Source organism: Sorex fumeus, unplaced genomic scaffold (assembly GCF_029834395.1).
Source record: "Sorex fumeus unplaced genomic scaffold, SorFum_2.1 ptg000015l, whole genome shotgun sequence".
Lineage (NCBI taxonomy): Eukaryota > Metazoa > Chordata > Mammalia > Eulipotyphla > Soricidae > Sorex > Sorex fumeus.
Window position 1 is genome coordinate 21,450,979 of NW_026606072.1, and position 72,089 is coordinate 21,523,067.

The window sequence follows — 72,089 nt, forward strand, 5'->3', positions numbered from 1 at the left end:
AGATCTGATAAGTTCTCTCTATTGGAATAAACTAGTTCTCTATAGTCATATAACTGTGCCATTTGCTCTGCCGACTTACAGAGATCAGCCAGCCCTCCAAATAGGAACATGAAATATAATGAGCTGTTGGATTCAGAGGGAGTAGGCGTGTCTTCCGAAGTTACTTTTTCAATAAACACCCGATTATTAGTTACTATTTTAGACCTCTGGACTAATTGTGATATGCTATTAGCCAATACTGAATTAAATAAGGTGACTCATATTAATAAAATTTATGTAATGGGAAAAAATAGTCTCTGGTAGATCAACTGTTGCCAATTCTTTATATAGTACATGAAATGCTCTTGAGAGGGTCTGAAAGCCATAACCTTTCTTTTGATTAAATGTGAAAGACCTGGAGTTGCTTTTCTCTTAATGGGAAACACATGCTTAGATCTGAAAATAGACATTTAAAGCTTAAAAGATGTGGCTCATGAAGAAACAAGGGCTCTGGGATTATAACTGACTTGTCTGAAGTCTTATCCTACCTAAATTGGGGTAACTCTGAAATGAAAATCTGCGTCTCTGAAACAAAAATCTGGGTCTTCTAAAAACATAGGCCACAATTTTGCTGATTGAAGGTTAATTACTTTCTTCTTTTTCATTCTTGCTTTATCATACTGAGCCTACTCCCACCGTTATATCCATCCTGTGCTAATATGCAAATTCTCAGCCTCTTTGTGAAGAATAATAGCAAATAGCAGGGATGATATTTATAAGGGCATAAGGAGACTTGTAAAATGGTTGGTGATAAATATTTTAGTAGACTGGAATAGTATGTTAGACACATAGCAATATGTAAAAAGTCCCTGTTATTCCTTGACCTTTAAAATAAGAAATATCTCCTCTGACTTATACTTAAATGAATAACAATTAAAAGAAACAACTAGCGTAGTTGTCGAAGGTGCTGAAAATGTTTAAAAACCTTTCTTTGTATTTATTTTTCAGCATTCCAAATGGCCATACAGAGTAATTCAACTCTTAAATCAATGCTGTTCTCTCTTTATTTTTACAGTTAATTCTAGATGTTAGTATTGCCCTTGTCTGCCTGTGTTTCTGAATGTAACTGTGTTATTGAAAAGCTAAGCTAAGCCGTCATAGCCCATCTGGGGAGAGTAAGAATGAAGACAAAACTACAACACCCCAAAGTTACTTTAAAAAGCCAGAACACTAGAAGCTCGAGAGATTTTGCCCAAAGCATAGCATGGGCTCTCTGTTTAGGCCCTCAGCTCATTATTGGACAGACACCCCCTGACTGTGAGCAATTTTTGTTCCCTGCGGCCTGCTGATACTGGCTATGATTCTGTCATTGATTTGAACATAATCTGCGTGTTGCATCTTTATTGGATTGCCATGATTCATTTAAAAGGAAATGTTTTTGATCCTTACTGACTGGCTTTCACGGTGGGGTGAAATGAGTAGGGGGTTGGTGAGCAGCCTAGAAAAGAAAACCCTTTCAAGGTTGCTCTTGGGTTTATGGCTAGAAGGGAGAACAGCTAAAACACATTAGTCCTTTTGCTATTCAGAGGTTTGACTGCTTTAGCTAGGGGGGCCGGATTCATGATCCATTTTCTGTTTCCTGTCCAGCATCTATTTGATGCAATATGTTCCTTGTCTCTTTTCATTAACTGAGACCTATATGATGTCAATTGAGAAAAACAGTAGCTGATGTTATGAAATACTTGCAGTGGCATGACAAAGATTTGTTATAAAGGCCTTTTACTTTGTTCCATTCTATATTTTACTATTGTGTTTTATGCCTGCAGCTTGGCTCTATTGAAAGAAAGTATTTCATCTCGGCCCTGCTGTTTTTATTTCTATTTTTAAATTTTCCTTTGAAACTAGATAACAGTGAGTTGCTGCTATGGCAAATTTCTGACATTAAATGTGGAATGAGGACAAGTAACCCCACCCAGGTATATAGCATGCAAACACCACACAGACTTATAAATTGAAAGCATTATATGCTTTAGATGTTAGTGAGATTTAGATTAACATTAGCATCATTGATAAAACAGTTTCGATGGCAGGAAATTATATCCTGCTACCAAGTGGAAGGTGCCATCATATCAGCGGAAACCCCAGCAGATTGTTTCTGAATGAAAGATGTCACACCATTGGCTTAAGAAGGGCTTAAGAAAGTTTTTGCTTTTAAAATCAAGTCAAATATATATGGAACTAAATTATGTGTTTGTTCACATTTCTACTGCATCTTGAGATGAGATAGTAATTGCACCACTTCTGTTTATCTCAAAATCTCTCAAAAATTTTGATATGAAACAGTGCTCTACTGCTATTTCATATGAATAGAAATATATGAAATAAGAAATAAAATATATGATATAAAAATATAACATAAAGCTGTTATACTGTCTCAACAGTGTGATGTAGTACAAATAAAAACAAAATTAGAACTTAGCAAATGGTTTAAAGGAAGTTATAGAGTTTTCAGAAATTCCAACTCATATAGCAAAATTCCGCTCATTGATGGGACTTAATTGTTTTGTTCTTAATACTTATATTTTAAGTAGAAAATTAGTTAGTAAATACTAGAAATAAACTATGAATACGTAATCTATACACAACTATAGAAAATTCAGAAGATGGCTCCTAGAATAATTCTTTTTCTTTGGGAGGGAGTTTGGGGGGTCACACCTGGCGATGCTCAGGGGTTACTCCTGGCTCTGCACTCAGGAGTTACTCCTGGTGGTGCTCAGGGGACCATATGGGATGCTGGAAATCAAACCCGGGTCGGCCGCATGCAAGGCAAATGCCCTACCCACTGTGCTATCTCTCCAGCCCATAACTAGAATAATTCTTTTTTTTTTTAATTTTTTTTATTTTTATTTATTTATTTTTTTACAGTTGTAGATTTACAATTTTTTTTGTGCTTGGGTTTCAATTATACAATGATCAGATACCCATCCCTCCACCAGTGCCCGTTTTTCACCACCATGGATAATATCCCTCCCACCCCCATCCCCCCATCCCCCTGCCTCTGTGGCAGGGCAATCCCCTGTGTTCTCTCTCTCCGTTTGGGTGTTGTGGTCTGCAAAAGAGGCATTGAGTGGCAAACATGTTCAGTCCATAGTCTACTTTCGACATGCATCTCCCCTCCTGGGAGGATCCTCCAAACATCCTTTATTTGGTGCTCCCTTCTCTATCTGAACTCTAGGATACCTGGCTGGCCTATTTCCTCTAGGATACCCGGCTGGCCTCTAAGTTATGGAGTAATCCTCCTGGTGCTGATCTCAGCTATTCTTGGGTATTAATCTCATACTTTGTTACTTTATATCCCCCAGATGAATGCAATCTTTCTATGTCTATCCCTCTCTTTCTGACTCATTTCGCTTAGCATGATACTTTCCATATTGTACCACTTGTATGTAAATTTCATGACTTCATCTTTTCTAACAGCTACATAGTACTCCATTGTGTAGATGTACCAAAGTTTCTTTAACCAGTCATCTGTTCTTGGGCATTCAGGTTTCTTCCAGTTTCTGGCTATTGTAAAGAGTGCTGCAATGAACAAACAAGTGCAGATGTCACTTCGACTATACATTTTTGCCTCTCTGGGATATATTCCCAGGAGTGGTATTGCTGGGTCAAATGGGAGCTCAATTTCTAATTTTTTGAGAATCGTCCATACTGTTGTCCAGAAGGACTGAACCAGTGGACATTCCCACCAACAGTGAAGGAGTGTCCCTTTCTCGCCACATCCACGCCAGCATTGGTTGCTTTTGTTCTTTTGAATGTGGGCCAGTCTCTGAGGTGTGAGATGGTATCTCATTGTGGTTTTGACCATAACTAGAATAATTCTTACATTAAATTTATATCATGGATACAGAAATTTCTAAGACAGCATGCTAATCAGTTGCATATTCAGGACTAAGAGTGCGAAATACTAGCTAACAATATACACTTAAAGTCATCTCATGACAATATTAATTTCATCTTTCTAGCATTTACTCCTTTATTTTAGGATGAGTACACAAAGTCCTGCAACTATTTTATAAAGAAATTCAAAATTTCCTTAATATGGATAAGAAGTAAATGCTCTTGACAAACTAACTAGCCAATGTGCACCAGAAATTCAGGGTTCATGACTGTTCAACAGCTGCTTCCAAATTATACAATTCATTCAACACCCCTTTAGGGAGGGTCACTTAATCCCCTATTAGTGTCTAAACTTAGATCTTTGGATTTAAATAAGTAGATCTATTATTAATAATAAATATGGGAAAACTTTATTCCTCATTTTGAAAGGTTAAAATTATTGGCGTCTGTTTCAAACATGATGCCTACTATAAGCAGTCATTCCAAACTCTACATTATTTGGAAAAACTAGTCCATGAATCCATGAAAGATTTAAAAATGGTTAGTTTTCTCATTTCTATGGAAACCAGAAGTAATTGACACTGATTGCTGAGCCCCGGAAAAATAGAATCAGAAGGCACTATTATGAAGAAGGTACTTTTATAAACTATAAAGGTAAATTAGCTGCCAGAAATAACTGTTTTATGTTAGGTTTATTATCCATATAAAGTAACTTTCTGTACATAAAACCCAGTTTAGTTGCAATGAGGTACTAAAAGGCTACTTTCCCTTATCATGGAAAATGCATCTATTAAGGTATATGTCTGTCTAGTTGTATAAGTAAAAAAAAAGTGCCAAACTGAGTTTTTAAAATTTGAAGATGATAACAATGGTCTACCATTTTACTGGAAGATGGGATAGAGCACTAGGGTGATTATTATTTTGTGTATACTTTTGAAACTGGCTGAGGCTATATATTAAATGATTCCTCTCTCAAGTTAATTGGCAGAAATAGGCTCAAATATAAAAACAATTATTTCCATTTTTGTCTTCTCTGTGTGACAGGAAAAAGAAAATGAAACTAGGATGAAAGAGATAGTGGGTAGGATACTTACCATGCATATAAATAACAGGGTTTCTAACCCCAGCACTTCAGTATGGACGCATGAACCTTGATAGAAGTGTTTCCTGAGCACAGAGCCAGGACTAAGCCCTGAGCACTGCTGGTGAAGCCAGTAAATATACAAACCAAACAAAAGAAACTCTCAAAACCCCAAAACCTCAAAACGGAGAAAAAGAAAATAAATCTAAGATCACCAGAAAAATAGTATCTAATCACTTTACTTTGGAGCGATAGCACAGCGGGTAGGGCGTTCGCCTTACACGCGGCCAACATGGCCGACCCGAGTTCGATTCCTCGGCCCCTCTTGGAGAGCCCAGCAAGCTGCCGAGAGTATTCGATATGCCAGACACAGTAACAACAAAGTCTCCAATGGAGACGTTACTGGGCCCGCTCGAGCAAATCGACGATCAACGGGAGGGCCTTTACCATATAATTATGATTTAAACAATCTTCATAAATAATTTATTTTAGTTTTATTAATTATAAAAAATTAATTGGATGAAATTGGGAGTTTAGAATAAGTTACATTTCTAAGCCTTGGTTCCAAAAACATCATCATAATTATTTAAACTATTTTCTGTTTCGTTATTTCAAACATTGCATGTAGCACTCATAATTTTTGAAAACTAGAATCATTATGTCGGCCCCGGAACCCGCGTGACTTTATCCCTCTGCCAGTACCTTCATGTGTGCGGAGAGTGGTCTCAGCATGGTGGTGGCTGGTCCTGGAGGTCTTTGGGTTCTGGGGCCGACATCTTATTATGACATCTTATTATCTCATTCCTACTTTGGACAAACTGGCAGGCTACCAAATATAGCTTGCCCACATGGCAGAGTCTGGTAAACTCCCCGTGGTGTACCCAATATGCCAAATACCAGTAACAATGATGGGTCTCATTCTCCTAAAGAGCCTTGTATATAATATCAGGGCTAGGATGAAGGAGACATTACTGGGGCCTGCTCGAGGCAATCGACGAATAACAGGATGATTTGTGATTTGTGATTGTGAGAATCATTATTTCAAAATGGGAACAATTTTTTTGAAGTTCTGTTCTGTCCTGTCCTCCCATTGTTCATCCATTTGCTCGAGTGGGCACCAGTGACATCTCCATTGTGAGGCTTGTTGTTAATGTTTTTGGCATATCAAATATGCCACAGGGAGCTTGCCAGGCTCTGCCAGGCTCTGCTGTGCAGGCAGGATACTCTCTGTAGCTTGCCGGACTCACGGAGAGGGACAGAGGAATCGAATGGCCGCATGCAAGGCAAATGCCCTACCCACTGTGCTATTGAAAAATTACTAAAGTAAAGTTTTAAAATTTCCTGTCACTGAGGATGTGGTGTTTAGGCACCACGTGGTTCAAACTCAGTGCCTTGATATGCCAGGCATGAAATATATCCTTTCAAGTCATATCTCTAGCCTCTTAGACTATTTCAAAAAGTTAAAAAATATTACAAATTATTGAATGTTTATTAAAGTCACTTATAACAAAACATTATGTAAATTGATAATAAAAATTTCCTTACATAAATATTGAATAATGAAATGTGTTCTATCCGAAAGCAATTATGGCATGTTTTTAGAGTCCACAAGTTAGTTGATCTTTAAGTTTTGCTGTAGTACCAAAAAATAATACCTAAAATTATCTAAAATAACTGGAATGTAAATATTTCTCTCTTTTCAAACTATAAGTATATGTGAGTTCAGACTTTATTACTTCAATGCAATTAAATACAAATGCTGATATGAGAATCTTGCTATCTTCTCTATATATGCATATATATATATATAGAGAGAGAGAGAGAGGGGAGAGAGAATACATTTTAAAGAAAAAATAACAATGCTTGTCTTTTTATTAAAATTTAAAAAAATAAAATTTTTAAAGCATGGCTATGTTTCTTAAAATTATTTTTTTCATGTAAACTGTGCATTAGTGCATTATTGTAACTTAAAAATATAATAACACGCTGGGACCAAAGCAATAGTATAGTGGGGAGGGCACTTACCTTGCATGCAGCTGACCCGGTGACCCAGGTTTGATCCCTGGCACCATAAATTTTTCCCTGAGCTTGCCAGGAGTGATCCATGGGCACAGAGCCAGGACTAAGCACTGAGCATCACCACAGTGTATATATGAAGATGTATGAATATTTATGAATCATATAGTATATATGAATCATGTAATTCTGTTTTTAAGTCCTTAATAATTATTGATTATATAAAAGTGTCCTAAGACCAAAACATTTCAGAACCTCTAATCTGCAGTAAAATTATGTTTCTTTTGGACCAGGCAAATATTGATATTTTATTGGGTTTCATATATTTTAATTACTATTTCCCAATTATTCTCTTCAATTACTTTTAGAAAATTAATAATTAGTATGAGTTCACATAGTCTATATGTTGATTTATATACTGTTAAATAGTGTAGTGTTTTATATACTACTTTTCTCAAGATGGAAGAAATCCTGGTCAAACATATGAGTGTTTACTCTGCTAACTTATTTTACCAAGATGATGCATGTTATTCTTCTCCAAATTATTCAAGGATAAGTGTTTTTGGAAAAGTAATTCCCATCTTAAGGATAATAATTCTTAAGGATAATAATTTATCTTCTATTTAGTGTATAAGGATCCTATGCATATTATGAAGACAAATAAGAACTAATGTAAATTCAATTGACTAGTTTATATTGTGAAGCAAAATATATAAGGAGACAAAATTCTTTAGTTTATACAAAATGAATGCAGAATACAAACAAGTGACTAAAACGTCAGTCAACAGTCAGTTTTAATAATATGCCTTGGCCAAAAGTAAAAACAATTTTAGATAAAATAAATAATATAATCTTCAGAACCATAACAAAAGATGTACTGCTTTTCTAACCAGATTTTTATAATTTTGTCACCCATATTAAGAAAAGAAAATAAGTCTAATGTGAAAACTGTTCATTTAAGATTTTAATACTTTTCTGAATTTCATTAGTATTGAAGGACTATACAAGGTCCAAATGAAATTCTGCATTCTTCTTTCTCATAGATCCTAAATGTCTTTTTTTCTCCCCTTGATTTTGACACCACATGAGTTGAGCCTATTAGGTCAGATTCTTGGTGAAACCAACTTTTAGTTCCAAAAGCATTGGAACTTTATGTAGCAATCAAGCAAATCACTCCATGAGGTCATTTAAGGATACTGTGGAGTATTTTTTCTTTTTCATGCTTGTTCTGATTTAATTTTACTTTGGAGAAAAGGCTACTGCACAATGTTGTTTCTCTTGTGCTTGTGAACTTTGCTATCATTATATTATGGAATATAATAATATCATTATATTATGGAATAAATTACTTACTACCCAATAAAGTCAAAATGAGGTGCAAGTGATAAAGTTGGTCTGTTCTTTAAAAAAAACATTTGGTCAACATATGCTTTTCACTAATAAGGCAACTGATAATGATAGATTATGTTGTACCCAATGGCACAAAAATAATAAGTGAGAATATAAGTATTAGAGATCATGGTGAAATCTCCATACACTTTTATTAAAGACAATTACATTAGTTATAAAATATTTTATATTTCTTGAGCAATATTATTGGTAATGGGGAAACTACTCTTCATCACTTATTATCAGGAAAATACAATCAGATTATCTTATCACATGAGTGAGAATGACACATATTTTGAAGAAACAGTTCATGACTGGTATTGGTAGGGCTGTCATGAAAAGAGAACATTTATCTACTGTTGGTAGAACTGTTGTCTGGGGAAGACTCTGTGGAAAAAACTATGGAGACTTCTCAAAAATTATAAACTGAACTTTCATATTATTCAGTGATTAATTTCTTGGCATCCACCCTGAGAACAGAAAAATGTTAATTTGAAAGGATATTTGTACTATTTATACTCCCAAGTTTATTACAGCATTATTCACAAGAGCCAGAATCTGGAAACAATCCAAGTGTCTGAGAACAGATGACTGGATAAAGAAACAAAGGTCTATGTAGACAATGAAATGCTACTTGGCTATAAGGAAAGATGAAATCCTGCAGAATTTCATCCTAGGAGGTTATCAAATTGAGTGAAATGAGTCAAAAAGAGGACAAATACTAAATGATCTCTCTCATATGTAGAATATAAATAAACATATTTTTAAATGGCCAATTCTAATTAAAACAAGAAAATTAAAAAAGGAAAACTATAGTTTTAATTAAGAAATAAGTTATGGATAAAAGTCAAGACTATCAAATGCTAGGCACAGTACAGCTCTGGCTTCTCTTCAAATGCAAACATTTTAGGCTCTGCAAATAGTAAATCAATGTGGTGCTTGGCAATTATGAAAAGTAACTATTAGTATTTGGTGTAATAATTATTTAAGACCCAAAGAAAAATAGTTATCTCACACTTAAAGAGCTTAAAATCCATAAGGCATTTACCTAGCACCCCAGTCATAAGAGGATGCAGCTTTTAGGCCAAAAGGAGCCTTCTGGTGCAGAGATACAGAGATAACACAGTGAGTGATGGTAAGGCACTGCATGGGCAAAACCATCATCCTATTATTTTCAAGACAAACTTTGCTTAGTATGCATCCTATAATATACATGTCCACATGAGCAATCATCATTTAAAAATAAGTTATCTAATATAAGAAGTTTCCTTCCTTCCTTCCTTCCTTCCTTCCTTCTTTCCTCCCTCCCTCCCTCCCTCCCTCCTTCCTTCCTTCCTTCCTTCCTTCCTTCCTTCCTTCCTTCCTTCCTTTCTTCCTTCCTTCCTGCCCTCACTTCTGTCTCTCTCTTTCTTTTCCCTTTGTTGTTTCCAAATCCTGAAAATAGATTTTATTTAAGAGAAAGGAAAGGAAGAGAAATAGAAGGCAGGGAAGACCTTGGATTATGTGAGGGGTCGTCTTAGACACAATTTCAGAGAGAGGTGAAAAACTCTTCTTTTTTACATTCTCTTAACTGGGGGTGTTACTGAATATTTTGTATTAAATTTAAAGTATATAGGGTGCCAGAGCTGTGGGGATGGAAAAGCAGGGAATTGAGGTGATTATCATCTCATCTTTGAGTTGATTTATTCACTTCTCATGGGACAATAAAACATTAAAATTACAGAAGAAGAATTGAGGGAATATTTTGGGGACCAATGCGTGAGCCATTCTTACTGTGTCTGGGTGAGGATACCCCAATTTCCTTAATAAGGAGGAGAAAGAACTAAATCTGTTGTGTATTTTCACAGTCCTCATACATGTAAGTAGAATATCAAAGTATATCATTATCATAGTAAGGTGGGTATCTGGGTATCGATAAATATAGAATGGTCCTAATTTTACAAAGCTCATCTAGTCTTTGAGGTGGATATATGAGAATCTGATCATATCAGGGGACCTCTTAATACATAAAAAAATGGTAAAGGCCCTCCCGTTGATCATCGATTTGCTCGAGCGGGCCCAGTAACGTCTCCATTGGAGACTTTGTTGTTACTGTGTTTGGCATATCGAATACGTCACGGGGAGCTCGCCAGGCTTTGACGTGCAGGCAAGATACTCTCAGTAGCTTGCCGGGCTCTCCAAGAGGGGCAGAGGAATCGAACTCGGGTTGGCCATGTTGGCTGCGTGCAAGGCAAATGCCCTACCGCTGTGCTATTTTGATGGGAAATGGCAGACAGTGACCAGTCCATCCCATTCTGGATCATTGGTCCAAAAACATTTTAAGTGGCTACCCCACACCTCTCTAAGAATTTGACTGCTACCTTGTGAAGCTTTGCCACAGTGTTAGTTATCTCGGAGTTCATTGTGATATTTCATGCTTCAACAGAATTGTATAGTAAGTATGATTTCTTTTCTCCAGTTTGCAAAGAAACCCCTCAAAGAAATGTAAGCAAAGACTATTGTTCGAGAAGAACTTCCTTTTGCATAACAAAGCAGTATTTCCAAGATTTAATTTTGTCATTGCTTCTCGCTTTCTGTAAAGACTGCCTGATACAAAAGGTCAAGGTATCAGCAAAACATAGACAGATTTTTTTGCTGAATGACATAAACCTGTCAGAATGCTGAGCTTTGATGTTCCATTAAGTGATCGATGTAGATTACTGACTTTTGGCTAAATGCTACTCAACCAGATAAGGTCAATACCTGTTCATTGGTGGAATAATTAATCAATCAATACAGGATGCTGGAAGTCAGGGAGAATTATTGCCAGGCTTGTATCTCCGGCTTTGGTCACAGAAATTATTTAAAAACCTTCTTGCAGCATTAACCCCCTCTGTGCAAGGGTTATTGTAGCATTATGTATCCAGGGAAAGGCAAGAAAAAAATTCCAGTGAGCAGCACTTCTTATAACCTTGAACTCCCCAGAAGGAAAAGCCTCTAACAAGCTGAGTGCATCATCATTAGTTCTTCCTTTCACATCATCCCACTCTGCTTGTAAAATAATTACATGCAATTTTTCTATTTTACAGTTGGACCACATGACTCCCTGTTCTTTTGCACAGCTAGTCGCCCCTCCCCCAGACTGCCAGGCTGAAGGCTGGAACTGCTCACCTTTAAATATCTCAGTCAGGAGGCTTTTATGGTGCCTGGTTGCAATATTTCCTAAGAGCTAATATATATATATATATATATATGTATATATGTATATATATATCTCCACCTGGTTCACGGAAATTCTTTTTTTCTCATTGTTTCTTATTTCCAAAGGATCCATTTTTTCTCTTTAGAAATGCAGATGACAAGAATTCTTTGTATTATTTAAAGTTTCATGTATTTTAATTTCTTTAAACTTATGAGTTGGGGACAAGTCATAATATTTCTTGACAGAAGACTGTTAGCCAGGAGTTACTTGCTGATTCTTAATTTGTGGAACTAGATCATCTTTTTCTGTATAATTTTATAAGTTACTGATAGTTTTCTGGGGAACAAATGACAATGTTTTTTATTTATTTCAGCAAATAATTTTCCTGTGTGTATCACGGCCAAGGAATTATAATGATCTTTATGAACAAGGTATTAAGATAGTTTAAGATAGTTTGCATTGTGTCAGAAGAAATGCAGTCACATAATGCTTCTTTTTTCAAAGATCATTTATTTATTTATGTCAGAAATATTATACAGAATTCCTGACCTTTAGGCATCTAGTATGAAACTATTGATACATTTTGCTTATGTCAATATCCACAGTATGATATAGTAGTAAGATATAGAATGAGGCTTTCTGCAAGTCATAGCCTTTTTTTGGTGAAAGACCAGCATTTTTGCCACAGAAAAACAACAATAGATTTTAAAAATTAAGTAGCATGTACCCAAAATGTCCATAATCAGTTGCACCCTATTTAGACAAGTTGTGAACACTTAGGTTCATGCTCTTTTATAGATCGATAAATATATAAAGATCACTGTCACGGTCACACAGTCCTCCCATTGTTCATTGATTTGCTTGAGCGGGCCCAGTAACGTCTCCATCGTGAGACTTGTTGTTACTGTGTTTGGCATATCAAATACGTCACGGGGAGCTTGCCAGGCTTTGCCTTGCGGGCAAAATACTCTCAGTAGCTTGTCGAGCTCTCCAAGAGGGGTGGAGGAATCGAACTTGGGTCGGCCATGTTGGCTGCATGCAAGGCAAACGCCCTACCGCTGTGCTATTGCTCCAGCCCAAAGATCACTGTATCACAAAAATATACAGCCATGGTCACTTCGCCTTCCCGAGGCCCCCCGAATTGTGGTGACAGTGTTGAAGGCAAGGTAGGAGTGAGTATTTTCAGAGTCACCAGCTGCCTACTGAAGTAAGTAGTCTCAGAACAATCCTTTCCTATGATTGTGGCCATCCCTGGCATGCATATCGATTTTCCAGGAGTAAGTGTGCATGTTTTCAAGAGATTTGGCAGAAAAATATCTAGGAGCAAGACCTACCCACTGAACAATATTTCCCTGCATGATCTGAATTTTCATCTTTATGTTTAGCCATGTGCTTTCAAAGAAGTGAATGTGTGACTCTTTGAATTGTCAGTCCTGACATGCGGTGCTTTGTTCACTGTATCACTGTCATCCCATCCTTCATTGATTTACTTGAGTGGGGGCCAGTAACATCTCTCTTTGTCCCAACCCTGAGATTTTAGCAGCCTCTCCTTACCAGTCTTTCCCAACAATTGGAAGCTCTTTCAGGGTCAGGGGAATGAGACCTGTTATAGTTACTGTTTTTGGCATATCGAATACGCCACGGGGAGCTTGCCAGGTTCTGCCCATGTGGGCGGGATACTCTCGGTAGCTTGTCAGGCTCTTTGATATATATAATGTAAGTAAGGCCAGTAAGGCCCTCCCGTTGATCGTCGATTTGCTCGAGCGGGCCCAGTAACGTCTCCATTGGAGACTTTGTTGTTACTGTGTCTGGCATATCGAATATTTCTATAATTTGTTACCTACTACATGAACCCCATAAAAAATGGTGTGGTAATTATGGAAAATGGGTAAGAAGTGTCTTATGATGTGTTGTGCGGCCAGAGACTGAAGGGAGTGGGCAGAGGATTTCTGCTCCCGGGTTCCCTTGGGACCAGAGTCTAAGGTCACAAAGTTCCTCATTACCTGGGATCTGTAGGACTTCATTCATGAATGAGGCTTGGCCCAAGCATTCGAAAAGTATCCTGGAGCATGGCAGAGGTTGGGTAGTGGAGGTTGGCTGCCGGGGCTGGGTCCCTTGGGGCAGGGAGTGCTCTCACCCGCCCTAATGGTAATTAGGATTCAAACTCCTTCCAGGAAAAGCATCTGTGAATTCTGGAGGGTTGTGGATGAGGAGATAATCTGGCACCTGCAGGGAGTGACTTATTGGTGTGAACCTGGGGTTGCCAGAAACTGGGGGAAGCAGGCAGAGGATCTCTGAGTCCAGAGTCCAAAGTCACAAAGTTTCACATTACCTGGGTTCCATGGGAGTTTATTCATGCGTGAGGCTTGGCCTGAGTGTCCAAAAATTGGCCTGGATTGTGGTGGCAGTTAAGTGGTGGAGGTTGGCTGCTGGGGCTGGGTCCCTTGGGGCGAGGAGGGCTCTCACCCATCCCCCTCTAGGGTGCCCCGAGACCCAGGTGCCTTGTTATGGTATAAAATCTAAAACCTCGTGCTTTAGCATAGTTTGTCCTAAATACTGATCTTGATTCTTTCGTATTCCTATTATTCCTTGGTGGTGGTGGTGTGGGGGGGGGGTCTATGGTTTGCCTTTTGAATCAGGATATTTTGTGTCCTTTTAATGCCACAAATGCTATTCTATCAAGTTTCTGGACCCAGACCTTAAGAAAGATTTTTAGGACTAGTAGTTTCTTGAACCTGACTTTTATGCCAACCATGTGAATGATAGCAGGCATATGTCTTGTCTTTTACTTCCCACTCCCAGGGACTAAATTACTCAAGCATCACTCAAATAAAACCTCTCCTTAGATGCCATCTATGACATACTAAGTAAAACCAGTCCTTTTTGCATCTCCGTGATATTCTAAAATATAGCTCTATAGCAGTGTGTCACACCAGTTCTGTCACAGTTTAGTACCAATCTCTTCTTCTCTAGCTGGCCTCTTCTCCATCCAAAATACAGCAGGAAATAGACTAGATTGATGGATGAAGTCTTATGTATCGTTTTTCTCTTTCCATATTGGCATCTAATCTGAAGTTTTGAGCAATGGCACATAAGAAGGTGAATGTGTTTAATTAGTGTGTTATTAAAATACATTTTTGGAAACCCTGTGCCTTTTGGAAAATATATTTTATTAAAAAGAATCCAGGGGATATTTTTTACATTCTAACTCGAATGTGTGTCACTAAAAACCCACTACAGTGAGACAGTTACATTTATTTGACAGATATATTCTAGTGAACAAGAAATAAAATTAGCAACAAAAGTCAAATAAAGCATTTTTCCCAATTCTTGGGAGTCTAACAGTTTTTATAAGGGTTTTGGTGAAATGATAATGACTGAGCTATTCTAGGGCAATTAAGGGTCAAGGAAAATGTGCTCAAGGCCTCTGCTTAGAGAGCTATTTTAAACACATCTCTTAATAATTCTAAATTATTACTAAAGGTAATATATGCATCAGAATATTATTTATAAGACCATGAGTATACTTACAATTTCAAATTTTCCATAAAAATTCTCATAATGTAAGTATATTGAGAAACAGTCCTCAATTTTTGGTGTGTAAGTAGGGCCATTTGTATCACTAATTCCTGCAACACAGAAAATAAGATGAAAAATCCAAAAACATGACCTTGAGAGTCACTAATTTGTGGTTTCCAGGAGAAATTGAGCTTCAATAGCATGCTTACACATGCCTAGTTCTCTCACTTATAGATTGTACTAAACAATCTGACATGGGTTGTATGAGGACTGTCATCTATTTTTATATATTATTATTAATATACAAGTTTTCAAAATGGATATACAGAAAGGTAAAATAATTCTTCATACCTCCATTTGCTTAAGATGCCAAATCCCAGTAGGTTGTGTTCCAGGACTCACTCAGGTGGTCCTGTCTTTTTCATCTCCATGTATTTGATCATTTCCGGTTCTCACCTCCCTTTTCTCATGTTGCCTTTGTTTTTAGATTTTTCTCCCCTAGGCCAGCTACTTATTCATTTCAAATAAAAAAGACTCATTTCAGGTACCATCTTCTGTGAAAAGCCAGAGATCAAAGGATAACTTAAAAATGTTTTGGTAAAATCTTTGTCCTGAAGGAAATGTGAGAATATTTTTGGTAATATAAAGTCTGCAGAATTCTTCCATTATAAATATACAGTTCAATATTTCAGTTAGCTATAGATTTGTACGAATATCACTGCAAATCAATTTAGAACATTTTCAACATCTAATTCTTATTGGATAAAAAATTTCTTGTTCTGTACCCAAACTTGGATTATTTCAGAGACTTGACTTTCCTCCTGAATTCCAATACACTAAACCATGCAGTGTGGAACCCTCTGCATCTCTATTCTTTTATATACTTTTTGACATTTATTCATACTATCGGCAGAGCCTGGCAAGCTACCCGTGATGTATTCGATATGCCAAACACAGTAACAACAAAGTCTCCAATGGAGACGTTACTGGGCCCACTCGAGAAAATCAATGAACAACGGGAGGACCTTGACTGTGATTCATACTATCGCATTTATCAGAAGTTCTATCTTTTGAGTTGCTACGTAGCATCCCATTATGCAAATATGACATATTTTGCTTAGGGCAGCGATAGCACAGCGGTAGGGCGTTCGCCTTACAAGCGGCCAACATGGCCGACCCGAGTTCGATTCCTCCGCCCCTCTCGGAGAGCCCGGCAAGCTACCGAGAGTATTCGATATGCCAGACACAGTAACACCAAAGTCTCCAATGGAGACGTTACTGGGCCCGCTCGAGCAGAATCGACGATCAACAGGAGGGCCTTTACCTTTACCTTTAATACATTTGATGATGGACATTTGTTTTCCTTTTTAGAATTACTATAGATAATTCCTACTCATGGTAATTGGGATTCAAACTCCTTATGTATTTTTATTTCTCTTGGGTGGGATTCCTGTATTGTATTTTTATTTCTAACTTTGTAAAAAAAATGTCTAATGTTAAAAAGTGAGGACAGGGCAGCGATAGCACAGCGGTAGGGCTGTGACAACAGTAGATACCCAGGAAAAGCAAATGGGAGGAGTTCCAGTTCTTTGTATTTGAGACTTACTTTGAAATTGAAAAGACGTTCAGGGCACACTGGGTGGTGTTCAGGGCTTATTCCTTGCACTGTGCTAAGGGATCACTCCTGGCAGTGCTTAGATAACCATGTGAGGTGCTGAAGTCAAACCTAAGTTGACTGCATGAAAGGCAAGGACCATACCCATGGTACTATCTTTCCAGCCCCTGATAATTTATCTTTTAATTTTAACAGCTCATTGTTAATCTCATTCTAATTTAAATATACATTTCCCCAATGATTAATATAATTAATGGTATTGAGTACTGTTTGATGTCTTTTTTGCTCATTTTTTATTATTGCGTTGCCTTCTTACTAAAAAAGCTTTAGCTATTTACATTATTCTGAATACAAATGTATCATTAGATACATGTTTTAAAATATTTTCTCCAAGTCTAAATTGTTTTTTTATTTCTTCATGATATCTTCTGAAGCACCAAAATTGAAACCCTGTTGTTTATGAACTGTGTTTGTCACTCAATATTTCATAGTAGTGCCCTTGAGGACCAAAAGGAGGCACATTTGTTGAAACACCTACTTACTTGCAAATCCTCAAGGGTCATTTCTGCTTAGATAAGCACCATTCTAAGTTCTTTAAATAAATTGATCTATTCTATCATGCTAGAAGCTAGTGAATATAAGCACTATTAAATGTTGAATTTAATAAAGTAAGTTGCTCTTCAGGTCCACGCTTGAAGTGACAAGAATGAAATTCTGAACATGGAACCCAAACTCTTAATTCTTACACTTCTCAGTTCATATTTAGTATATTTCCATAGAAAATGACTACAATCATAGCATGAAAAAAATGTATACATCTCTGCATTTTAACCAACAAGTTAATACACATATTAGATAGTTTTAAAGGATTTAAGGAAAAACGCAACTTAAGTCTTGTGGGGATTAGAATCAAATGTTGAACTGCCACTAAATTAAATGCAAACACAATCATAAGGACATATCTGATAATCAGGATTTCAGTGTTTTGATCATTTTACCTTCCATAGTAATAGCAGTGTAAAGCGATGGTGCCAAGTCCTCTTTTTAAAGAGCAGCAATTGTAGGTAAATGTATTTCAAAAGGACTGTTCAGGTTTTCATCAAAGTGACTGCAACCTGTTCCATTGCATGGTTATGAGGAATAAGTAACGGTGGTTATTAAAATGCATCATGTAACATAAATATTATCTGTATGAAAGGAAAATTATAAAATATGCTTTATTCACTGAGGAAGGATTAAATGAGATGACTAAATTATGAAATTAACATTACCTAGTCATATAGTTGGGTGCTCAAAAAAGTTAATTTAGTAATTGCTATAGATTTTACACCCACACCTCACCTCACTTTCTTTCCATTCTGGTTTCAACTTTCCTCATTTGCTAATATAATTGTTGTGCAGATTTATTCAAATATGCGTATTTTTAGTAAAAACACTTATAAAGCCTGCACAGAGACTGCATTGTTAGTTTATTTAAATAGATAAGCATCTTGAAAAGTTTGTATAATAAAAGTTTTAAAGTACTAAATTTGTTTTTTTCGTTCCTTAGAATTGTCCTTGTGCTACTTAATTGAAATGCTAATATTTAGTCTAAGCAGCTTTAGAAAATATATGATCTTGACAAAAAAAAAAAAACAACTTTGCAATCCTGGTTATAGTTAGACAAAAGCAAGGTTGTCCGGATTTTAACATTTAATTTATTCACATTAGTGCTAGTAAAGCTGTGTAAATAACTGATTTATTTTCTATATTATTAATTACTTTTCAAAAGTTAGATGAAGCTTTACAAATGTTTACTATATCAACAATATATTTGTGTATTTTAATTTTATTTTCTCATAGCAGTAGGGCATTTGTCTTACGCACAACCAGCCTGGCTGAGCTGTATTCGATTCCTCCACCCCTCTCAGAGAGCCCTGCTGCAACCAAGAGTATCTCGCCCCCACAGCAAAGCCTGGCAAGCTACTCATGATGTATTCAATATGCAAACACAGTAACAACAAGTCTCACGATGAAGACCTTACTGGACCCACTCGAGCAAATCAATGAACAACAGGGGCGGGGGACCGTGACTGTGACAGTGACAACTATGTTGAGGAATGATGGACAAATGAAATTATATCTGTTTAGGTTATACAACGTGAATTTTTAAAGGTACACAAAGTTGTGATTTAAAATACATTAATATTGTGCAATGATTACAACAATCAAGTTAATTAACATTTTAATTAACATTAAACATCTAATTAACATTTAATTAATATGATTAACATGGATGTTTAATCATGTTAAACATTCATGTGTTGAGAATAGTTTAGATCTAATTTCTTAGAAATGTAAAAGTATATAATGTGGTATTATTTACTATCATTTCCGTATTATACATTAGATCTCAGGAACTTACTCATCCTATTACTGAAATATATCTAATTATTTTTACAGGCTTTCTGTTTGTTTCTTTTCTAAAAATTTCTTATTGAAAACTGTTAACATGTGATATATGATTAGACAAGGTCTTAATAACATCATATTGCTTTATATGTGAAGTGACGACAATTATAAGAGAATCCTAAATTGTCCTAAGGACTATTTATATTTTACCTTTGTTTTAAGATGAACTAGATCCATTCCAAAATATTGTTTTTCTTTTTAACGTTTATGTTATCAAGACAGTATAAATTTACTTAATGAATTTGATGTCTTTACTAGCCATGCTAAAATTATTAAATTAAATCAGAAACTGAGATTAAGTATATGCTAATCTGTATTTGAAATAAAGTTCCATGAAAGCAAATTCAAGTATTTAGGTAGATGCATTTTATTTAGTCAATTCATAGCAATATTGTTATATTTTAATACAAATTCAGAATATATAATTTTTAAATAAAAATAACACCATAGAGTATATAAACTTTTATAGTGTCAGGTTATATTTATTATCTTCATACTCAGACCCTCTAAGGTGTGTTATTTCAGAAATACAACTAGCTTTTATTTACCTTTATTTAAATCAAGGGGGAAAAAAAAGAAGGTCATTACAATTAGAGGTGAAGGCAGATCATTTCTAAGTATCGCAGTTGTTATACTGGGAATCCTATTTCGCTAGACCCAGAAATTCATGAGAGCATGACTTGCTATAGCACAAGCTATTACAATATTATGGTGGAAAATCGACTATCTTTTTGCTGCCTAAGGCTGTCATAAGTGCTTAAACCTTTGAACAGAGTGACAGTTTTAAATCCCTTAAGGAAACAGAATTGATAGTAAAATAGCTGATGGCCAGGGATTGCCTCCCCCACCTGTGACCTTTGACTCTCACCTTTCTATTATGCTGACCCCTTGAGTGTTATTGGAGGGAAGCAGAGTGCTCAGCACACTGTGTGAAGTGGCAGGCATTTGCAAAATACGTAGAAAGTTGCTGCCTTAAAACTTGAACCTTTCCCATATATGACCCTTAATGGTACTCCATGTCCAAGTGACATGCTTCCTTTTGTGTTCTCTTATACATGAAGGACATTATTAAATTCCTTATAAGAAATGTTTAGAAATTTAATCATCTTTATAATTTGCTTCTATATTAAATGTTGGTGCAAAATAATTTTTGACACATTGTAGAGAATTAAAACAAATCTTTGGAACCATTCTTTATTTTAGAATTCAAGGTATATTTAATTTTATATAAATTTAAGTTGATGTTGATGTAGCTTAACGAAAAAAAACTTCACATAAGGAGAAATTCCTTGTTTGCCTCTGTTTCAGGGAGGTGGGGGTGGTGACCAACACGCCCTCCATGACTGGAGGGTCCCCTTGGTGTGTGTGTTTGTGGTAGAATATTAAGAATATTAAGAGATATATTAAGCTTAAAGGGTGGTTCCTTCTGGGGACTCTCGCTATATATCCCAGACTACAGTCCTCAGGCCAGGTGCCGGGTCATTAAATAGTTACTACTTTTGAAGTCATGACAGAGTTTATTTCATAAGCATGCTCTTAACTCATTGTACTTTATATGGTGCTTAGTCTGTCCTTTTCAGTGCCAGGATAGCTTACATCTTGCCCTGAGTTCATCCTAATCCCTTACCAGGACCCTCCTTTTGCAGTTGTTAGGAAGTAAGGGCAACTGAGGCTTAAGTTAAGTAAATATGATGGAGGGAAAGGAGCAAATATTATTCGGAGCCAATTAAGTTCCAAGTTACAAAAGCACAGCATTAATTGTCTGTGTGGTCCAAAACCCAAAAGAAATAAAAAGGAAAAAAAACAGTCCTGTAGATCATTTTGCACAACTTGTTAAATTCAAAAGAGGCTAGGTTTAGACAAGTACCTTTGTATTCATTATTATTCATTATTATGTGGCATGTGTTCTTTCCTGCTATGTGCATTTGGTGGCCATGAGCCACTTCCCCACCTCGTCCTGTCCTGCAGCTGCCGCCAACAGACCCATGAAGGAGGGAATAGGGTCACTAAACTGGTTGGGGATTACTTGCCGTTTATTCCAATCTCCATCCCGCCATTTATCCCATTCTCCCTGTGTGCCTATTCCAATCTCACTGAGCCCCCATTCCAGTCTCACATTGCCTCCACATTTCCATCTCCTCCTGTCTCATGCTAGTCTCCCTGTGCCCAGTCTCTCAGCCTTAGTCTAGAGCCCAGCCCAACCTCCAATGGTTGAGGGTAGCAATTACACATAGGTCAGATAACACAATCAATATATGTAAAGTCCTTCCTTTGAGGAAGTTCTTCTAGGACAAAGAATTCCTCCTACTAGGAGATCCACTCAAAGGTGTGTTTTTATTTGAGGACATCTCCTTTCCATAGTCCATAAACAATCATCTTAGATTTACTTCTTGATAATCTTTCTAGTCATTTTGTATGAACACAGTAAGGTAATAATCTATTAGAACACACCTTGTAAGTAAGCTCATAGGGTGACTTTCCTAGGTACATCTCTCTATAGATCCCAGACCACAGTCTTCAGGCCTGATTGATTTGTACTTCCTAATCCCTGCAGGGTCTTGTTGAGTCACTTCTCCTTAGGTTAAAGATACAGATACCCAGAAGCAGCAAGATTAAAAAAAAAATAAAACAACTTTACATATAAAGAATCTGTCAAAAGAGTGACAGCAGATTTACCCAATAAAACTCTACTGGCCAGAAGAAAATGGAATGTCCAGAAGGAGTTTTTCTATTTGAGCTAATTCTACCAGAAACTTATTCAACTTATTGAATCTGACTTGCAGTCATCAACTCTGGAAAAGTCTTAGATACAATTTCTTTTACTGGAAGTTCTTTGTAAATCTACTTTCTTGTTCCTTAGATTCTCCTTAGATTTGTATATTGTTTCTCTTTAACCATCCCATAATTCTCTGGCTTATTGTTCATTTCTTTTTAGATCATTCCCTCTTTTGTTCATTATTCATGATTTCCTGTGTCTTTGAGATCGCTGATTCATTTATCATCTTCTGTCATTCTGCTACTGAGGGTTTTCAATCTTTTTTTTTTTAATTTTTAATTTCACCTACTGTTCTCTTCCGTTCTATCAGTTCTGACTGCAGTTTTATTTCCTCTCTTATCCATTCTCATTATATATTGGAAGACTTCAATATATTTTCTTTTAGTTCATTAGACATCTTCATCAAGGTTACTCCAAGATCATCATCTAAGAGATGATAGCACTGGTTGGTGTTAAGTGAACATTTCTGGCTATTATCTCGATTCATTAAGTTTGCTGGGCTTGTATACTTCTTTACTACATCTGATATACTCTAAAGGACAATGAGTTACCATCAATTTTTATAGTTCCCAACTCTTCAACGTGGCTCTTACACTTCTATCCTTGGGCTTGTACCACTCCAGAACCCATATTTGTCTTTAACTGAGAGGTTTGACTGCCCTAAGCTGAGAATTTGGGGGAGGGTGCTATCCTTTGTATTTGCCTGGCGCCATCTAGTGTCAGAAGTAATTGCCTGAGCAGGCCTGTATAGGCCAGACCTGTACTTTTCCTTACCTGTGGCCATAAAAGCTGGTACAGGCTACCTTGCCCCACTCCTCTTCTTTCCTGTGCATCTGATGGGCACTAGATCAGTTTTCTGCTCAAGCCGTGTGCGAGTGGAGATCTGAAAAGAATCCTGGGGTACATGGTGTCTGAACCCTTCAAGTTTCACTGAACTCACTTTGCTCCTGATGTGGGCTTCCATTGCCCAGGAGACAGCAGTGTCTCTGTTCGGCTTTGCCACCCTTTCCTCAGCCCTGCACCGGTGTGGTCCCTTAACTTACTGTGTTGCTGTTCTTCACTTGGAAGGTTGGTTGTGTGTGGGCTATTCGGCAGGTTACTGCTCCTGTTTTCTCTGGAGTCTTTCATGGAGTCCTTTTGCTGTTGCTGGTTTTTGGTTTTGGGGTCACACCCATCTATGCTCAGGGCTTACTCCCTTTAGTGCTTGGGGGACCATTACCCACTGGGCTTTCTCTCCAGTCCTTAGTGTTTCTGTTCTGTTGAATTTACAGTCTGTTGTTTTTCACAGGGCACCTTTCTTCTCCATCTTGGTTCTACTTCTTCCAGTTAAATTACGTTAAAGTTATAATCATTTCATTAAACATAACACTTCCAAAGTCAGTGCTTTTATCTCTTCATTTCTTCATTTATTGATTTTGGTATGTAATATGTTGTAAAAATTTAGTCTTTTCCTTTCATTTTAAGTTCTTTCCCTTTCATTTGCTTTTCCTTTTGTTATCTTCAATTTAAATACAATGTACAAACTGTTCACTAATCAACAAAAATGATAGGAAATTTGATTACATAAAAACAATTATCCCCATGAGAAGGTAGAGTCTATAAAAGAGATTGTTACTGTTGATAAAACCATATAGACAGACTGATGCAAAATGAGAAGATCCTCACTCAGGCGTAAGTTTGCCTAAAAGAGTCTCCATTCAATTTAGACCATGCTTTTCCTTTATCCCTCTGGTTATATTATATATGTCTAAACTTATTTTTGTTCCACACATTTCTCTTTTCAGCTCACTTTCTCCAGCCACTCATTTGATGGTATAGTTAAAGTGGAATTACTTTGGATATATGAATCATTTTTAAAAATCGTACATAAATTTAAACTTTTTAAAGCCCCTAATAGACATTCTAAGACAACCAACCTTAGAGGGAAATATAATTTTACAGATATGCATATATATATATAAGCATACAAGTCTCAATTTTCAACAACATATTAGTAGTCTATTATAGAAAGGCTTAACGGCCCCTGGGTGATATACAACCAGCTTCATACACTTTCCTCTAAGGAAAATTTTTTGGATCACTTTCAGTGGTTTATTCATAACAAACAATATAAAGTGAATTTCAGTTCTGCTTTGGGACAGGGTTTGGGTATCCGGATGAAAACATCCCAAATATAGTGGTGGAAAGGTGTTGTGGTGGTGGGATTGGTGTTTGAATATTAAATATATTCAAATACTGTGAACTACTTTATAAAAATAAAATTTAAATGTAGCAAAAAATAAAATAAAATAAGAAAATAGGAGTCTAGATATAAGAAACAGTTTAGTTCATTTCATTTTCATTTCATCATCCTGTTAATCGTCAATTGCCTCGAGCAGGCCCCAGTAACGTCTCTTTCATCCTAGCCCTGAGATTATATTCACGGCTCTTTAGGAGAATGAGACCCATCATTGTTACTGGTATTTGGCATATTTGGTAGGCCACGGGGAGTTTGCCAGACTCTGCCCTGTGGGCAGGCTACATTCGGATAGCCTGCAAGTTTGTCCAAAGTAGGAATGAGGTAATAAGATGTCGCGCGGCATCAGTTTAGTAATGCATAATAATAGTTAGCATTTCAATCAGAGTTCATCACAGAAACTAATGACTCTATGCATACCGGATCTATCTAGGAAGGCTAGTAATGCAATATAGCATAGCCTGCTGGTGGAATATTAATATTACATATTGTGCATAAATTGAAATCTCAAATTTTGTGCCTGTGTTTTTGTGCCATCTTTTCTAAAATTTTTGAGTAATATTAGAAGAGACTTGAAGAGTAAACTATGTTAGAGAACATTATTGCACTGCACTGTCCTCCCATTGTTCATCGATTTGCTCAAGCAGACCCAGTAATATCTCCATTTTGAGACTTGTTACTGTGTTTGGCATATTGAATACGTCACGGGTAGCTCTGCAACTGGAGTTATTGTAAGTTCAGTACATCACTTGATCACTTGGTGACTTGACTTCTGTTAATCGTTGATTTGCTCGAGCGGGTACCAGTAACGTCTCCATTTGTCCCTGTCGCGTGCTAGTGTAGCCCAATGGTGTCTGTTTGTTCTAGGAACACGAAGAGCCTCAAACCGATCGTTCATGATCTTGATGAAGAAGTCTGACCGTCTGGTAGGTGGGCAGCCACACGGTCTTTTGACATCCCGTGGAATCCAGTCGGTAATGGCTCTATTCCAGCGGTAGTCTCTAAATCTCATTACCTGACCAGCCCATCTGATTTTTAATGCCTTGGCAAACGAGACAGCGTCCCTGATTCTTGATTGTTGATGGAGGTCGAAACTCTGGATTCTTTCTCTCATTTGAGTGAAACGTGATACTCCAAGCATAGCTCTTTCAATTCCTCTTTGGGAGACCCGAATAGCATTCTCATCCTGTTTGTGTAAGGCCCAGGTCTCTGAGGGGTATGTTAATTCAGGAAGAACAGTGGAATCAAAGAGATGTGCCTGGAGCCGGAGGTTCTTCGTCCTCTTAGCTATTTCTTCGACGCTCTTGAAGGCGTTCCAAGCCGCTCTCTTCCTCCTGCGCAGCTCGGGTGCCAGGTCATTTGTCATGTTGACTTCTTGACCAGGTACACATAGCTGTTGCATTCGTTGAGAGCGAATGGGGCGTCAGGAACGAGGCTGTTTCTCATAAACATTGTCTTCATAAGATTCAGCTGTAGACAGACCTTTCCACACTCACGGTTGAAGTTGGCCAGCATTTGTGCCACTTGGCTAATGTTTGGTGTTATTAAAACAATGTCATCAGCAAAGCAGAGGTGGTGTAGTTGCCGACCATCTATCTTCACTCCCATTCTTTCCCATTCCAGTCATCGCATGATGTTCTCGAGGGTGGCACTGAAGAGTTTCGGTGAAATGGTATCACCCTGCCGAACCCCTCTCTTGACATGGATGATTACTTCTTTGTAGAATGGTGAGATCCTGGTAGTGAATCCTTAATACAGTTCATGGAGGATCCCGATGTATTGATTTTGAATGCCCTGATTGGCTAGGACTTCAATGACCGCGTCCGTCTCAACAGAATCGAAAGCCTTCTTTAAATCAATGAATGTTAGACAGAGCGGCATCTTAAACTCTCAAGAAACCTCAATGAGCTTGGTTATCATGTGGATATGGTCCATGGTGCTGAATCCTTTGCAGAACCTGGCTTGCTCGCATGGTTGTCCTTCATCTAGTGTTCTGCCAATCCTATTCAGGATGACTCAAGTGAACTACTTGTAGATGACAGACAATAAGCAGATCGGGTGATAGTTGCCAATGTCGTGGATGTCTCCCTTCTTGTACAGTAGTACAGTCCTGCTGGTTTTCCACTGGGACGGAACATTGCATTCAGACAGGTAGCGTGTGAAGAGTCGAGCCAGCATATTGATGAGTACTGATGGCAGGTTCTTCAAGTGTTCAGGTCTGACCTTGTCTGGGCCGGGTGCAGTTCATTTCTTTACTGATGAAATGGCGTGTCAGATTTCGGAAGGGAGCACATTGGGAACGACATATCCATCCTGTGAATTTGCTGTGTCGGCAGGTGGACATGGCTATCGAAGAGATTTGAGTAGAAGTCATGGATAATCTTCTCCATTGCCGTTCTGGAGGATGTGATAGATCCATCAGGATGTCGGAGGGCAGTCATTTTGGTCTTGTAGTTGACGAATGACAGGTGGGCGTTACAAATACTTTTCCCTGTTTCTGCCACATCTACCACCACTTTTGCTCTTCTCTCTTTGAGGTCTTCCTTGATCGCATCTCTGTACTGCTTTGCGAGCTCGGACGTTCGCTTGTGGTTGCCTGAGGCATGCGCCAAACCACGTTGGCGAATAAGCTCAAGAGTTTTCGAAGACAGGCGTTTTTTTGTGGCTATCTCTCTCTATCACACTCAGCTCCTGGGAGAGAACAAGACAGAGTCTCCTACCCTATGCCTGACTGTCTCCACCAGGGCCCAACAGCTGAAGATCATCGAGGCCCAGCCAAGGCCATGCTGGGAGCACTCTCCACACACTTGGATGAGCCTCACGCATAAAAGAACTGACAGAGGAACCCAGGTGTGTGGGACCCGGGGCTGAGATCTCCAAGCCTGCACAGTTTGGGACTGGACCTGCCAGTAACTAGACAGTTACACCCACCAACTGCCGTGTAACTCCAACAACGGCCAGGATCCAGAGATCATCACACTCAGCTCCTGGGAGAGAACAAGGCAGAGTCTCCTACCCTATGCCTGACTGTCTCCACCAGGGCCCAACAGCTGAAGATCATCGAGGCCCAGCCAAGGCCATGCTGGGAGCACTCTCCACACACTTGGATGAGCCTCACGCATAAAAGAACTGACAGAGGAACCCAGGTGTGTGGGACCCGGGGCTGAGATCTCCAAGCCTGCACAGTTTGGGACTAGACCTGCCAGTAACTAGACAGTTACACCCACCAACTGCCGTGTAACTCCAACAACGGCCAGGATCCAGAGATCATCACACTCAGCTCCCGGAAGCGCGACATCTTATCATCTCATTCCTAATTTGGTCAAACTGGCAGGCTACCAAATGTAACATGCCCACACTGCAGAGTCTGGCAAACTCCCCGTGGTATACCCAATATGCCAAATACCAGTAACAATGATGGGTCTCATTCTCCTAACCCTGAAAAAGCCTTGAATATGGCACTTTAAAAAAAAAAATCTCAGGGCTAGGACGAAGAAGACGTTACTGGCACCTGCTCGAGGCAATCGACGAACAACAGGGTGGTCGTGATCGTGATCGTGATCTCTCTCTTGGCGTTCCTCGCAAAATCATGGAGGTGCTGAACCAGTAGATCGTATTCCTCGTCAATGTTGTCAACAATGGCATCTTCCCATGTTGCAGCAATAGTGCCAAAGAGCTCAATACATATTTACAATAAGGCATCTAATCCTTTTTCCAACCTGCCTCCTATACAAATATTACTCATTCTTAAGTTCTTTTTGAGATACCATTTCTGTGTCTCTTCATGGATTCTAAAGTTCAGTAATTCCTACATTAATAGTTCCTACATTGCCTTATCAGAGTATTTAAAGGAAATATCTAACTTAGAATGTGCTAAGGCAAATTGAGAAGACCTTGAAGCATAACAAAGTTTGAGTTCCTTAATATGAATTTATGCTATAATATATCAGAATTATTATAAAATTATGAGTCACTGATGTATGGTTAAATAAATAGAGAAAATAAACACCTATGTACTGTAGAATCACACACATAAAATCGACCATCTTGTGTATATCAACAGTGAAAATTCTGAGTAGAAGGGAAAGAATAGTATTTTATGAAATAGTATTTGACCAAATGAATCTTCATGTAAAATAAATGAATTTTTATTTAAACTATTTTAAAAATGCATTTCATATCAACCATGCCCAGTGACATATATTTATAAAATTCTAATTTTTAAATTGACTTAATTACTTTTGTAGTGCTTGGGATTAAATCTAGGACTTCATACTTGTGAGGCATGTGCACTGAACAACATTGAAAGTCAAAAATAAAATCTTTAGAAGAAATAAAAAGTCTTTATGACCTTGAGGGTAGGTAGTTATTTATTAAATAACATTCAGTTTTAGGTTTAAATAAAATGGAGACTTATAAAACACAATTCAATGTACAATTAATCAATAATTTATAATTCAAAGATTCAGTTATGGGAATAATGAGTAAGCTATCAGAAGGGTATATCTGAAGTATATACTGAATTAAAGACTTATTAATGAAATATAAAGAACTCCTAAAAATCAAAGGAAGAAGAAAAGAAATGGGGAAAGTTCTAGAATAGCTACTTATATAAAGGCCTGACCAAATGACTCATTTTTTTGTGTTAAGAGAACTCAAAATCATTAATTACTTAGAAAATTAGACTAAAACCCCAGTTAAGACGTCATCACACTCTAGAATGAGAATGCTTAAGTGAAAATGATCAATAATAACAAATATTGTTGAGAATCTGAAGTTATGGTCTGTCATAAATCACTGATGATTTTTTGAATTATAAAAACACTTTCAAAACAAGTTTGGTAAAATTTACTAAATTAAGTATGCATGACCTTTATGATCTATTACATTTTCTACGTATAAATATTATAATTAGGTACTTTGGAGGCTTATCAAAAGACACAAATAAGAATGTACAAATCATAGTGACTACCACCCAGCAATAATTCGATGCATAAACAAATGGTGCTATAGTCATTTAATTAATCAATTCACAGCTGAACAATGCCTGAAATGCAACTGCAAAAAAAGCCACCAACAGACAAATCTTAAGAAAAACATTTTAAAATAAGACACCTGTATTATATGATACATAAGAGCACATAAACTTTATCCTGACATAAAGTTTAATATGATGAGATCAAATCTAGCCAGACTATTAGAAGTCAAAGTTGTTTATCCTTGGATATAAAGTAATTGAAAGGAAATGTGAGTACATACAGTCCTGGAAATGGTTCATTTTGTGTTTCACATGCTGGTTATATGGGTCTATTTATCTTTTAAAAATACATTTAACTATGCACTTGAGTTCGTTTTCCTCTCTCCGTAGCCCCTCCTTTTTTTGGACAGGTAGGGCACACACACCCAGCATTACTCAGAGCTAACTTCTGACTCTGCACCCAGGGATCACTTCTGACAAGGCTCTAGGGTACTGGATTGAAGCTCTATTGGTTGTATGCAAGGCAAGTACCTTACCCTCTGTTCTATCTCTCCTAATTATGTAGTATCTATGTATATTATTGTCCTTTGTGCAATTTATATTGCTAACAAAATTTTTTGAGTTACATCCACTGCTACCACTATTACATTCCTGTTCCCAGACAGACTCTATAATTTGTCCTTGTATGTCTGGTATCTAGTAGAATGTCTGGTACATAAAGAGTTTTTTTTCAATTTTGTTTTTGTTTTTTTGCAGACACACTTGGCAGTGCTCAGGGTTTTTTTTCTGACTCTGCACTCAGGGATCATTCCTTGGAAACTCAGGGATTGGGGGACCATTTGGGGTGCTGGGGATTGAACCCACAAGCAAGACCAGTGCCCTTCTTGCTGTACTGTATTTTTGGCTGCAGAGTTGTTAATAATATTTGTTCAATTTAAAATAAAAGTACTAATTAATTGTTTAATAACAATAAATTCTCATTTAATAATTTAATCCACAAATGTAATTCAGTTGAAGGAGAGTAACTATTCAACTTATGATAATTTAATCATAATTTTATGAAGTTGAAAATTGTTATTGAATTCCCTATTCTCAGCAGTTCTGAGTCACAAATTTATATTAGATGGAGGTTCCCAAATAGACCAAAAATAGCACTAATCTTGTAAGTAAATTCAAAAATCACGATCACGATCACGACCACCCTGTTGTTCGTCGATTGCCTCGAGCAGGTGCCAGTAACGTCTTCTTCGTCCTAGCCCTGAGATTTTTTTTTTTTAAAGTGCCATATTCAAGGCTTTTTCAGGGTTAGGAGAATGAGACCCATCATTGTTACTGGTATTTGGCATATTGGGTATACCACGGGGAGTTTGCCAGACTCTGCCGTGTGGGCATGTTACATTTGGTAGCCTGCCAGTTTGACCAAATTAGGAATGAGATGATAAGATGTCGCGCTTCCGGGAGCTGAGTGTGATGATCTCTGGATCCTGGCCGTTGTTGGAGTTACACGGCAGTTGGTGGGTGTAACTGTCTAGTTACTGGCAGGTCCAGTCCCAAACTGTGCAGGCTTGGAGATCTCAGCCCCGGGTCCCACACACCTGGGTTCCTCTGTCAGTTCTTTTATGCGTGAGGCTCATCCAAGTGTGTGGAGAGTGGTCTCAGCATGGCCTTGGCTGGGCCTCAGTGGTCTTCAGCTGTTGGGCCCTGGTGGAGACAGTCAGGCATAGGGTAGGAGACTCTGCCTTGTTCTCTCCCAGGAGCTGAGTGTGATGATCTCTGGATCCTGGCCGTTGTTGGAGTTACACGGCAGTTGGTGGGTGTAACTGTCTAGTTACTGGCAGGTCCAGTCCCAAACTGTGCAGGCTTGGAGATCTCAGCCCCGGGTCCCACACACCTGGGTTCCTCTGTCAGTTCTTTTATGCGTGAGGCTCATCCAAGTGTGTGGAGAGTGCTCCCAGCATGGCCTTGGCTGGGCCTCAGTGGTCTTCAGCTGTTGGGCCCTGGTGGAGACAGTCAGGCATAGGGTAGGAGACTCTGCCTTGTTCTCTCCCAGGAGCTGAGTGTGATGATCTCTGGATCCTGGCCGTTGTTGGAGTTACACGGCAGTTGGTGGGTGTAACTGTCTAGTTACTGGCAGGTCCAGTCCCAAACTGTGCAGGCTTGGAGATCTCAGCCCCGGGTCCCACACACCTGGGTTCCTCTGTCAGTTCTTTTATGCGTGAGGCTCATCCAAGTGTGTGGAGAGTGGTCTCAGCATGGCCTTGGCTGGGCCTCAGTGGTCTTCAGCTGTTGGGCCCTGGTGGAGACAGTCAGGCATAGGGTAGGAGACTCTGCCTTGTTCTCTCCCAGGAGCTGAGTGTGATGATCTCTGGATCCTGGCCGTTGTTGGATTTCAAAAATTTCAAAAATTTCAAAAATTTCAAAAATTCAAAAATACAGAGCTTAAAACATACTGATTAGTGAATACGTTAGCAATGCAGCCAGAGCAATTGTACAGTGGGTAGGGTGTTTGTCTTGCTATTAACTGATATGGGTTCAATCCCTGTTATCACACATGATCCCCTGAGCCCTGCCAGGAGTGAACCTGGAGCACAGAGCCAGGAAGAAGCTCTATGTACTGTTGGTGTGGACCCTCTCCCCCACATACGCCAACAAAAATACTTTAGCATAAGGAACAATTTGTGCCATAGAGAGATTAAAGAATGATTGCTCCAGAAAATATTTATCTGCTACTACAGCTGTAGGGCATTTGCTTTGCATGTGGCCAGCAGGCAGAGACGGGTTCAATTCCTCCGTCCCTCTCAGAGAGCCCGGTAAGCTACTGAGTGTATCTCGCCCCTACAGCAAAGCCTGGCAAGCTACCCGTGGCATATTCAGTATGACAAACACAGTAACAAGTCTTACAATGGAGACGTTACTGGGCCCACTAGAGCAAATTGATGAACAATGGGAGGACAGTGCTACAGTGCTCTTTTGTAACATATTTCATGTTAGGTCACTATGAAATATCATTGTGTTTTTATATTAATAATTTGTAATGGATTATTCACAACTATTTTTAGTTTTTAATATTTTTATCTAGTCACTAATAATTTATAATTAAGTTGATTTTTATTTCATGATGCACATGATTTTTTGAAAATTTTTGTTAGTGAAACACCATGAGGTACAGTTGTAGACTTACAAATTTTTGTGCTTGGGTTTCAATTATACAATGATCAAATACCCGTCTCTCCACCAGTGCCCATTTTACACCACCACGGATCTCAGTATCCCTCCCACCCCCCTGCACCCCCCATCCCACCCTGCCTCTGTGGCAGGGCATTCCCTTTTGTTCTCTCTTTCCTTTTGGGTGTTGTGGTTGATACACATGATTTTTTAGACCTCAATAAAACTTTACTGAACATAGGCCAGGTGTAAAACAACTAAGTATACTAATTTCTCTACTTAGTTTTTATAATATGAACCGACAACTAATATATAAATACTCCAGAACAAATTAAAAATGTTTGTGCAACTCAGAATAAGAAGATAAGTTAGTGCTATTTATGTGTTTTGAATGTGTCAAAGTTTCACAATTCTCAGGGATTGATGTCAGTTGACTGGACACAAAAACAATTTAATTTTAAGTAGTTACTCTGAGTGAATGACTTAGAGCTGAATGAAGACTACGTCATCACATGCATAGGATAACATTTATCTCTCTAAAACTGGCTTTCAGACTAGTGTCAATGTTCATCATTCATCTGTCATAATATCGGGTATAAATCAATACACAAAAATCAGGGATTAGACGAGAGTCATCATTTTTTTCTCTAAAGATTTGGTTTTGGTAGACTTTCGACCACAATTTGAGACACCATTTTAAATTATATTTACGGACAAAGCACTGCTCAGTGAACTCAATACCCAATGCCTACGGCGTTGTTTATGACAGAGTCCAAGTTTTTACATTGTCCGAACACTTGGTTTCCTAGCACAGATTTGAGATTGCATTTTGATTTTAGAGGGTAATGTTCTAAACAATTAAGAATAACCCAGGACATTTTGTGAGCTAGCTGCTGAGGAGCTGACTTGCAAAAGACTTGTTCTTATCCATGCAGATCACCCTCATCCACAGCAATTACTTCTCCTACATAAACTTCTAGCACCGCTGCTATGTAACTGTAGGGACTGATGCTTGTTTTAGATAATAAAATGCTCCAATAATAACAGCCAGTAGTAATGACGGATAAACTTTGTAAGAAACAAAAGGTCGTCTGAGGATTACTGAATGGCATTTCAGTGACCTAGGAGCTCACTGTATTTTTCCTGCTCAGTGAATCAGCAGTATCTCCACTTACCGTCACTGTAGTAGGCATGTTTAAACGTTATTATCATCCCCATGACTCCCCCACTCCCCATACAGTAGCATCCTGGTAGAAAACAAAAGTGGAGGGAAAAAAATGGAAAAATTAGGATTTTAAAAATCATATTCAGTATTCTATACACTCAACTTTTGGTGGAGTTTGACTATAACACACAAATCTCTGAGAAAAGAGAAATAAGACTACCAAACATTCTTTTTCCCTTAAGGCTGACTGCATTTTACATCTGATGATTAGCAGTGCCTCTACCAGATGCTGGGGGTCTGCTATTGCCTGGACTAAGTGTATTAAGACAAGGTTTCCAGACTATTCTCCTGAACGCTAAGTAGCATAATGGATGTCTGACTAAGGGCTGGGACTTCTTTTTTACTGGCCTATGCTGGGGTCAAAAGAGCTGCTGTCTTAGCTTGCTGACATAGTAGACTCTGCATTTCGTTTTTGGCCTTACTTCTTTTCTTTTCTATAACTGCTGTCCACCATATATTATAGCCTATCTTTAAAAACACCCATTCTCCCCACGGAAAACCTGCATTCCATAGCCAACTATAATCGTTCTGATATCCCATACTGGAGAACTCTTGTTCTCAGAGGAAAGAAATTAAAATTTTGGCAGCCTTAGGTACATACTGGTTAGGAATTGGGGTGTGTAATATTGATTTCATTCCTGCCTTTCACATAATTCCTATTGGATGGGTCCTGATGTTTCCCTTGCTACTGAACGTTTGAACCGGTAAGAGACAATTTTCTCCCCTTCATCCTGAACTTACGTATTAATGCCTTGTATTTGTTTATCTCTATACTTCTCCCACACCACCCCTAGGCTCACAAGTATTTAAACTCACTATTAAAACCACTCTGTACTGATAGGGACTGATGAAGTTACTTTGGGTCAAATAGAAACTGTGCTTTTATACCAAACTTTGAAGGATGGTCACGTTGCAAGTTTGACTGACCAATGGCAATTGAATTTGATTGTGAATACAGATGCTAAAATGCTGACAAAGCACAGAATATTCAGATTTGATCAAAACAGCCAAACCAGCAGAAATTTTCTTCTTAGAATTTGGAATCATTTTATAAAATGATACTTGCTTATATAAATAATTTCTAAAATCACAAGACATTAATTTCACAGATTAATTATTTTCAAGCTCAAAAACAGCTACTGTTTGTTCCTTAAATTATTCATCATGGCCATTTGTTCACTGCTTTTTGCATCTCAGCTGACCAAATCACCGGCAACAATTTACCTTTATTTTTTAGGATGAAATTCTTCCAATGTAATATAAAACTGTAACTTTTTTAATTCACAAAGATAGTCCAAATTGTAAAGTTTATAAAAATATATTTATTATACATATAAATTTAAAATTAATTATTAATTAAATATATTACACATTACATATTTTATAATATATAATACAGTATACATTATATATTAAATATATTAATTAAATATATTTATATTTAAAAATTATCACTGTCACTGTCACTGTCCACCCGTTGTTCATCGATTTGCATGAGCGGGCCTAGTAACATCTCCATTGGAGACTTTTGTTGTTACTGTGTCTGGTATATTGTATACATCACGGGTAGCTTGCCAGGCTCTGCCATGCGGGCGAGATACTCTCGGTAGCTTGCGGGCTCTCCGAGGGGGCGGAGGAATTGAACTCAGGTCGGCCATGTTGGCTGTGTGCAAGGCAAACGCCCTACCACTGTGCTATCGCTCCAGCCCATTTAGAAATTATATGTATTTAAAATTATATAAATATATAATTGTAAAAAGTTTATAATAAATAAATATAATATTAATAAATAGTCCAAATAGTAAAGTTTAGTTGTTTTCCAGTTTTCCCACCTCTGGAGTTTCTAACTTATCTTGACAGTTGTATTATTTATACTAGAAGCCAATCAAGGAAGACTTTCTATTTCTATCTTAAAGTCTTGTGTCTTCTTTCTTCAATAGAATATTGTATTTCCTCATATACCAAAGCATAATCAAAAGAACAACACAATAGCTAAATTAAATTGAAAACAATAACACACTATATTTGAAACAGACAATAAAAGCACTGCAGGTTGACTTTAGGTTGACCTTGCGACCACTCACTACTTTCGGACTAGCCAGCAGGCTGGAGCGATAGCACAGCGGTAGGGCCGTTTGCCTTGCACGCAGCCAACATGGCCGACCCGAGTTCGATTCCTCCGCCCCTCTCGGAGAGCCCAGCAAGCTACCGAGAGTATCTCGCCCGCACGGCAGAGCCTGGCAAGCTCCCCGTGACGTATTCGATATGTCAAACACAGTAACAACAAAAAAATCTCCAATGGTGACGTTACTGGGCCCGCTCGAGCAAATCAATGAACAACGGGAAGGCCTTTACCTTTTTACCTTAATAAAAGCACAGTAGGAAATTTTTTATGTTCTCACTTCTGCCAATTTTCAGCTGTTTGACAATTATGAAGTATATTTTGAAATCACTGAATTTAGTCTCACGGATCTGATAAGACATCATGATCATTTAGGAATGATTTTAAAAATAAATGGAAATCAAGAGCTATGAAAAAGTAATAACTAACAGTAACGAATTCTGAATATTTTAATATGTTCACTTCACAGGAACTTTGTGCAGTTTTTTTTTATGCAGCATAAAACTTTCCATTGCCACAGAAATATTGCCAGGACCTCAGTGGAAAAAAACATATTTGCATAGCTAAAGACATCTATTTAATAAAGTCATTTGGAATTTTCATTAGATTCTGGTTCCTATGGGAGCAAATGTATGCAGTGAGGTCATTCTGTCTAGACAAAGTCTATTTAATTTTCTTACCCCAAACCAAACAAATTACTTATCTATAGATCTAGGATTACTGTAAAATATCTAATATGACTATCTGCACCTGGGATTTTTGACTCCTACAACAAGACATAATTTATCTTCATTTATACCTCATTGCCACTGTGGCCTTCTAACCCTAAAGGTTACTCAGAAACTTTACTTCTAATAATTTAATGTCTGTCAATCAGCTGATAATTTTTGCTTGTCATTTGTGTGTAAATATCTTGTCATTTCTCAATAATAGAATGAACTGAAATGTGTGCAATATTAAAAAAAGATGGAGATTTGGATGATCTATATTTATAACTCATGTCAATCAGCTAACAAATGTGATGTGATCAAAAAGCAATAGTAAGTAGGGTTGAGAAAGTCAAAGGATGAGTCCATACGTAATATAGATGTTTTATTGATTATGACTTATTTAAATTGTATATTGAAGTGTTCGGATCCCTTCTAACATCTAAAAGTGCTGAGTTTAGGCATTGATGTATTTGGCGATTGTCAAGAGTTTTGAAATTCACTCAGTAAAAGGTAATTACAGCAAGGCTTTGTTCACACAAGAAGCTACTGCCAGTAATTTATCCTCCACAGTGGTAAAATAATTTCATTAGTAAGGTTTTCTCAGGCTCCGTTTTTTGATTGCTCAAAACCAAGATTTTCTCAACCAAATAATAGTTACTTATCATTAGCATTCTGGCCACATGTTTGTCTTATCCCAAGTATATTTAACTCTTGCTTGCTCTTGTTTTGAATTCTGCATCTTATTTGTATATTCCAGTATATTGAAATATCATCTTTTGGCTCATTATGTGTAGACATTTATTTTATTGAATTTCAAAGTGCTTCCATACAAATGGCGTACAAAGGATCATAGCTTCATTTTAAAATGTGAATTTTAGTACATTTTTGTACAAAAAATAGTATGTTTCTTTTTGTCAGCAAAAGTATATGCTTGATTTTTATTTTGTTGATTTTACTTTGGTTTACTTAATGCCAGTTAAAGTTCAGGTGTTATTTCTGAAGCCTTAATATTTTGAAACAGGTATTTGGTAATAGTTATACTGGCAGAAGAAAGGAAGGGTGATGAGTTGCAGATAAGATCTGAGCTTTGTCTGAACTTATCTACTACGTAAATTTTCAGGATTATCAAATATTTGAGTTTTACTTTTGACTGATATGCTATTACTGAAAAGTTTCAATATTATTGGAAAAGATGTATTACTATGTTAAAAATAAACTCAGTGCTTATTCTAAATTATGGTTTATCAAAGCTTTCTTAATGTTAATGGCAATTTTATTCCACTTTATACTGAAAATTCACTCAGATAATTACAACTATAAACCGATAGATTTCTTACAGAATGTTATTTGAGTTGGCAAGGTTTCATCTAATCTGGATTTATTGTATCCAGAGTATTTTTATTCAGCATGCTATGAATAATCCTTTGCGAAATTACGTTTTCTTGTATCTACAAAATTAAAATAAATCTCCATTTTTTTGTAACTGAAAATTTGATGATAGAGTCCTAGTTCTTCATTTCCTAAGCATTGTGACACTGCCCAGAGACAATAGTAAAATTCATAATGTAAGTAATGTCAGAAGTAATATTGTCCTTATTTATTCCAACAGAGGGCAGCAACAGTCTATTTTACACAAATCATACACTGTGTTCTGGTCAGGGGTTGATTTTTTAAAACACATTTCTCTTTAAAATCAGGTATTTCTATCTCTGTTTGAAATATGAAACAAAAAGGAGCATTAAATTAAAAAATTGAAAGCAACCTATTGTAAAAAATATGCAAGAGAAAATTTATTTTTTAAAACCTGCAAAAACCTGCAACGAGTAATTTAAAATGCCAAAAGGGAAAAATGCTCTTAAACTCCATAGTCTTTGTCTCAGTAGTATCCGATTCAATTTGAACCGAAATAAAATTGTTTTCATTTACATTTGTACTATATGTGCCTATCATGTATATTTAATTGCTGAAAGAGATTCGTATGTATGGATTTTTAAAAGAATTAATTTATGTTAAAAGATTGACATTAAAATGAAGAATATTGTATACCAGTGTTAAACTAATAATACTTTTATTTTAAAAATGGAAAGATTTTAGATTGAGCAATGTGATGTAATTCCAAAACAAATATTGGTTTAGATGTGTTAAAAAACTGTTCTAATCAGAATAATTTCAGGTGTGCTTCTGTCTGTTCATCTTTATTTTGTTGTTCTCCTCCTGAAATAAAAATTCAGTTCTGGAGAGTAACCCAGAGAGGAAGTAGCAGACCGATTTTTAAAAATTATTTTTCCTATTCCTGCAGCTCTTTTGCATCTTTCCATTTTCATTCTTTAACCATTTGAAGTCATATTTTCATTTTAGTATCAACTAGTTAATCTTAAAAATAGCCAACAAGCAATTAGATGGCTTTCAAATCTTGGAATTGAAACTAATGAGAGGTAGAAGAAAAGGAGCTTAAAAATATCTGAAAATGTCAATTATCCTTGACTTTCTGAGAAGCAACATGAATTTTATAGTCAATGACTTTCAAGAGGGACAGAAGGAAATAAAGAGAGAAAGGGAGAGGATTGTGCTGAAGGGTGCTCTCTTCATAACAAAGGTATCTTTTGCAGCTGTCCATGGCAATGCTAATGCAAGGACCAATTTCTCACTTTTTACTTCTTTCTACTATTGATTTGCTTTTGTTTGGTACTTTTGACTTTTTCCTGTTTATTTTTAATATTTTACAAACTTTTAGTTCCTTTTATCATCCATTAATAGCTGCATTCACATTCTTAGTTGAAACTAAGAAGAAAATACACATGAAGTAGTATATTTATATCTTCAGAGCCCAGTATTTTTGAATATTAATTTATGTGGATAAACTAATCTATCGACTGAATATTTGTGCACTACTTGATAGAATATGGATGCTATATAGCATTTGGCAGTTAACTCTTCTTATCATCATTATTATTAGTGTTATTATTATTCTTTAAACCTGCAATTCCCAAACTTCTTTTGCCTGCCATTCTATTTCAGAAGGACATTTAGTGTCCCTTGGAAATCTCTCTACTTTAAATAACCAAACAGAAAACAGCCCCTAGTTGCATCAAGGGCTACTATTTTCCATTTGGATCATTCTGGCATCCCTGAGGTTGTGGGGCTGGAGGAAGGCACATTGAACAGCGACATAATATACTTCGAAAATGCTGTTATGAACAATCATCTTTTCTTCATTTAGTTTTAGATGGGTAGCCTTCTAAGCTAGCTCAGGGGTCCTGGAGGTCATTCCTAGTAATCAGTCAACAGGAGGGAAGGTTCAATGCTCTGACCCACGATTCAGTGCACATGGGCCTTCAGGGCCACACAAGGCAGTGTTAGGGGACACATTTGCCAATAATGGGGAAGGGGAGTGCAATGCTGGGGCTATTTTATTTTATTTATTTTATTGAATCACTGTGAGAAACAGTTACAAAGTTTTCATGTTTGAGTTGCAATCATACAATAATCAAACACCCATCCCTCCACCAGGGCACATTTTGAACCACCAATATCCCCAGTATAACCCCCCTTTCCAACCCTTCCCCTGCCTCCATGGCAGACAATACCCCCCCCCCCCCCTATTCTCTCTCTCCTTTTGGGCATTATGGTTTGCAAAACAGATACTGAGAGGTTATCACATTTGGTTCTTTATCTTTCAGTACTCATCTCCCATCCTGAATGATTGATTCTCCACCCATCATTGTCTTAGTGATTTCTTCTCTATTCCAGTTGCCTTCTTCCCCAGTGCCGGGGTTTAAATTCAGATCCTGGCATACACAAGGCACATCCTCCAGCCTTTTGAGCTAGCTATTCCCCACCTTCCAGTCATCTGCTAATGGGCCTCACACACTCATTCACTTTCTTAGGTCTTCCTAAGAGCTTGCAAACAAATATGAGCATCAATGTGAGATAATGCAAATGGGTTACTGTATATATGAGTGATTTTTGTATATTCTGAGACACAAATGGCTTCAGACGACACTTATTAAGCTCCTATTGTGTGCAGGTGGCATACTGAGTACGTATGCACACATTATGACTAATGTGCAGAGGAGGAAACAGGAGTTGGTTCTAGAGTCTACCTCTTTTATTCTCTTACTATTTCTAATTATTTTTTAAGGTTTTATCTAGGTCCTTGGTCACAATTATTAATTAAGGCACATAAATTAGGATTTTGTACTCATTTGCTGCCAACGGAAACCAGCTGGACTGCATGCAAGGCAAACGCTTTATCCACTGTATTATTTTTCTGGCCTTCTACTTTATTTTTAAACACCTACTAACTTTGGCACACTGATCTTTATATTTTACCAACTCAACCAGACCCAAAATGAATTCATCTTTGGCAAGCAGTTGCTCTTACTTGCTAATAATACCTGAAAGCTTCAGTATCTATCGACCTATAAAATAACAATATTTAGAGTTTTAGTTAGCTCTTAATTATTCCTAACAGATCTTTCACCTGTTTAACCAATAAATCTACCCCTTTTACATTTCAATTTTATCAGAAAAAATGAGTCATTTTTATTTTTTTATCCGTTTCTTTCTTTCTCTCTCTCTTTTTTTCTCAGTTGTGTTCTCAGGGCTATACCTGGTTCAGTGCTCAGGGATCACTCCTAAAGGTACTTGGGGATCCATATATGGAACAAGGGATAAATCTAGGTCTCCCAGAGCATAGAAAACACCTTACCTCCAGTACTATTTTCTAGCCCTCAGGGGATGGGTTTAAGGCACTTTCTTTGTATGCAATAGACCCTGGTTGATCCCTGAAAGCTCCTGTGTTTCCCTGAGTACCACCAAGGCGAACTCCAGGACACAGAGCTGCGAGTAACCCCTGAGCACCACCTGGTGTGGGCCAAATAAAACAAAAGCAAATGAAAAAAATCTCATTTTTTTCTGGCATAATTGACTCTCATCTGTTAAAACATCTTTTTGAAATTCTTTTTTTTTTAACTGAAATTGTCCTTTTTTACCACTTAAACTATTTGAATCCTCTTTCATTGCTGTCCCTGGTACTTTTTGCACTAATTTCTTTCCTTCATTAATTCTTTTTCACAGTTTAATCACAACTGTTATACTTCTTGGGGGCTATAGAAATAGTGCAAAGCACTGAAGTGCTTGCTTTTCAAAGGATGCTAGGGTTTTGCCCTTGCACAATATGCTCTCCCAACCCCCACACCAGGAGTAACTCATGCTAGACATGAGGAACGCTGTGTGTGGCCCCAAAGCAAAACAAAACACCACACAAGAAAGCAAGACAAAGCAAAACAAAAACTACCTTTAAAAAATCTTGTTTTAAAACAAGACATCTCCGAGATTCCATTGTTTACAAGACAAGCATTTTCTTTCTGTGGCATACGTAAGGCCTCCCAAACAGTTTCCCATCACATCATCTTCTCTCAAGAATCCAGCTTCAAAACAATTGTCTCATTCATCTCTGGGCACTGCTCTCTCACTGAGTCATTCCTTTTGGTTCTATTCTTGTGATGGTTCTCCTCTTGGAAAATTAACTTAACTTTTTAGCTCTGTCAAACTCTCATGACAATTTTTTTCCAAAACCCTGAGTCAAATTTAGTGCAATTTTATAATATTGGAAGTCATTTGAAAAAAGACCTGCTAAAGTCTTGTTCTTGGACTTCTAGTCTCCAGAATTGTGAAAAAATGCAATTTTGTTGATTATGTTACCTGGTCTGTAGTATTTGGCATGGCAGTTTGAGCAAACTAATATTGCTCATTAAGTATAATCTAGGATATGGGGTGATGTGGGAACTGCTTTTCTCTAGTTTTTCTCTCTTAGAGCAAACTAGTATTCTCTGATTAACTTCTATTTCCTTAAAAGACAATCAGATAGGCCCCAAAGGTAGGAGAAATGGCTCTCTCAGACCATTCATTCACTTTTACAGCATGCATTTATTGGGTACTATGATATGTAAGGCGTTCTTCTATGCACTGAATTTACAAGTGGAAAATACTTCAGCACTCCCTTTATGGGAATTCTTGTCTAGAGGAGGTTACAAGTATGTAGAAAAAAATTTAAATTGGAAACTTTTTAAAACATTGTTTAATCTTTATTTATAGACGTTTGATGCAAACAAGAATAGTAACAGATTAGAACTCTAGAAGCTTACCCAAAATTTAAAATTTAAAATTACTCACCCAAAACTTTATGAACCAGATTATGACAGTTCTGTTGAGCTACCCTAGATGTACTTCACTGCCAACATCTTACCTTACATTAAATTCAATCCCTTGCTGATCTTAGCATTTGCAGTTCATTGGGGGATACAGAGAAGGAAAGCAAGGGAACAGGTAAAACCAAATGAAAACAAATCTTTGGAAACACCACCACAAAGCACCACAAAGTTAAGGTTATAGAGTGGGAGTAAGGAGGAACCAGTGGATTGTGGTGGAATAATTTTGCATTTTGATTGATCTTTTGGTAAGATTAGAAGTAGTTTCAAGAAGTAGAAAATTGAAGCCCTAAATATATATGCAGTTGTATAAATTAATGTTTTCTCAAAATATGAAAATAATGTAAACAGGTTTCCCAAATCTTTACAAGTGTATTGCACATATTCTATCAAAATTTTTGATAAGTAGTATTATACTCATAGTATTTTGCTTACTCAATAAATTTCTATGATTCTTTCACAACATTGCCTGTGGGATGGGGATAATTGAAATTCATAACTATATTGCATTATGAGGCTATTTCAAATGTATTTACATGCCGTATTTAAAAATAAATGCTTGTTTTTTAATTCAATTTTTAAATGTTACTATAAGTGTTAAACCATTCCAGGAATGAGCATGTATAATAATAATCTTTAGATTATTCATCTTACGTTACGTGTTCATCTTACGTTAGAAGAAAAGGAATTGTTTCCAACATGTCTGTGCTAATTTGTACTCCAATAAACAGTGCTTATTGCTTCATTAGTACATATTGCTTCAAAATTTACCTGCTGGTTTTCACTATTAGTAACCAAATACTCAAAGTCAGAAATTGTATTTCATCCTTTCTTTTATTATCAGTTAAAATATTTAGCTCAGAGCTCACTATATAGTAAGTGAATAATAAGTGTTAGATATTTAAATGTATAACAGATTGTCTTTTAAGGCAAATGTTACAAAAAGAGATGGATAATGAGGGTAAGAAAATAAATAGTTTATGAATCTTATGGCATGGCTTCACTTTAGCCCCTTGTGACCTTTTATGAAATTGTCCAGGGAAAATTGAATTGAAATTTGCCCTTTAAGGAGGATTTAAGAATATATTTATTAATTTAAATGGAACATTTATGAATATTGTGAATATTTTATATTATTTTTGATGCACAATTATCATTATGGAAAATTTCAATATTTATATTATTAGTTCTTCAAAAAAAGTTTTATTAAATGAAAATGTTTGATAATAGTGTGCTTTTGAAATTTAGCTTTCGAGGATTGAAGAGACAGTATAGTGACTATAGTGCTTGCCTTTCATACAGTGAACCTGAGTTCTATTCCTGGCACGTAACCTAGTCCCCCAAGCAATGCCAGGAGTGATTCCTGATCACAGATTCTAGAATAAGCCCCATGAACCTTTCCAAAACATTTTCTTCTGTTTCCTGAATATTTTGTTAAAGGACATAGCATAAGTCAAAATGAAAGAGAAGCTAATGAAATTTCACTCTTTCATCAGATCACTAGCTGCTGAGAAAATGGAGGCAGGAATACCTGGTGTAACTCTCCTATATGGTCTGGTACTGGGTTAATCTCAGTCAATTCAAAAGAAGATTGGTGGCAGCAGTCACAAAAGAGTGCTCATGGCATCCTAGTGATTCATTTCTCAGACTCAACGATGTTAGGAGCCAACTGGTGGTGCTCAGTGTCCATTCAAAGCAGGAGTCAGAAATGAGAACCCTGCCAATGAAGGGCACACACCTCTGAGCACACCGGAGATATTTCTCCAACCCCCTAAACCTTTTAATTTCTCTCTTTTTTTGTTTTTAGGTCTCACCCGGCAATGTGCGATGCACAAAGTTACTCCTTGCTTATGCACTCAGAATTTACTCCTGGCAGTGCTCAAGGGACCATATAGGATGCTGGGAATCAAACCCGGTTTGGATGCAAGGCAAATGCCCTACCCACTGTGCTATTGCTCCACCCCTGTTCTTCCTTCCTTCCTTCCTTCCTTCCTTCCTTCCTTCCTTCCTTCCTTCCTTCCTTCCTTCCTTCCTAACCTTCTTTCCTTTTTTATCAACGTTTTTCTGAGACTCATATAATTATGCCATTATTAAAGAGCTTTGCATAATTATACCTCAATATATATTTATTTTGTTTTTTTAAAAAATAATTTGATATGTTTAATTATATATGTTGAAGTACCTTTTTTCTTAAGATATTGTGAGCTCATACATAGATCACAAATCACAAATCATCCTGTTATTCGTCGATTGCCTCGAGCAGGCCCCAGTAACGTCTCCTTCATCCTAGCCCTGAGATTATATTCAAGGCTCTTTAGGAGAATGAGACAACATCATTGTTACTGGTATTTGGCATATTGGGTACGCCACGGGGAGTTTGCCAGACTCTGCCGTGTGGGCAGGCTGCATTCGGTAGCCTGCCAGTTTGTCCAAAGTAGGAATGAGATAATAAGATGTCATAATACGATGTCATAGATATTAACATAAATTTTTATTTTCTTCCTATGTAACTTGTTGTATGTCTTATGTATTCATTGTACTTAACATTATTTGCCATATGCACCCCTCAGACATGCAAGTTTTATGACAGAAATCCTGAGACTCTTCTAGAAGTGGGAGTAAACTTTATATCTGAAAAGACCAAGCCTCCGACTATTTATATAGCAAGTGCTCTTGGAAGATGCTCACATTTCTGAAAGAAGTCTGCCCATCTCAATAAATTTCAGTTCTGTAAGACTTTGGTTTTAGAACATCCTTTTCATTTTCACTTGAAATTAGCTCTGATTAATAATTAAATAAATACAAGCACCAGCTTTTAATAAAGCCAATGATGAAACTAGGGAATTTTTAGAGTTTGCAGAAGTATTCTGTCAGCAGTTTTCTGCCTCTTAAGGATCAGTGTCTAATGGAATTAAGCTGGATAATCGAATAACAAACTGAGATCTGGGCCCTTGCTTTGGAACTGATGGAATCCTTTCTGAGGATGAATATAAATGAGAAATGTTTCATTATTAGGGGTAGACTCCTCTACGACATTGTCATGGCATTTCTGCCAAGTCAGCAACTTGCCATAAACTGGTAAAAGAAGAAACCTGATCAGGTTTGTCCCTATGACATAAAAAAAATGTGTGATATTTTGAACAATAATGGATTCGAAAATAGGAAAAAAAACTGATCTGATAGAATCATGGCTAATATTATCATTCTGAACAGCCTAGCCAGCAAGACAAATAATTGATACCACTCATTCTCACTTTCCCTCTTGATCATTCTTACTTTTCCCTCAAAAGGAACAGGAAAAAGTGCTCTGTTTCTTTTTATAGTTTCCTGCTCTATTTTTCTGAGTTTCTTCTTGTTTCTATTTTTCTCTAAAAATTTAAATCTGGATATTCAGTTTCTTTGTTCAAACAAATATATGTTTTATCTAAAAGGTAAAAGTAAAGGCCCTCCTGTTGATCATCGATTTGCTCCAGCGGGCCCAGTAACGTCTCCATCATGAGACTTGTTACTGTGTTTGGCATATCGAATACGTCACGGGGAGCTTGCCAGGCTCTGCCGTGCAGGCGAGATACTCTCGGTAGCTTGCCAGGCTTTCCGAGAGGGGCAGAGGAATCGAACTCGGGTCGGCCATGTTGGCTGCGTGCAAGGCAAACACCCTACCGCTGTGCTATCGCTCCAGCCCTAGATAATCATATGGGGGCATGCATGAATATATTATAAAATTTGTATTTTAATATATTTTTTCCACTGAACTTTCAAGCAAAAGCTTAAATTTTGTGTCTTAATTTTTAATGATGTCTAAAAATGCATCTAGTAACAATTTAATAATTTAATGAGCATTTTCTTGTGTTACTTGGTTTTCTTTTTTCACTGATACATTTATTGCTTTATATCACCTAGGTATGATTATTCATTGTTGCCATATTAAAGACTTATTTAAGACAATATGTAATGAAATAAAAGATTTTCTTGGAAGTATTCCACATCTTTGTAAAATGCTCTTATTTCCTTTCAGTTTTCTTTTTTTTTCTTCATTTCACTTCTAGAACTACTGATCCAAGTATTTTAAGCACTATGATCAAAAATGGCATTGGCAAATTATTAATATTTAGTAATTATAAAACCAAGCTCCCAGAGGACAACAACACAGAATCTCCTGTCCCCACACCTGGCTATCCTCACCAGGACCCCTTGGATGCAGGCGGGTTGAGTTTCTCTCTGCCCTGAGCAGAGCCCCAGCAGCTGAAGATCTCCGGGATACAGCCACAGCCATGCTGAGACCACTCTCCACATGCTAGGACGAGCCTCACGCATGAAGGAACCAGCAAAGGAACCCAGGTGTGTGGGACCCGGGGCTGAGATCTCTAAGCCTGCTCAGATTGGGACTGGGCCTCCTCCACCCAGATCCCTCATCTTTCAGTAGCTAGACAGTTATACCCACCAACTGCATGTAACCCCATCAATGGCCAAGATCCAAAGACTATAAAACCAAGCTCCTGGAATCGTGGCCACAAATGCACACGACCTCTTATTGTCTAGTTTTCACTCTCAGAGAACCCGGTAGGCTACCGAGAGTATCTTGCCTGCATATATGCCTAATTGGGAACATCTGTAAAGGTGATTAGCAGCTGCCCCAAAAGCCTCCATCCCTCTCGGAGAGCCTGGCAAGCTATGAGAGTATCCCGCCTGCACAGCAGCACCTGGCAAGCTACCCATGGCATACTCGATATGCCAAAACAGTAACAATGATTGTTCTCATTCCCCTGACCCTGAAAAAGTCCCCAATATGCCATCAGGCTACACTAGCACGTGACAGGGATGGGTGGAGTTGTTACTGGTGCCCGCTGGAGCAAAATTATGAACAACAGGGTGATAGTGATAGTGATAGTGATAGTGATAGTAATTATTCTTCTCAAATATAAGGTGTTTAGATCAGTGTTTACTCCTGGTGGCCATTCTGTTGGTCAAACTGTCTTCAAGCCTAGTCAGAGTCCTAGTTCTTCCAGTTTGTTCATATAGGAACTTCAAAACTTACCTTAAAAATGAGTTGAGTGTGGGACATAAAGAAACTTCATAGTGGAATAACAGATGCCCCAAAGTCAAAAAGAAACAAAGAGAAGAACCAGTCTTCAATAGGAAGCTTGTGCTGAGGTGGAGTGTGGAGGGTAAGTTAGAGAAGGGAACTCTAGGACAATGAAGGAAAGGAAAATTACCTGCCACAGCAGCAGGCTTGGGAGCAAGAAGAAAATTGGAGGCATTGGGGGAGGTCACTGGTGAAGGGATTGGTGTTGAAACATTGTTTGACTGAGATTTAATATTGAATAATTTTGTAACTTTGTAATTTACACTGATTCAATTAAATCATTTAAATGAAATATGCTGAGAACCTGGAGAGAAAGTTCAGTGGCCACAGCACTTGCTGTGCATGTGGCTGACCTCAGTTCTATCCCAGTACTGCATAAAGCTACCGAAATAACTCTAAGAGCAACCCCTGAACACAGAGCCAAAAGTATTCTATGAGCACAGCCAGGGCTGACCCAAAAATAACAGCAAAAGTGAGCTCAAATTAATCTGTGATCTCTTGACTCTCTGTATTATACATTAATATCACAAATTTAATTTACACATCACCGTAAGGTTCTAGTGTATGAGGCCAGAAAGAAAGTACAAAGGTCCAGGCGTTCGTCTTGTGTGCAGCAAACTCCAGTTCAATCTCCTGCATAGCATAATCCCCTTTGTATCTCCAGTAGTGTCCCTAAGCACAGAACTAGGAGTAGCCCCTTTCTACGACTGACTCCCTAAATATTCTAGTCTATGTATTCAAAAATTATGTTCATGTGAAAAGGTATGAAAGATTATTTTTCTAGGAGAATGAACTATGTATAACAAATAAAACTTGATGTATTTATTTTATATACCTTACTGGGAATTATGAATTATAGTTTTATTGGCAACCATCTCATAATGTTTCATAAAGGACTAGTATGGTTTGTTCAGCATATACATATATGTATATATACTTGATAAGAGTCGTAAGCAATTTTAATAACCACATGATGATTTATGATGTACTTTCACACATGTTGCATGTAGAAATGGATTTTTAAGCAAAAAGACTATTTAAATCTAGGTTTAGTTCAGTGTAGTGCTCAAATCCTTTTTATAACTTATCTGATCAATGTCTTCTTTCTATTTCGTTTTTGCACCAGTGGTGCTCAGGGCTTATTCCTGGCTCTGTGCTCAGAGATGTCCTCCTGTGGGAAACAGAAGACAGTAAAGAATGCTGGAGAAATTATATATTACTTTATTTTGTGTATATACCTGGTACTTTTCTTTGAAAATAAAAATTTACAAATGAATTGCATTTATATGCAATATATTTGACTTAAAGTAAGTGTATAGCTAAAGAGAATTTTTATAGTTTAAATATAATAAAGTACTTTTTCTCACAGTTTCTTTATGTTTTTCTCCCTCTCTTAATCTCTCTGACTTTTTCTCTCTTATTCTTTGTATTTGCATATCATCTTTTCCCCCTCATTTTCTGGCTAATAAACTAGTATAGTCAGGCATAGACAAAGTGAAATTATTGATGTGAAAAGTGTGGAAAAATGCAGGAGAAATCTTAAAGTTATGGTTTAGACCTACAGTTATGAGGAATTTTTTATTAGAAATGTTTTTGAAATGATAATCTCCCCAAATATGCATTTTAAAACGATTTCATCCAAGATATGCTCATGGTAATGGTGTTAAACTAAATAATATTATGGAAAATGATATTAACTTGACTCTACTTGTCTTATTTTATTTATAATAGAGCCCAGCATTGCTGATCATTGCTAAAAGACTAGAACAAAGAATGAAAAAGAGGACATGATAAGATTTGAGGGATTAAATGTGTATTCAAATGTTTTCTTACTGCATCTACTTATAGGTGAATCCTAAATATCACCTTGTGTGTTCGTTTTTCTTGTGACTATTTTGGTGAATAAAGCACTGCAGGAGTGATGTTACACCAGCTCTGACTCTAAAATTGAAAGTCCAGACAGAGTCAATCCTTTGCTTCTTATAACCTTCTGCCCATGCTATGGAAAAGCCCAATCAGTAACAAGAAACGGGTGTCTCTGAATAAGATTGTGACCCCTGTTTTTAGCTGAATTCCCAGCTTATGAACAAAACCCACCTTTTCAGACCAAATAGTGGAAGTGCAATGTTGGAAATGGAGAACATAAACAGCAGAGATGAGCCGTCCCTTCAAACTTCTTACAATGAAAAATTATGAATAAATAAATGATTGCTATTTTAGTCATCAAGGCTTTGAATACTTGTTACACAATAGGTACAGAAATCATTGGAGATGATGCTGCAGAAGGACATAGGCTAATGAGAGCCTCTTAACTCATGTTAGGGAGTGTTGTTTTGTTCTAGTTGCGAAGAGAAGCCTTGACAGTGTCAAGAAATATGACTTGCATTTTGAAAAAGGCTGGTGTGGCTTCACTGTGATGAAAGAATTGAAAATATCAAGATAAAAGAATGAAAGTGGATCTATGGAGATCAGTTACAGGACTATTTGGGTTTTCTAGGTGAGAGATTATAGAAGTGTGAGTACAGAAAGTGGAGATGAACCAATTAAACAAAGCAGATGAATTTGACAGATGCATTACTGATGAAAATGAAGGGATTGGATGATAATAGAACTTTGATAATGCTGCTAATGCAGCAAAACCTTATTGCTATTTGGGACGTTGCTTACTCTTTGGTTTGGGTTGAGTTACCTCTTGCTTCTCTTTTTAATGAAGACTATTTGAGAATCTGGATTAACCAGAGAGAATTCTCCTACCCTTTAACACAATTTTAATTATGTATTTTTCCCATCTAAATATAACTTTCCTGTGCTAAGTAAGAGAAAACAGAAGTAGAAGAAAACTTGGAATTTTCTGGCAATCACCCACCAAGATCTGTGGCACATCATGGTTTATTTAGTGAATGGATTCTGTAATCAAAACTCATGAAAGTGTGGGATTCATGTTTGGCCATTAGACAAAAATTCTCTACAACAGAAGCATAACTTTGTTAATAAAATAGTGGAATTTCAGGTTAAGGAGTAAATTATGAATTAACTCAGAGAGAGAGCATATTTGCCAACTGCTATCCCAAATGTTTTTTTGAATTACATAGTCACTATTTTATTTTATTAATTTTTTAGAACCGTATTGTAGTTTATTAGAAAAATCTCTTTACATACTATGTAAAGAGATTTTTCTAATAAACTACAATATGATTCTACATACTATGGGCTGGAGCGATAGCACAGCGGGTAGGGCGTTCGCCTTACACGCGGCCAACATGGCCGACCCGAGTTCGATTCCTCCGCCCCTCTCGGAGAGCCCGGCAAGCTACCGAGAGTATTCGATATGCCAGACACAGTAACAACAAAGTCTCCAATGGAGACGTTACTGGGCCCGCTCGAGCAAATCGACGATCAACGGGAGGGCCTTTACCTTTTTATACATACTATGGGAGGAATATGCAAATATATGAGGAAAACAAATTTATAGATTTTATTTGTTTTTTTTTTATTAGTGAAACACCATGAGGTACAGTTGTAGACTTACAAATTTTTGTGCTTGGATTTCAATTATACAATGACCAAATACCCATCCCTCCACCAGTGCCCATTTTCCACCACCACGGGTCCCAGTATCCCTCCCACCCCCCAACCCCCATCCCACCCTGCCTCTGTGGCAATTCAACAAATATTTGTAGCGTTTTCTATCATGTGTAACATGTGTATGTGCATATGCATTTTTAAGGCAATATGAGTAAAACCAGATGTGTTATTTTTACTTATATGAATAAAAATAATTTGCTACATAATTGCTTTCTTTAAAGTATGAGTTAAACTTTAGTAGAGAATAAAAGTAACATGACTGGAATACATTGGGTAGTTAGATTTTTAGCAGAAAAGATTTTTTTGTGCCTGTGTCTCACTACTGCAAACAATGAGAACAAAATAATTTTTGTCTCAATGCTCTTTTATATAAAAATACACAAAGAATTTCTGACTGTAGATCAGTTTGAAAATGTTAACACACTAGAGAAATGAAGTCTCTTTCTGCCTTGCCTAAGAAATTGTAAACCAACAACCAATCATCAAAGAATCTGCAATTTTGATGTGGGTGAAATAGAAGCAGCTGCTGCAAAAGAGAGAAAGTTTCTTTATTCAAACTCATCCCTGAAGTTTTTTGGCTGAGCTGCTTTGTAGATCACCAAGGGGCAATCTCCCTTTGTTCATTTTTGTTAGCATGCAAGAAGAGGGTGTTTCATTGTGGTATGGCTGGCTATCTCCTTGGCATTATTTGAAAAATTTTAGGTACTCTGAAATACATTTATATTTATGCTGTGATTATGATTGGATAGTGGTATAATAACTTTGCATTTTACTTTACTAATAAAATCCTCAGTAGCATTTTTTAGGAATAATGGGATTCTGATAATAATGAAAATGAATGCCTGTTATTATTTTATGTAGAATATATTTTATTTATGTGGTTTGCATATAATTTGTATTTTTATCCCATATTTTAATGGTAATTTTATTTATTTAGTCCCACTTCTTTCTGTTGTTGCCAGAGATCCCACAATTTGCTGTGGTACTGGGATCACACATGTATACTTATGTGTATGTAAGCTTGTGACTCAAATACTAAGATAGTCTCAGGTTTGCAAGAGAGGGATTCTACCCTGATATAACCTGATATACCTTGTTATACCCGTGGTCACCTCCGTCCAGTTTTTAAAATAGAAGTTTACAAAACACTGTTACAGTATGTTGGGAAAAACTGCTCATGCTGCTTTTTTTCTGCATCCTCCTCATTTTTGCATTACCTACATGCATTTAAATAATTTATTTCCTAAAACAAACCAGTCCCAATCTGGACTTTTCTATAATTTCTAGTAGCAACAAGAATTATTACTTAATATCATATCATTTACCGGCAAATTCCTAACTGTACTATTAAAGAACGGTAATCCTTTCCTTTGCACCCCTTTTAAGCATTTGAGCAAGAGTTCCAAGATTTGCTAAAGTGCTTACAGAGTAAAATTGTCTGATTTTGCTACTTTGTTTGTCTAAAATTTTCATGTGACAACTGAAAGAGGTTTTTTCTAGAGAAAAACTCTGTCAGCAGCTAAATGAAAGGCATTTACCTGTCAGGACTAAGGACTTGGAGTTATGTGTTTTCCTGCAACATTTGATGAGATAGGTTATAGTACCTGTAGTAGAAAGGGAATAATACTCAATGCAGAACTTTAGTTTGTCAAGAAGGGGTTATAGGCTTTAAAATAGAAAAAAATAACCTTCTTTTTTAACTGATAATCATGGGTAAAGTGCTCAGGTTTGTAATTAACTGCTTAAACAGTTGAATGATTTTTGTTTGATGACACAGCAATTAGTTAGGAATAGTTTCAGGGAATTTAGACATTTCAATTACATTAAGTATTCATCTCAGTTGCAAAAATAGTTTACAATAACATAGATAGTTATTATTTAGAAGTGTTTTCTATTGAAATAGTTTTTCTTAATGATAAGAACACAGACACTAGGCTGTCCTTCTAAAAGATAGTTTACTTGAAAAGTGTCATTTTAGGCTACTTATTATATGACTTTCACATAAATATATTATACTGAGTCTACCTTGGAAGAACGCATGCTTGTCAGCAGTTTTCATTAGGATGAATAATGTAAGTGTGAGAAATGACTTTTCAACTTTGTAAACTTAGCCTGTGATTTCAGGGGTTTGATTTCAAGCTGGTTAATTTGATAGCCCAACAAGTAGCCATATTTTAATGAGCTTATTGACCTAAGCTTTTACAAATAATAATAAGAACAACTTTTGTGGTTGTTTATTTAAGCTAATATTTCATATGTGAAGTAAAGTCACAGGCAAAGTACACTGCCTAAGAGTACGTTAAGTACTACTGTACTTAATTTTCTATTCTTGGTATATTTAGTACAGTATACACCCATTTTGCTTTTAGTTTCTTACAAAATTAGCTTAAAATTTAAAATTCATTTTTTTACCCTTTGTTTCAGTTGTAATGACTGAGTTTATATATCTTCTTGGTTGTGGTGCTGACACATTTGGTACGCGATTTGTCTGGATAGAGTTGCTCCCTTACTTAGTTGAAGTGCTTACTGGGGATTGAACTCCTGACTGCAGTGCTCACAACATTTTAGTTGCACTGTTCACAAAGCTGGGTGCATTTTATGATGTCATATTCCCAGAGAGCAGAGTTTCTGGGACTGTGCTTGACATTATTTTTGATGAACCGTCCTTTTCCTTCACTGTTCATCCTGAACAGAATTTTAGTTGACTGCTCTTTTTGTTGCTGTTGTTGTTTAGGGGTCACATCTGGCTAGCCTCAAGATATACTTCTGTCTCTGAGCTCAGGAATCACTCCTTGCAGTGCTCAGAGGACCACATGAGGAGCTTGGGATTGAATCCAAGTCAACCATTTGTAGGCAGTGGGACACTTGACCTGATGTGCTTTTTCTCTGGCCCTTCTATTTCTTTTGAAAACCCTAAAGTTCTAAGATGCTGAACTATAATATGTGTATTTCTTATTTAGAAAATCAGATAAACATAGCTCATATTAGAAATATATAAAGTTTCTAGATTACATAAATTTTAGAATTATAGTAGATATTGTTCAGAATGTGTATTTTTTTAACCTGGTTTATAAATACCTCTTCAGAAGTATTTTTCTTACAATTTTGTCTCTGAAATATTGATTTTCTCACTAATATTACAGTCACATTATCTAGCTAACTGATATGGGTCACTGAAAAATCAGTATTATTAAAACATTTAGTTACTATCGACCTGAAAAAATTTAAAATAGCATTTAGGAGTTCACTATCTTTGTATCCTATTACTGATTCCAAATATTCATTTCTCTTGATATATGTCCTTGAATTTCATTAGAGAGAGGACTCTACTGATTATAATTTGTTCCTTTTCCTTAACTGATTACAAAATCAATTTGATGCATTGTTTCATGCATGCATGCACGTGGTTACATAGATAAGCTATAGCATATGCTTCTATGAAATGGAAGCTTTGTCTCTGTTGGTTACTATTGCCCTTGGAGTTTTCTGTTGACATGTAATTTCCCTATCAAATAGACTTTTTTCAAGTCCTCACCAGACCTAAAAACAAAAGTATAAACATATATTTAATTTTTATAGTGTTATGAAGAGCAATCTAATAGAGATCAAATTTGACTGAAAGACTGTATAAAATGATGGAGCATGAGCTCCATCCTCAAAAACTGTAATCAGAAACTCTGGGAAGTAATCAAACATGAGCAGTTACTTCCAACTACTCAGTCTGAAAACCACTGCATTGAGTACCTTTTTTGAGTTTCATCTTTTCGTTCTTAACGTCCTTTTATGGGGGGGGACGCACACACCTGGCAGTGCTCAGGACTTACTCCTGGATCTGTGCTCAGGGATCATTCCTGCCAGGGCTCAGAGAACCCGATGGGATGGCAGGGATCAAACATAGGTTCACTGCGGGCAAGGTAAATGCTCTACCTGCTGTGCTATCACTCTGAGCCCTGTTCTTAATCACTTTTTTTCTGTTTAATCAATTATATATTTTTTTTTACTATAAAACATACGACATTTTTTTTCTCTAGGAATCCTAGAAAGAACCACCACTCACAAAGTTATCTTACTTTCAGATTTTAGCTCACCAAATCCTTTGAACTGAGCAAATAAATATTTAATTTTAGCATGAATCTATTTTGTCAACAGAGTATAGAGATCTTTTTTTAAAAAAAATTTTTATTAGTGAAACACCATGAGGTATAGTTATAGAGTATAGAGATCTTAAGATTAAGAAATCTTCTCACACTTCTCACACATACAAAAGAAATAGCACATAGGCAAAAATAAATAATTGGGACTCATAAAATAGTTTCTAGTCATTTCCTTTATTTAAAATTAGTCTTTTATAGAAATTGTCATAGTTTTATAGGGGTATTAGCTATCCTAGTTTATTTAGAAAGTACCAAAGTAGTTCCTAAAAGGAGGATTTCACTTCATAAAACCACAGCAGACGTGCATAAACTATTTAATTTGTCACCTGAACTCAGTTTATTTAAATATACTGATCCAGATTTCTTTTATAAAGAATACCTAATTAGAAGTTTTACTATTAATCTGTAAAAATTTCAGAAATCCTATAAAAATGGCAAATATAGTAATAACTTATTACTATATTTAATAAATGTAAAATGAGAACATGGACAGATGCTGTCTTTCTGAAATTTATCATAGCTGAAGTTTCTTATTTTAGGTTGGTATGGGCCCTTCTTGTTGCTCCTTCTGGCTCTGTGTCAGGGACTTGCTCCTGGCATTGTTGAAGGTTCATGTGGTGCTAGGGAGCAGACAGAGGTCAGTTGGGTTCAAGTTTAGTACCTTAACCTCTATACTCTCTCTTTGACACTAACTGGAGTGTCTTAGCTTTACATAAAGGAAAATGCTACATCATGCTTCACCTTAGACTTTCCATCACTCTTTAGAATTTGTGAGCAATCTAACTATCTTCCCTGATCAAGCCAATTAAATTAATCAATTTAATTCAATTCAAGTTTAGTGGGGATACAGAAGAGTTCTATGCATTCTTGCCCTCATGACATCTGCCTGATAAAGACTAAGTAATTAGGGGATATCTTGGTTAAAACCCACTGGCTGTGCTCTTAGCAGGTGTACATTTTTAAAGTTTGCTGCTAGGTGGCACTTAATGTTCCCTCCATGCCACTTCCAAAGAAGTACCTAATTTTATCTGTTTCTGTATTTCAATTATAAGTTGTCTAGACAGGCTGCTTTGGCAACTATCTGAAATCTTTTTGCAGAGGAGGATTTTGCTGTTCCCATAACAAGGAAACACTGCCAGGTGACCTGGAGTTATCCTTTGATAACTCTTTGTTCCTCTGTTATTCGATCTTTCCCTGTGCTTGACAGAAACTGGCTCACAAAGATAAATTTTGGAGGCATATTGGCAAAATAGCAAGGGAAAAGAGCTACAAACACTCTGTTTATGATTGTATACTGTTTCATTCTTTGGGAAGAGTTTTGATTGTGAACCCTCCCATTAATGGGTATCAGAAATTCAGTACACTGCTGAAGCTCCCTACCCCCACTTCTTATTTGTTAAATTGCAATAATCATTTTACCTCTTTCATGGGAAGATTAATAGTACATTGAAAAGGCTTACTATTTTTTCCCCTTTATTTTATTTTATTTTTTTTACAGTTGTAAATTTATAATTTTTTGTGCTTTGGTTTCAATTATACAATGATCAGATACCCATCCCTCCACCAGTGCCCATTTTCCACCACCATGGATAATATCCCTCCCACCCCCATACCCCCATCCCCCCTGTTTCTGTGGCAGGGCAATCCCCTGTGTTCTCTCTCTCGAAAAGGCTTACTATTATTGTGGGCATAGTTAATACATACACATGTGTGTATGCAGTTGTATAGTGATTCCTAAACATTTCAAATTTTGTGAGCTTAAGGGATATAATTGTGATGTGGAATTCTCTATCTCCACAGTATCTTTATATAGGGGAGACAAAACGCAATATCAGTATAATAGTATAAAGTGGAGCCGGGTGTAAAGTACAGCTGAGGGAACTCTACAAATCAGAAAATATTTGAATCTGGAAAACTATCAGTGATATTTCTTTTTAACTATGAAGCATTTTCTTCATTTCTGAAATTGTATCAACCAATTACCAGAACACGTTTTTACCAGTCTCCTCCTTTACAAGGTGTAGAATTCTGTTTCATAATATCATATCTGTTTAAACACTTGGAATTTGAGTTTCATTTTAAATGCTGTCTTGATAGAATTTTGAAACAGTAGCATGTGTGTTAATGTAATAGATGGAACCTTGGTGGGTTTTTTTTTTGCGAAGATGGAAAGAGGCAAGGACAGACTGTGTTTTCCAGGAGGAGGCTTAAAGTGCTGGCAGCCGGCTGCAGCTCCACAAGCAGGACTGAGGCGTGCTCAAGGGGTTAATGGCAGCTAGAGAGGCAGAGGGAGCGTTCTGAGTTAGACATGCTATTGCTGTTAGCTGGAGCCATAAGCTCTCTAATTATATTTCTCTTCAGTCTTAACCGTAGAACTTAGTACTTAGAGCCTTGTTCCTTGGGTTAGTCCACAGAAATTGGAATTAACAACGCTTCCATTGTTTTATTTTTGAAGATGCCCTCCATACAAAGCCAATAAAAAATTACTATTCAGTTTTCTAGCTATTAAATTTTTGCAGGGCGTTATTTTCGGTATCAAAGGGTGGCTGACATTTCTTTGGAATTGCCTCCTTTTGTTGCATCAGCCTCAGGTCATTGGAAAAGAATAGAGGCTTTGAGGTTGACAAAGATGAAGAGGTGATTTGTGGGCCAGTGCATCACAAACTAGAACAGGTGTATGTGAGAGAAGCATCTTTCAACCTCGTGCTCTGTAAAACCTTTTCCTTCAAGGAGCTCAGCATGTTCATTAAGCATGAAAAGCTTTCAATTGGTTTCTGACATTGGAGAAAAAGAACTTGTTCTAAAACAAGTGTTTCTCTTAAATGTTTAGTTTATCCATCTAGAGTGTAGTGGATGGATAATTGGATTTAAATGAGCACAGGCCTAAGAGAAGATGAAAGATCATTTCACTGTGCTTCTTGAAACTCCCATGCAGCAGTGAATTTTGAGATTGTCTGTGTATTTGTTTTGATTTTTAGAAATGGAATTGTGACTCTTTTGCTCTTTTTTTCCCCTTTTGCTCTTAATATGTCCTCATCAGAATTTTATCTACTAAGATCAGAACAAATCTGGGACTTTTAAAAATCATTAGTTTATAAAAATTCAAAGCTGAATATCAGTTTATACTATTAAATGAATATTTATAGACCCATATAGAGAAAAAATAGGTGAAGCTCAGACTGGATCTGAGACAATTTTCATTTTGAGAACTCATGTTGGAGAGCCCAGCAAGCTACCGAGACTGTCTCGCCCACACAGCAAAGCCTGGCAAGCTACCCGTGGCGTATCTGATATGCCAAACATAGTAACAATTCTCGCAATGTTACTGGGCCCGCTCAAGCAAATCGATGAACGGGAGGAGAGTGACAGTGACAGTGAATTCACGTTGGTAAATGCTGAGTCTAGGAGAAGATTCTCTTAAAGTATTCTGATTTATTTTTATTTTATTACTATTTTTTATTAGTGAAACTCCATGTGGTACAGTTGTTGATCTTACAAGTTTTTGTACTTGGATTTCAGTCATACAATGATCGAGTACCCATTCCTCCACCAGTGCTCATTCTCTACCACCAATGATCCCAGTAACCCTCCCACCCTTCCCACATATTCTGATTTTCTTAAGGGTCAGTTTCTATACCATAAAAACTGAGTGGTGAAAATCATTCACAAACAGAATTGTTGAAGGTTGAAGCAAGAGATATAGCACAGTGGGTAGGGTGCTTGCCTTACACATGTCTGACCCAGGTTCTATGTCCACCATCTCAAGAATCTACAAGAGTAATTCCTGATCACAGAGCCAGGAGGAAGCACTGAGTACTGGCGGGTGTGACCCAAAAATCCAAAATAGAAAAAAATTCTGAATTTGTGTGTCAAATTTCACACACTGTATGAGCTCTATTTTTCAAAATCTCATACCTAATTAATTGTGACGTTTTTCTTCAAATAATTTTATTCTCAATTTCACTGATTTGTCACAAATGCTTTCAATGGAAAAAAAGTCTGTGCCTTTTCCCTATCTTTCAGCAGGATTTATCAAAATGTTCTCATTTTAAGTTGCTTAGATAAAAAATAAATCCAATTTGAGACCTTTGGCTACTTTGCAACAATTTCAGTGTGCTACTACTGTATGAATGCTGAGCTGTTCTGTAAAAGGAATATGTTTGGTTAACAGCGTAATTGAGAATCCTGGAATCTGAGTTTTATGATAGATAAGAACAATTGTATTTGATTTTACTTCAAGGCTTGATGAAGCATCTGTAAATAGTAATTTATTCAGTATCTCAGAAAATTAAGATCAAATCAGAAGTGGGGCATAGAAAAGCGAGGGGAACAAAAACACCCACTATACAATATTATTTGAATGACTAAAGTACATTTAGAAAACTACCACTCAATACCAGTTTAGCCTCTTTAAGCCTTATTTACAAGTCAAAGTTTATATTTCCACAAGATACGTATCGGTAAGAGTTTCAAATAGGACAATTGTGTGAATCATATTCTTTGAGTAAACGCTATAGCTCATCAAGATAATGAGATTTTTTTTTGGCCAATAACTTTTGTTCATTTCCCTTCTCTTCATGCTTTCCATTGAAGACAAAATCAGTCTTCAGTGATATGCTTAGAATTAAGCAGCTTTTCAGAGTGACATTTTCTCCCTAAGAGGTCATCTCATTTTGAAGACAACTGTAGACTTTACTTAGGTGTAATTTTGTTCCTTCTCCGTTTACAACACTGCTAGCTAAAATTCAATATGACAATGTGAAAGATATACTTGCTAAATTTGCACTAATATATGCAAATTTAGGGAGGAATTATTTATCAGGGTGTAATACTTTTTATTTTTCTAATAAAGAAAAATCTAATAAGCATAAAGGAGGGACCCGTATGAAGACGGTGATAGATTGGAATAATTTACTAAACGTATTCCTCTTATGTGGAAATTCTAGTGCCAGAGAAAATATGCATGTTTCAATTTGCATCACAATTCTAGATTATTATGGTATGAAAATACCTCACAATCATTCAGTCAAATTTCTGTATTGTGATTTTTGTTTTGATTTTGTCGCTTGTTTGTTTTGTTTAGGGCTATGCCTTGTGGGTATTTAGGGCTTATTCCTAGCTCTGTTTAGAGATTATTCCTGGTATAATCTGGGGACTCTGTAGGGTGCCGGGGACTGAACCTGGGTTGGCCATATGGAAGGAAAGCACCCTGCCTGTTGTACTATCATTCCAGGCCCTAATTTCTATATTGTGATTGAAGAGCAGGCATCAGTCCCTAACTGTTGGAAACAGTGACCTTCTGTTTTACACTCCTAACTCAAAATGAACTTATTTATTATTGTCCAATATCAAAAAGGCTTTCCCTTAGAACTAACGAGTTCTATGTTTGATTGTAAACTATTTGTCACAGTCCATGAAAATAGTTCACCAACTTGATGCTTAACTATTTCTCCATATCTCCCCTTCTCCCTTTCCCCCCCTGTAAGATACAAATACATTGCTCTACATTTATCTCGTCTTTTAGTAATAAAAGCTGAGGGACTAGAGTGATAGTACAGGCAGTAGGATACTTACCTGATACTCGGCCAGTCTTGGTTCAATTCTCGGTATCCAGAATGGTTCCTTGTGTACTAATAGGAATAAATTCTGAATACAGAGCCAGGAGTAAACCCTTAGCGTCACGAGATATCCTCCACTCCAATGCCAATAAAAGAGAAAAGAATGGAAGCCAAGTAGTACTCCATTGTATACATGTGCCATAGTTTCTTTATCCAGTCATTTATTCTTGGGCACTCGGGTTGTTTCCAGTTTAGCTATTGTGAATAGTGCTGCAAGGAAAATAGGGGTGCAAATGTCTTTTCTCCATTATATCTTGGGCCCTTGGGGCATATTCTAAGACATGGAGTTCCTGGGTCAAATGGAAGCTCAAATCTAGGTTCGTTAGAAATATTCATAATATTTTCCAGAAAGCTTGTGACAGTAGACATTCCCATCAGCAGTGAATGAGAGTTCTTTCTTCCTGCATTCGTGCCAGCACTCATTGTTCTTTTTCTTTTTGTTGTGTGCCAGTCTTTGTGGCATAAGATGACATCTCACTGTCTTTATTTGCATTTTCCTGATGATTAGTGATCACTGTATCACTGTCATCCCGTTGTTCATCGATTTTCTCAAGCAGGTGCCAGTAATATCTCCATTTGTCCCAGTCCTGATATTTTAGCAGCTTCTCCTTACTCTTCCTTCCCAACCGTGTCACAATGGAGGCTCTTTCAGGGTCAGGAGAATGAGATCCATTATTGTTGCTGTTTTTGGCATATCGAATATGCCATGGGGATGATCGGTGAAACAGAGCATTATTTTCTGTGCAATTCAACCATTTGTATTTCTTCTTTGAGGATGTTTCTGTTCATTTCTTCTTATTTTTTGATAAGGCTGTTTTATTTTTCAATATTTCATGGGTTGTCTTTGTATTCTGGTCACCATTTCCTTGGAGATACAGAAACACTTTTAATTTAGTCCCATGTGATTGGTCAGTAGAGTTTATTTGGTCTTTCCTTCCACTTTCTTGGTCAGTGGAGTTTCATCCTTGAAGATGACTTTAGTTTCAGTATCATGGAGAGTTCTGCCTTCTTCTATGTACCTTATACATTTAGGTCTCATATCAAGGGTCTTTAATCCACTTTGATTTTACTTTGCTGCATGGTATTAGACAGTGATCTGAGGTTTTGTTTGGTGGGGCATGTACCTGACCATTCTTCCCAGAAGCACTTGGTGAATAGGATTTTCTTGCTCCACTTCATTTTCTTTGCTCCTTAATCAAAGATTAAGTAGTCACATACCTGGTCTGGAGTGATAGCACAGCAGGTAGGGCGTTTGCCTTGCATGCAGCTGACTTGGCTGACCCGGGTTCAATTCCTCTGCCCTTCTCAGAGAGCCTGGCAGATACCGTGAGTACCTCACCCGCACAAGCCTGGCAAGCTACCTGTAACATATTTGATATGCCAAACACAGTAATAACAAGTCTCACAATGGATACATTACTGGGCCTGCTCGAGCAAATTGATGAACAACGGGAGGACAGTGCTACAGTGCTATACCTGGCAATATGTTTCAGAATATTCAAGCGTGTGTCATTGATGCTTCCCATCATCTTTTCCCCAAGGATTACTTCAGCTCTTAGGGGTAGGGGGCGTGGTTATTGTTCCATATGAATTTCAAGAGTCTTCAATCTATTTCTTTGTAGAATGTCATATCTATCCTTATAGGGACTGTGTTGAATCTGTACAATGCCTTGGGGAATACTGTCATTCTGTTAGTTTTAATCCTCTCAATGTAGAACAGTAGATGTTTTTCCATTGCCGTATGTCTCCTTTTTCTTGAAGTAGTGTTTTGTACTTTGTATAGGTCTTTCTCCACTTTAAGTTGATTCTAATGTGTTTGTTTTTCTGAAGCACAATTGTGAATGAGATTATATATATATATATAATCACACACACACACATATATATATATATTTTAAATCTCTCTTCTCTTTAGCTATTTGCATTTAGGAATGCCACGAACTTTTGCATATTAATTTTGTATATATACATAGTGGAGTACTACTTGGCCATAAGAAAAGATAAAGTTATGCCATTTTCTGCTACATGGAAGGGCCTGTAGAGTATCCTGCTGAGTAAAGTTAGTCACAGGGAGAGAAACAAACACAGAATGATCTCACCCATCTGCGGGATATAAAAAACAAAAAAACCCATAATGGTAAAATAACAAATGCTCAAAGACAATGAAAGAAATGGAACAAAGAAAGTGAGGATTGGTATTCAGTAGAAAACATGCTACTTGAGGGGCCTGGGGTATAGAACAGAGAAGGGGTAATGCCTATGGAGGGGGGGAAGCATTAAACTGGGAGGAGGAGGTGCTGCTGAAAGGTGGTAAGTATTATATGAATCTCAATCAGCAACAGTAACATAACACAGTGCAAACACACAAACACATAGATATCTTTAAACCTATCTTTCAGAAGCAGAATGGTGGTTGGAAGCAATTGGGGGTGGAGGGAAATTGGTGAAGGAATCAGTGTTGAAACATAATATGCCTGAAATGCAATCATTATAATTTCACAGTGACTAAATTAAAAAAAAAGAGTGAAAGAAATTGTGTTAGAAGAGTAAATCATTCCAGAAAAGCTATTTCCCCAAAACTAATGAGTTTACATTCATGTTTTATAGTGCATTATCGTTTGTAAAGAGCTTTTATGTACACTAATTCACACATTAGAATAAAAAGTGCAATATAGTTTGTGTGAATTACATACATAGAATATATATGTTCTATATGCCACATGATCATACCAACTAATTCTTGTAATGAATACAAATTTAAGTGGTTTTTGTTATTGTGATGATGTTTATTTATTATTTTGTTTGGTTAAATATTTTATTTATTTCTCCAGTCACTTTGGATGTCAGTAACAGGTCAATGTTTTTAAATTGCCCTATCTATCTGTTTCTGTTAGTGATATTTTATTTCTATTTTGGCCACTAAGTTTTATGCTAATTTTTCTCTTGAGTATCAGCTGTCACAAGATTGTTAGGAGCGGTCCCAATCCCGCTACTTCTCAGTATGCCATGTTTGAGCTTAGAAAAACAATGTTGATTTTTTTCCACATTTCTTTACTCTTTTGATTCATTTTGAATTAATAAAAATTCAAACTACTTCTTCATATGAACTTTTCATTAGGGTTTTGAATTTGTATTAAAATGTCACACAAGAGACCTATAAAAAAGGTTTTCACTAATAATTAAAATCATAAAGTAATTTTTGAATTATAGATTTTTTAATTTTACTCTTGCTCAGAATAATTAATTTATAAATTAACACTTCAGTATCCAGTTGTAATTTTTATATAGTTTCATCTTAATAGCAACGTAGTGGATTTTTAGGATTTATTATGTCATGGTGCATTCTATTTCTCATACAGTTTTATCACTTGACATTATTATTGCATCTTTATACATTCTTATGCATTTATATCTTCCACCAAGACTATGAGTTTCTTGAGAGCACATGCTCAATTATTTATTTGTGGTTACTTAGTATTCCTTATAGTAAAAACTGTGGGATTCCCAACAATTTCAAGGAATAACAAATGTGTCAGTCTATTTGGGGTGAAAGTAAAATTTTTATACTGAAACCACTGTACAAATAGTGTTTGGATAACTTTTACCAGAGCTCAGGTTAAATTAACATATTGACTGTTATGTAGCATTCTCCTTCTGCTGTTCATCAATTTGCTCGAGCGGGCGCACTAACATCTCCATCTTGAGACTTGCTGTTACTGTGTTTGGCATATTGAATATGTCACATATTGAATATTGAAAAGCTTGCCAGGCTTTGCCGTGTGGGCAAGATACTCTCGGTAGCTTGCTGGGACCTGGATAAAAATATGTAGGTCTTCCTCTTCTGAGAAGTTGACTATACAACCTGAGGTTACACTCACTTTCACTTCAGTTTCATAAATTTCGCAGACAGAATAATATTTCTTATCAGAATAATGACTTCTTATGATTTTTTATTATAATAATTGGATTTAGGATATTGGGTGAAAAATAAGAGATATGTTTGTAGCTTACATTGTTAGGATAAAGTAACCTTCAGAATTTAGTTTTTAGGGTCCCAAATCGAATTATTAAATATTTGTCAAAGAGTGATGACTCCTTTGTAAGGAATAATATGCCTGATTAATTCAATCTCAGCATGATTTGGAATGCATGCAATATTGGCAAGCAGATTTTTCAGTTAGAATATAATCTTTTAAGGAAACTTGGGAGAGCTCCTGCATTTAGTCACCTAACATAAAATTTGATTTTATCTGATCAGTGTTCACATAATAAACAATATGCCTGCGTACTGTGTGAATGTTGAAATGTGAAAGAGAAGCAGTGGAGGTTTTTACATCTAAATCCTACAACACATACAGTCAGACGAATACACACAGGCTTACATAGAAAGTTAAGCATTTGAAAATGAATCTTCCAGTACTCCTACATTAAAAAAGAAAGAAAGAAAGAAATATTTACTACTCAAAAAAAAAAAAAGAATCTCCTCCTGAAAATGATATATGATAAGATACCACTATTCTAGGTATAAAAAAATTTTTAAATGCATATAGAATGTCTTTACTATACTCTCTCTGAAATAATACCTTTTATTAGCAAGATTGAAAAACGCAAATATTAAATTTTTTTCTATTTAATAATCTAAGAAGGCAGGAAACTTCTCTTTCAGGAAGCAATTGTCCAATGAGATTTCCTCTCTTTGTTTGTATAAAATCTTCTAGAAATGTTAGACTTTTCCCACACACTTACTATTTTCCCCTACAAATAGTGTCCAGAAATATAGTGGTAAATTTTCAAATTTTAATTTTTTTGTCAAAAATGTTTATAGCTATCTGCACTCCTGACATAGCAAACTACTTTTAATTTTGAAAAACTAGCACCAGACATAGCAAACTATATACCAGACGTAGCAAACTGCTTTTATTTTTTAAAAAAATATACATGAGTGCTCTATAAAAGCAGTAGATTTTGTTTGCTAAATCAAATCCATTTTATCTCTTCTGGTTTAGCTGAGTGAAGATTAATATTTGAGATAGAGGAAAAATCTGCCGATGCCTTTATTTTATCAAACTGGAGTTGACAATACAGAATCCATCCTACAATTAGACAAGACTACTTTTAGTTTAAGAGGTACAATATTGGATTTCAATTTCATTAGTATTTCAGCTTTTATATGCAAATTAAGGTAGGAAGATTTGCTACTACATATCAGGTTTTCTGTGGGTATGATTTTTCTGGTTTGTAGACAGTGAACATGCACTAGCTTGAAACAAAGCCCTATGTTTCATTCCTTACTGCAACAGGGAATCAAGAAAACAATGAGAAGACATTAATTTTTTTATCTTTCTTTAAAATTGTCAAAAATTGGGGCTGGGGAGATAGCCCAGTAATAGAGCCTTGCATGTGTTAGATCTAATTTCTCTCCCTGGCATCACAGAACAAAACAAAACAAAGTAAAACATAACAAAAATACAACTTTTTCCCGTTCCCATATCCCCCACCCCTACATTCATGAGTATCTGGTAAATAAATTGAGAAAGTCGAAATTTAGCATTTAATTTAGTATCACATAGTACCAGTCATTTATTTAGCAGATGACTCAAATTATTTTTTGAGATAAAACACTTTGGATCCCTCAGTGGAATTTTGACGTATATTACAAACTAAAGTCATTATTTTCAACTTGATCTGGTAGCTAAGACTTTAATGAGTATAGAAATCGAATACATTGCATTATTTTAAGTAAAGTTCAACTCAGTATAGAAAATAGACAAAACATACTACTATTCTACTGACCAAAAATTGTCCTGGCAGGCTGACCCAATTGTGTGTAGATGAGAGAAAACTGTGCTGGGAATGGCTTACACCCCCAGAATTTATTGTATCATAGAAAGCACAAAGTTTTCTGCTTCTGTTGACCAGAATTGGGTCATGCTTTAAAAAAGAGAACACTGGTCCCTCCACCAGTGGGTATTTGATCATTGTATAATTGAAACCCAAGCACAAAAATTTTTAAGTCTGCAACTGTACCTCATGATACCTCACTAATAAAAATTTAAAAAAAAATAAAATTAAATAAAAAAGAGAACACTGGGACTGGAGGGATAGTATAGCAGGTAGGATACTAGCCTGGCATGTGGCTGACCCGGGTCCCCAAGCCCCACTGGAACTGACCCGTCAGTGTCAAGTCAGGAGTAAAACCTCAGCACTGTGATCCCCCTCTAAAATAAAACAAAATATAAATAAATAAAAATACAAAAGAGAGAACACAGGAGTGGTGATAGGATCGTATAAGGACCAAGATGTTTTTATAGACTAAAGTTTCAAAACCAGAGATTGAGGAGAGTGTAAGGGAAGACAAAAATATCATAAAAAATTTTCCCCCTATGTAAGATCCTGCATTTGAGAGGAATCATAAATGGAAGGGTTTCTGAGGAACACTAAGCAGTGTGTGTGTGTTTGGGGGGGGGGGGGATGTCCTTGGAGCATACATGCACTATTAATGAAAACTTTCTTATTCTTATCTCTTATTTTCCAACCCAGTAGGCACAAAGTATTCATTTGGGTAGTGGTAAAAAAAAAAGATGAGACAAGATACAAGTATGCAGTCACACATCCTTCCAATGACAGGATTTGAATGACATATTGCTAATTTCCAATGATAGAACTGAATATTTTAAAATTAACAGAATGAGAATCTTATTGACGAAAGGTTTCTGAAAAAAATTTATTATCTTAGGCATTACAGTAAAGCTTTGAACCTAGCATAGTTTTCGAAAAGGGGCAAAGAAGAAATAGCAGAACAGAATAGAGTGTAGCATGCAAAGAAAAAAAAATGATGGAGGTTGTTTGGAGCAATTCCTTAGAATTGCAGGGAATGACAATACTTAGATGTAGAAAGTATTATATCTTGTACAAAAGTTTTCATAATTATATAAAACTCATGTCATTTCATTTCTCTCATAGTCATCTATAATAAGGAAGATAAACAGACTTGGAAAGAATTCACTGATTGTCCAAATGCCCCATGGGATTTAAATGGTAAAAATAAGGGGAGCTCAAATATATGAATACTGGCCAGTCTCTAATGCACTTAGCTTCCTCTTTTTGCTACAGGTTTTATTAGTTATTAAGTTGGCATTCTTTCTAGACATTTTGCTACATTCAAAACAGCGCTCAGTAGAGTAACCAATAGTATGAGCTAAATAAATAGATGTTGAGTGAATAAATGTATGAATAAAATGACAGACAAATAATAGGTGATTCTAGACTCAAATCTATGAATCTGAATCAATGGTCACTCAGTTAGCACCTAAACAGTTGCACTAACACAACAGACAAATTGTTTTCCTTCCGAGGAGATTGATTTTATTTTGGGATTTTATAGACACTAAGGTGTTGCTTATAATTATTTTACTTTTGTATATAATGCTTTTAGTCTTCAATTTGGGAAGCTAATATCTTACTAGAATCAAAGATTTTGAATGTGAAGGTGATTTTCATTTGCATCATTGCAGTTTGTGTCAAAAATATGCTAAATGGAAAATTAAGGGCTATTATTTATAATCTTAGACTATATGTAAGACAAATCCCTTAATTGCTTGAACTACTCATACTAGTTTTCTTTAGAATTAGATTTTTGATTGTTGGACATTAAAAAAAAAGTTTGATACTACCCAAATCCTAGCTGCTGCTGTATTTATTTTCTAAAAGAGTGGACCCACAGAGAAGTAGAATATAGTACTTATAAATCCTCTCTTGTCATTTTCAACTTTCCTAAGTGACATTTGCATGCTTTTCCAATTTTTATAGTCTATTCAATTGTGCTCATCAGCGTGTTGAGATAAACATTGATTTAATTCTGATTATATTTTCACTTTGAACTTGTCATTTTCTGTTGGATTTAAATTTTCAACCTTACTGCCACCATCCAGGAACATTTATGCCAATTGTCAGAGTGGAAAAGGTAACTGAATGAAGAGGAAGGGACTGTCTATGCACATAGCAACTGTTGCTAGGAAAACAATCCCCTAGCAAACATTTTTACTGGTAGTGGAATCTGAACTGAAGCAGTATTTATACAGATAAATAGTGGCACTAGAACAAATGTAAAGCATATATATTGATAAATACAGAATGAAGTCGCGTGGACTTCATTCTGAACAAGAAGTTGCAATTGCATTTATAGCAAGTACAATTAAAAGGGTTGCTTGCATTATGCTTCCATTTTATACATTACTAGAAAAGTGCATTCTGTGACTTTTCTCATCATAACTAGATGACCCTTTTCACATACCCATTATTTTAATAGCTAATGACTGCAGATACTTAACAAAAAGTAAGAATTTAGAGTGGTGTAGAGGGAAGAGAGTTTAGATACATTTGGTTTTAATGCTTGTGTCTGACACTCATTGCCTAGATGATTTGTAGCCAATTACTCTCAGTCAGCATCAGTCTCCTGCTGATAATAATACTTATGTGGTATGTTAAAAATACAAGGTCATAAAATATTATATAATATTTAATATTACATGCATGAACTCAAATTCACTGTGTTCAAGATATAACTTATCACCTACAATGAGTATTTGCCAAAATGAAAGGTGATTTTCTGAACAATAAGGCAACAATTTTAGAATACACAGAGAGATAGAGACCAGTCAAAAAGATTTATTAAACATCTACATAATTAATACTCAAAAATTATTTTACAACATTGAGGTGCCTACTCTTTTTATCTTCCTTGGAATGAAATCTTATGATGGACAGTGATTCCTTTTAGAAGTATAATTAGACTGGATTCTCCACCTCTAAGTATGGTTATTGATCAAAGAATTTTGTTTGCAATCAATAACTCACTGAAGACAGACTACAAAGAACTTTGTACCAATTGGTTCTTCTCTGATGCCAGAAATGACTTTGTTTCAGGCTTGATTACCGGGCTATCTTTTTCTGTTCTTTTAAAGTTTTATTAATAAACCAAAGGACAGCTTTGGAATAGTATATCCTACAAAATAATTTGCAAGTAAATTGCAGAACATTTTTATTGGTAGCATTGGATCTCAAGGAAAATAAAGAGTTTTAGATTGAGAAGAGTTTATAATGAAAATTTGGTATTTTTGTCTTTTTAATTATCCAACAGTTAAAAACAGGATTAAAATATGATGAGGACTAATAAGGTTACTGGATTATAAAAAGTTTTCTTTACTTCATAATAGAATTTTTTTTCTGGCCAAACTTTTGGCATTCCTCAGACTGAAATTTTCCTTGCCGTCTTATACATATAGTTCTCTAAGACCCTAAATTCACATCCATTTGGTTGTTAACTTCATCCACTTTTGGCCTTTATGCTACCATTTATTATCTGTATAAAAATAAATAATTGCTTACAAGTTATGCATAGAATAAAGCGTGATGATGGAAATCATCCTTAGATAGAGAATGGTATGAATGGCATTAGCCTATTATATAAGCACATTTTAAAAGAAATATCAAGTAATAGACATTTGAGTTCTTTGTGATAAAATATTCTGCATGTGTATTATCCTGTATGCTTTATAAAAGTGGGACTGATGATTACATGCCATTGCTTTATGGAGAAGAGAAGAAAGTGAGATACTCAAAGGATGGAGAGTCAATATGAGAACTGGGAAGGGACCACTATGACAATGACAGGGAAGTGATCAATCTAGAAAAGAACTTTGTACTGGAAGGAGGTAGAGACAATATCAGCATTGCAAACCTCAGTGCCTAAAAGTAAAAAAGAAAAAGAAAAACTTGCCTGCCTTAGAGGAGGCTGAAGGAAGGGAAACTGGGACATTGCTGGAGGGAAGTGGACACTGATAAAGGGATTGGTGCTAAAATATTGTATGCTTGAAACTTAATCACGACTAGCATTGTAACATTTAAACCAATGGTGATTAATAATTATTTTACAATATAACGAGAACAAAAGTCATACCCATGGCCAGAATTCCACAAATTTACTTTTAGGGCATACTAAAGAAATCTCTAAATTTAACAGTTTTATTCCTTTTATTTTGTTTTTCACTGGTTAATTTTAACTCTCCTACCTTCTTAAAATAAGGCCCCATTTTTTTTGCTTCTCCTAAATTATTTGAATGGCTACAATGTGTCAGTTGCCATAATAAATTATACAGAAAATCATTAGATGACAGACATGTGCTTCTAACCACTAGAACTTGAACTTAAAGCAGGGGAGGGAAGTGGATGATGTTTTTGGAGATAATTTAGGTAGAATCAGTTTTTCATGTCTTAGTATGGATTGATTGCATGGCTTCTAAACTTAAAATGTGCTCATTTTTAGGATTTTAATATGATCTGTGTACCATTTAATTAATAATCTCTGCTTTTAGGTTCTACTGCAGAAATGTCATCCTGTATTGCCAATCATGTCCTTTTCTAAGCAAAACTATTCTAAACATTGTCTGCTCCCTAGGCATAAATCTTTACACACCTCTATGCAAATATATGCACAACAGTTTCTAACAAAATATTTTTTAGAAAATAGTATTTTTTCTATGACAAAAGTAATTACTTGTTCTCATTGTCAAGGAAAACACTTTTTTTTCTCATAATGCAAATTTTAAGGAAAATCTTATTTGTATTATTTAGTAAAGTTGTTAATACAGCTTAGAATCTCCCTTGGTCTTTTGGCATTAAATATGGAGTTTCTTCAGGTGATAATCAGGACTTCCAGAAGATGCACTGGGGCCGGAAAGAGACTGTAAGACTGCAGAGGCCTCGCATATGGCAAACCCCAGTTCAGTCCCAGGCATTGCATGTGGTCCCCCAAGCACCTCCAGAAGTAATCCCTGAGCACAGAGCCAGGAATATGACATGCGCATTGCCAGTGTCACCCCCCCAACACATAAAAAGATAAAAGAAAACTCATAAAAATCACAGCATATTCTGTGATAAATTATCTATTTAAAGTACCATTTCCTCTCATTTCCTTTTCTCTATATTTTGTTAACTATGTATTGTTAACTATATATTCTCTATATATTATTAATTCCTTGAAGATACACTTAAATTAACTTGAGTTAATGAAAATCTGCAGTTTTGCTTTATTTTTTG